Source organism: Dasypus novemcinctus, chromosome 12, assembly GCF_030445035.2.
Source record: "Dasypus novemcinctus isolate mDasNov1 chromosome 12, mDasNov1.1.hap2, whole genome shotgun sequence".
NCBI classification, from domain to species: Eukaryota; Metazoa; Chordata; class Mammalia; order Cingulata; family Dasypodidae; genus Dasypus; species Dasypus novemcinctus.
The window spans coordinates 33,478,424-33,546,721 of NC_080684.1; the positions used below are offsets into that span (position 1 = coordinate 33,478,424).

General features: G+C 54.7%; 3 protein-coding genes across 4 annotated transcripts; all 3 read left to right on the plus strand.

The window, feature by feature from the left end:
- Positions 1-21,927: 21,927 nt before the first annotated feature.
- KRT78 (keratin 78) lies at positions 21,928-36,260 on the plus strand. Of its 2 annotated transcripts, XM_058308180.2 has the most exons (13): positions 21,928-22,062; positions 22,178-22,221; positions 22,549-22,778; positions 23,261-23,377; positions 28,894-29,375; positions 29,784-29,998; positions 31,334-31,394; positions 31,806-31,901; positions 32,881-33,045; positions 33,343-33,468; positions 35,179-35,399; positions 35,654-35,688; positions 35,768-36,260. In XM_058308180.2, exons 5-13 carry the CDS (start codon positions 28,908-28,910, stop codon positions 36,085-36,087), a joined length of 1,707 nt encoding a protein of 568 aa, XP_058164163.1. In that variant the 5' UTR covers positions 21,928-22,062; positions 22,178-22,221; positions 22,549-22,778; positions 23,261-23,377; positions 28,894-28,907; the 3' UTR covers positions 36,088-36,260. The 2 variants fall into 2 exon arrangements, with proteins under 2 accessions (XP_058164163.1, XP_058164164.1); XM_058308181.1 differs by lacking the exons at positions 21,928-22,062; positions 22,178-22,221; positions 22,549-22,778; positions 23,261-23,377 and having other exon boundaries at positions 26,531-29,375.
- Positions 36,261-41,222: 4,962 nt separating this feature from the next.
- KRT79 (keratin 79) lies at positions 41,223-49,583 on the plus strand. Its single transcript, XM_004454712.2, has 9 exons — positions 41,223-41,699; positions 43,671-43,891; positions 44,507-44,567; positions 44,670-44,765; positions 46,378-46,542; positions 47,157-47,282; positions 47,892-48,112; positions 49,161-49,195; positions 49,384-49,583. Exons 1-9 carry the CDS (start codon positions 41,223-41,225, stop codon positions 49,581-49,583), a joined length of 1,602 nt encoding a protein of 533 aa, XP_004454769.2.
- An 8,342-nt stretch (positions 49,584-57,925) lies between these two features.
- KRT4 (keratin 4) lies at positions 57,926-65,020 on the plus strand. The gene is made up of 9 exons (XM_004460973.4): positions 57,926-58,485; positions 60,094-60,308; positions 61,264-61,324; positions 61,695-61,790; positions 62,348-62,512; positions 62,774-62,899; positions 63,632-63,852; positions 64,177-64,211; positions 64,319-65,020. The coding sequence occupies exons 1-9, from the start codon at positions 57,973-57,975 to the stop codon at positions 64,504-64,506; spliced, it is 1,620 nt and encodes a 539-aa protein (XP_004461030.2). The 5' UTR covers positions 57,926-57,972; the 3' UTR covers positions 64,507-65,020.
- Positions 65,021-68,298: the final 3,278 nt, after the last annotated feature.

Genomic DNA, 68,298 nt, shown 5'->3' on the forward strand with positions numbered 1-68,298 from the left:
CTTGCCCAAATGGCTGTAACCCACTTCCCGAGCTGCTTAGCTTATTCCCCAGGCCCCTCCTCTTGTGTACACCAGGCCTGAGGGTAGCCTAGGGGTGGCTTATCTGGGGGAGGAGAGCCACACTGTCTGGTAAGGTAGCCACTAGCCCCTTGTGGCTATTTGTAATTGAAATGCAGCTGGCCTGAATGAAGACGTGCTGTTAAGCGTAAAACACACACCAGAGTTTGAAGACTTAATAGAAGAAAAAGAGAATGTAAAACATCTCACTAATACAATTTTATATTGATTTCATGGTGAATTAACATTTTGCATATATTGGGTTAAATTGACTATATTATTTAAGTTAGTTTTATCTATTTAAACAATTTTTTTTAAAGAAGTTATAGGGGATTGAATCTGAACTTTGTACATGGGAAGCAGGAGCTCAACCACTTGAGCTACATCCACTCCCTGTAATTTTACCCATTTCTTTTTACTTTTAAATGTGGCTCCCAGAAAATAAAAAATTCTGTGTGTTACTTGCATGTGTGCCTGGTATTATAATTCTTTTGGACTGGTACAGACTACACTTGGAAGAGCAGCTGGGTGTTCACAAGGCCCCTTGTGTGCAAGGCCCCTTGAGGCGAGGTAAGGAGCTGAGGTTAGAAAAGCCTGGGAGGGAAGTGGATGTCTCAAGCAGATGGACACCCTCCTACCACATGGGAGGCTCTGGGTTTGAGTCCCGGTGCCTCCTAAAGAAGACAGGCAAGACAGTGAGCTGACACAATGGGCTGGCGTGGCGAGCTGATGCAATAAGCCGATGCAATGAGCTGACACAACGAAGAGACACAGTGAGGAAATACAATGAGAGACACAATAAGTGGGGAAAGGAGGTGGCTCAAACCACTGGGCACTCTCCCACATGGGAGGTCCCAGGTTCAGTTCCTGGTGCCTCCTAAAAAGAAGATGAGCACATAATGAATGCACACAGAGAGCAGACAGCAAGGACAAAAACAACTGGGGGTGGGGGAGAGAAATAAATAAATAAAATAGATCTTAAAAAAAAAAGAAAAACCCAGGAACCTGGTCTTCCTTTTTTTTAATTAAAAAAAAATGTCTTTGTCTTCACTCTTTAAAATGTTACATTAAAAAAATATGAGGTCCCCATATATCCCCCCACCCCCCTCACTCCACTCCTCCCATAACAACAACTGCCTCCAACATCATGGGACATTCATTGCACTTGGTGCATACATCTCTGAGCATTGCTGCACCACATGGTTAACAGACCACATTATAGTTTACACTCTCCCCCAGTCCACCCAGTGGGACATGGGAGGACATACAATGTCCAGTAACTGTCCCTGCAGTACCACCCAGGACAACTCCAAGTCCTGAAAACGCCCCCATATCACATCTCTTCTTCCCACTCCTCACCCTCAGCAGCTACCATGGCCACTTTCTCCATCTCAATGCTACATTTACTTCTATTACTAATCACAATAGTTCCAGAATAGAATATCAGCAAGTCTATTCTAATCCATACTCTATTCCTCCATTCTGTGGACCCTGGGATGGTTATGTCCACTCCACCTTTGTATTGAGAGGGGGCTTAGATTCCACTTGGATGATGGATGCAATTCTCCTGTTTGCAATTGCAGGCACTCCTGGCTCCCAGTTGTGGTGGTTGACCTTCTTCACCTCCCTGTTAGCTGGCTGGGGTAAGTCCAATAACCAGAGGGTAGGAGTTGCAAGTCTGTTGAGGCTCAGGGCCTGGCTATCACATGGACAGTCCAGAGATTCAGGTTCCCTGAGTATACACTAAACCCCAGCACCAACAGGAGAGACTTATGAACAAAGATCACATCTGAGTCCAACTTCATCACACTTAGGAACACACACTCCAAGTAGGGCCAACTGACATGGCACTAAACTCCATCTGCCATGACCATAGAACCTGTGGGTCTCTGTAGCCCTCAGAAGAACCAATACCTGGGGTTGTATCTACTTTAACTGTCTCTGGGACTCTGCTGAGGTTTGCATAAGGGCGACCCCTCTGATGACCTCCTGGCTCTTTTTTGGAGACTTATAGCCATATAAACTCATTTGTCCTTTCCATTTCCCCCTTTTATTCAAGGTCAAAAAGCATTTTTAACTCCTGATATTATATGTAGGCTGAGATATTCTGCTGGTCTGAGTTGACCCTTTTATTCAAGGTCATTCTCCAGCCACATCAACTGGTAGTTGGTAGTAATTCCTTGGTGCCAGGGAGGCTCATCCCCGGGAGTCATGTCCCATGCTGGGGGAAAGGCAATGCATTTATATGCTGAGCTTGGCTTCGAGACTGGCCACATTTGAGCAACACGGAGGCTCCCAGGAGGTAACTTTTAGGCACCCTGCAACTCTAGGCCTAGTTCTTATTTCAGGCACACAGGCTCACAAGCATAGTCTTGAGCATCAAGGGCTCATTGTTAGACCATCCTTCCTTATTGGTCTTAGCCATTGCATTCAGGGGATTGTTGCTGTTCCATTAGGGAATGTGAAAGAGCTCCCCCAGCCAGGAATTCAGCACTCCCCGAGCCGTGATTCCCAACTGTAACCACTATTAAAATATCCAAAACATTTTTATGTACCCCGCACATATGGCCTGGAGAGCTCCCTCCCAACCATGTGCCCCTCCAGCAATAACACCCCACAGCAGTATTCCTCCCCTGCCACCAATGAACCCCTGTGTGGTCTACAAACTCCCTGAAAATGAAGTCCAATATATTGCCAGGTTCCATTAATAGTAAAATGGAATATAGTGATGGGTTTAAAGGTTAGATATAGAATACATACTAATTTAGAAAAATTAAAGTAAAAATAAATTAGGGTATCAAAAATTTAAAAATGAAAAAGCTTTGTTTTTGATGTTTTGCCTTCCATCACTGCAATAAGTGTTGCCCTGTATGCACATTGGCAAGGCAACTTTTTCCATCTTTTTCTCAGTATCTATGTCCTTTCTTTTTCTTTTTCTTTTTCTTTTTCTTTTCTAATTATTAAGCTTGTCTTCACAAAAGTTTTAGACCCAGTAATTCATATATACAATATGCAGTACTCCCACATATTCAACATCAGACACTTTGTCCCTTCCCCAGCAATAATCTTTTTACATGTTTATACTATATTTACTGCAAATGATATACAGATATTGAGACAATAGCTTTTAAACACGGTTACACTTGGGTTTGCATTGTGGTCTATATTTTAGACTATACAATTTTCTAAATTTTTAGTTATCTTATGTTTTACATTATGATTTACATTTTAGCCTATAGGCCCCTATACATTTTTGGTGTAATTTAACATGTCCTATATCCATCCTTGCATAATCTTTTGGAACACTTCCATTGCCCCACAGTTACACTGATTCCACCTATCCAATACCTCTTTCCCCCTCCCCTCAGGGCCCACAATGACAATCACTCTTCATTGCTTGAAGGGTCATGTTCAGAGATACTTGCAAGAATGTTGAGGGCTTGACATGTTCGACTGCCCTAATGCATTGGGAGCCAGGATTTCTCTCAAGAGATACAATTCTCTCTATTTGAGAACATCAGTCCTCCCCAGGATGTGGGTATACCTTCACTCTCATTATATGGGTCTCCACCCAATAATATAACCCACTATGACAAATGAGCACTCACACACTCCCTAGAAGCCTGTCCTGTGTCAGATTCTCCCCTTTAAGCATCTTAAACAGGTATCTTTCCTTATTATATTTTTGAAAAAGTTTTTTCAACATTATAGTTTCAACCACATACCTGACAATCTCCTATGTTCATATGTTCCCCCTCCCTCCCCCCAATTTCTTGGGCCATTTGACCCATCCTCCCATCCCTAGCCCCCCTCAAGCCCATAAAGCCCCACCCAAAGGTATCCCGATGGCCCCATTTTATCCCCTCCCTGTACAAATACGCGCCTCCAGCTTATCATAGATTTCACCCAGGGAAGTGTCAGCTCGCAACCTTCCTGTACCCCCCAAATTTCTTTAAACCTATCTTCCGGTCTCTAGCTCAAAGAGACAGCTTGGTTTACTTATTTCATATCATTGAGGTCATGTAGTATTTGTCCTTCAATGCCTGGGTTGCTTCACTCAACAGAAGGTTTTCAAGATTCATCTGTGTTATCACATGTGTTTGTAGTATATTCGTTCTTACAGCTGAGTAGTATTCCATTGTATGTATATACCACATTTTATTTATCCATTCATCTATTGATGGGCATTTGGGTTGATTCCAACTTACGGTGATAGTGAACAGTGCTTCTGTGAACACCCTCATCCTAGCTCCTCAAATGTGGGGGCAGGTCCAGGACAATCTCTTTACTCAGCCCCTGCAGGAATTTAGTCCTAGAGAGGCCAGAACTTCCAAGTTTGCAACAGAAAACAGAAATCTGGACTTTTGTGCATGAAATCTTCTGTTAAAAAAATGTTGGCAACTAATTAAAATGTTTAGAAAAAATTCTGTCCTGGCCAAGACCACACAAACTATAGGAAACATGTCTTTGGGCTCTGGGCATAGTAGGGAGACAGAGGTTGGGACTGACAGAGCTTGTCTTGGCTCTTGAAGCAGAGGAGGCTGAGCAAGCATAGGAGGGTCTGTGGGGAAACCAAGAAACAGGTAAAAGGGGCTGTATGTAAAATCTCCAGCACGAGCTTCCCTCTTCCATTTGCCACAACTTCGAGAGCCCAGTGTTGAGGGCAGTGCTCTCGTGGGCACCCGAGAAATGTAGAAAATGTACAGCAGCCTAGAGAGCGCTGGATTTCCAATTTTTCCCTGCAGGGTTGCTTGCTGTATTGAGCCTGCTGCTCAGCCTGTCCGAACCTCTGAAGAATGGGCACCAACACTTAGCTACAGCAGGAGGGAGAGAGGTTGGATTTGAGCATCGAGTTGCTGCATCGGCTGTCCACTGGGGGGCAGCAGAGGAGCAGGGAAGAGCTGCTAGACAGGCTCCACAGCGCACAGCCCGCTGGCCCTGGCGGCCTCGTGGGTTGCACCACCATCCCATAGGATGCCTTTGTGCAAATCAGAGGAAGCGCCCATTTTCCAGGGGGATGGCTTGGTGAGTGGAGCTTGGGGTGGATTATAGTTCTCCTCCACCTGTGAACTGCCCACCTGGCAACCCACGGCCATTCAGGGGGAGCTGGGGGCTGAGGGCACTGGGGAGCTGGGGGGGGGGGGTCAGCCCTGCTATTGCAGGTGAGCGTCCGCTACACTGTTTAGGTACCAGGTGAGAGGCGGCCGGGGCACCCCTAGAGGGCGCCACACCGACCAGTGCCCGCCTGCTGGCTCCCTCCTTCCCGGCAGGTGGCAGGCTCCAGGTTCCAGACTCCACCAGCAGAGGCCAGCTCAGGTGGCTCGCGCAGGCACAGGGCTGGCAGGTGACGTGTGGGTGGGGCCAGGAGGAGATGCTCAGCCAGGCCTGGGGCTGGCTGAACCAGGTGAACGGTGGCAGGGCGGGGGGGGGGGGGGGGGCTCCCGACTCTGGAGGAGGGGTCACCTGCCCCGTCAGTGCGCAGCTGGCACCTGTGAGTCAGCAGCGTAGGGTCTGCCACCCTGTTGTTTGGGAGGCTCCGAGAAGAAGTCAGTGAGTGCCAGGCAGAGCCCGGTGAGAACTCAGTGGCCTCGCTCCAGCCCAGGGCTATCTCCAGAGCACCCCTTCATGTCGAAGCTGATGATGTCACATCCCTGCCCAAATCCCTTCTGCGGACTGACCCAGGCTCCTGAGCCGCCTCTGCAGCCCCTTCCCCTGCCACTCCCCCTGCCTCCCTCCTCCGCTCCAGCAGCTGGAGCTCCTTGTAGCTCCCCGAAGAAGCCACATCTTGAGCCTTTGTGTGTGCTTTTCTCCCTGCAGGGTACTTTTTCTCTCTCGTCCAGCTAATGAGCATTTAACTCCCTACCTTAGGGTGCTAGCTCCTTTGAAGGTCCTCCCCCAGGCTGTGAGCGCCCTGCCCTTCACTCCACCCCGCGGCCTTCTTCAGTGCACTGCAGACCACCCCCCCACCCCGGCAGACAGTGAGCTTGATAAGGGCTGAGGCTGCCTGGAAAGCATCTCGTATTCCCATCACCCCGTATCCCCATCCCCCCCATCCCCATCACCCCGTCCCCATCACCTCGTATCTCCATTACCCCCATCCCCATCACCCCGTCCCCATCATCCTGTCTCCCCATCACCCCGTCCCCATCACCCCGTATCCCCATGCCTGGCCCAGAGCAGGTGACTGGAAATGCCTGCTGTTTAAATTAAAGTTGTTTAAATGGCTACATTCTTTCTCCGCTCTCGGCGCCTGCAGCCTGTCCATCACTGAAGGAAGAGGAGGGCGGGTGTGTGTGCATGTGCGTTCACACACGTGTGTGTGTGTGTAATGTGCACACAGGACGGCCTCAGGCTCTGGGGAGGAGGAATGATTCCTGGGGGAGAGGGGGGTGTACACAGGCCCGGACAGGCCAGACAGACACGATCACATCACCCTAGAAAGATGCACAGCTCCAAACACGGTACGGATTTATTCTTTAAAAGGTATTTTCGTTGAAGTGTAACCTAAGCACAGAGAAAGGATTCATGTCGTAAGAATGAAGCATCTTCAGGAATTTCCACCAACGGAGCATACTTGTGCTCCCACAGCCAGATCAAGATAAAGAGCAGGACTGGCCTGCAAGCCCACTGGGGGGCTGGAGAAATGCCCGGGGCCTGACTCAGAAGCCCGGAGATAGCGAGGAGGGGCGCCTTCCCTCGGAGGCCTGGGCCCCCTGCGGCATTGCTCTAGGGCAGGTGAAAACCACGGAATCCTACTGTAACCTACTGCATACATTCGTAAGGGAAGGAGAGGCTAGAGTTCAGTTAGAGGTCTGAGAAAATAAAGGCAGTAGGTTGATTTTTTTCAATTCAAGCCACGGACCCCTGGCTAAGGAGCCCTGCTCCGGGAGCTTGGGCGGGTTTTCAGGAGGCTCTGTCCCCGGAGCCCACTTCCACCATTTTGCCGTTGCCCCCCTCCTCCCGACCCCTGGGTCCGCCGAGGCCCTTGCGGGGCCTGTCCTCTCCCTGCGCCCGCTTCGGGTACCGAGCGCCCCTGCATCCTGGTGTTCCAACTGGCCCTTGGCCAATTTCTGCTCTCCTGCCTCCTGCCTGGGGCTGCTCTGTGAGAGGGCTTCGCCTGCGGGGGCTCGCTCCCAGGCTCCTGCCCCGGCCAGGCGTACCTGACAGGTACAGGGCGGGGGTGGAAGGAAGCCCACCCCACAGACACTGTTTTGGCAGTTCCTAAGGAAGCTGAATACAGCCTTGCCATTTGACCCAGAAGAACTGTGAGCAGTGACACCAACCGACGCCTGCACATCTGTGTTCATAGTGTTACTCACAATTGCCAAAAGCTGGGAACAACCCAGGAGCCCATCAACTGATGAATGGACAAAGCAACTGGGGTGTATTCACACAATGGAATATTATGCAGCTGGAAGAAGAAATGAAGTCATGAAGCATATGACAACATGGTGAACTGAGGACATTATGCTGAGTGAAGCAAGCCAGACACAAAAGGACAAATACAGTATGATTGTGTACTACCAACAAAATATATTTTGTAACATTGTATGAATCAATTTATATGACACATAAATATGACAATTTATAAAGATAGACTTAGATTAGTGGTTAGGTAAGGCTGAGCAAGGCATGCTAAGGGGTGTGAAGTTTTTCTTTTTGGAGTAATGAAATGGTTCTTAGATTTTTTGTGGTGATGAATGCGCAACATTGTGATTATACTAAAAGTCATTGATTATACACTTTGGATAGATCGCATGGTATGTGACTATACCTCAATAAAGCTGCTTGGGGAAGTGGACTTGGCCCAGTGGTTAGGGCGTCCGTCTACCACATGGGAGGTCCGCGGTTCAAACCCCGGGCCTCCTCGACCTGTGTGGAGCTGGCCCACGCGCAGTGCTGATGCGCGCAAGGAGTGTCGTGCCACGCAGGGGTGTCCCCCACATAGGGGAGCCCCATGCACAAGGAGCGCGCCCCATAAGGACAGCCGCCCAGCGTGAAAGAAAGTGCAGCCTGCCCAGAAATGGCGCCGCCCACATGGAGAGCTGACACAACAAGATGACGCAACAAAAAGAAACACAGATTCCTGTGCTGCTGACAACAACAGAAGCAGACAAAGAACACACAGCAAATAGACACAGAGAACAGAAAACTGGGGTGGGGGTGGGGGTGGGAGGGGAGTGAAATAAATAAAATAAATCTTAAAAAAAAAAAAAGCTGCTTGGATAAATAAATAAATAATTGTGTAAGAATAGCCAGAAATAGCAGCTATGTAGAGCAGGGGCAACAGAGAGATTGAGAGGTGAAGACTTTCCTTATTTGTCTGTTTTTTGGTTATTGTAATCGAAATAATGAAAACATAATAATGATTATACCAAATAACCATTGACCATATACTTTGGATGAACTGTCTGCTTCGTGAATATGTATCAACAAAATTGATTAAAAAAATAATTGAAGCGCACCCCAATGTCCTGGGACAGAGAGCACAGGGGAGGTGTGGGGCCAGAACCCGTGCTCCCGGGGCAGAGCTGGACGGTTCTGGTCAACCCTAAAACGCCTCACGACACAGTGCGTGTCTGTGTGACTGGACATGCCTGTTCTGACTGCGCGCATGATACGGAGACGGCGCATTCAACGCTGCGTGCGATGGGGGTTTAGTATGACTGCGTGGCGCCGGGCTGGTGTGCGTGCCATGCCAGGACTGTATGACCAAGTCAAGGGACAGTGAGGAGGAACGCTGGTGGATGGGCGCCAATGATGGCGTGCCTGAAGGGAGTGAGGGTAGACGGCCGGGTGTCGGGGGACAGTGTGGGCGAAGGCCGCGCGTGTGACAATTGTAGCGCTGTGCTTTGCTCCCTGTGCCCAGGAGGTTATCTGTTACCGTGGGAATCTGGGGTGGGTGATGGGGTCCCCCTGAAGAAGGCGAGGGCTTCAGGGGTGGCGGGAGGCTCCGAGCCTCCCCGGGGGCTTGCCAGCGGGGCGCCTCCTGCAGGCCCCCGGCTCTGGGGCGCCCCGCCCACCCGTGCACAGGGACGGGCTGGGTGGGGACCCGGCCTGGGCCAGATGCTGAGGTGGCAGGCCTTGGGAGAGGGGCCGGGGCTGGCGGCGAGCCGGGGCGGCACCCTGCGGCCAGCGCCCTGCCCTGCGCTGAGCTGGCAGCTGGCGCGGGGCGGGCGGGGCCCCACCCGAGCAGGCTGGGACAGGCAGGGCAGGGCCTGTCTCGGGCAGGGAGCAGATGGCGCTGAGGGGCAAGCCTGGGCCTTGTTTTCGCAAAGATGGAGGGTTGAGGTGCAGTGGTTTGTGCACACTTAGGGCTGTTACTGTCTGTGCATTTGTTGTATGTCCGTTTGTACTCCTGTCTGTTTTGTAGACAGGCGTCCATGGGTGTGGGTGAAGGGCATGCAGCTGTGGGGACGTGTGTGGTTGTATGTGTGTGTGGCTGGCACGTGGGCATGATTGTGTGAGGGTCTTGTGTGGATGTGTGTTTGTGGGAAGGCTTGTATGCACGAGTGACTATTGTGTGTGCACACTGTCTGTCACGTTTGTGGAAGGCCTGTGTCTGTTTTCTTGAAGGCCTGTGTGTCTGTGTGTCTATGTGATGGGAGTCGTTCAGGACTTAGGCCCAAGGGCAGAGGGCAACGGCTGGCAGAGGGCAACGGCTGGCAGTGGGCTGGCAGGGCGAGTGGGGTGGGGCGTGGAGGGCTCTGGGCTTTCTGGGTTAGGGCCCGAGTGGGCTTGCCCTGAACCCCGGAATCATTTTATTTGCAACAAATTCACAAGTCCTTCCCACTCCCCTAACACCCTCCCCTTTTCAAAAAATGTTTAATTCAAGTATATCATTTATACATGAAAATACATAAGAAATAATTGTACAGTAAAAGTTGTGAACTTACAAAACAAACATGCATAACATCAAACAGGCCAACATCCCATTGTGGATGGTTTCTGACTCTGTGTGTGTGTGTAATGGCTCACAAACCATTGTGATCCGTGTGTAACAACTCTACTGATTCTCTATTTATGTGCTTGTGATTGTAACCATTCTATAAACCATGTGTGCAACCATGTTTGTGTCAGTGGGACACTCCTGTGTGTGAGTGCTATGACCCCTACAAGCCTTGGCTATGTGCATTTGCACATGTGGGTCTCACCAACTGCATGAGTGTGTGTCCAGCGATCACTGGGAATGTGTGTGCGTGTCATGTGGAGAATGTATGGGCCAGACTGACAAAATCCCTCCTCGGCCTCTCCCTGCTGGGATCTGGCACATTCTGTGCTGACACTCTGCTTCCTTCTGCTCTCCTCCCTGCTCCCTACCCGACTCTTGTGTCAGCCACCGGGATCCTCCCCTGGGGTGGGAAACTTCGTGTGCAGCTGGGAGCAGGGTCTCCCTGGAGTTGGTGGTGTTTCCCCCCAACTTTGCTTTAGGATAATGAGGTGGCCACTACTAGCTCGGAGTTCAAGGGGGCAGTCCCGACCAGTGGAAAGAGCTTACGTCTTAGAGCCGCACAGACCTGGACTCAAACTTAGACTCACGCTGTGTGACCTTGGGCAAGTCACCCCTCTGTGCTTCGGTTTCCTCTTTGTAAAACGGGATAATTTGTATTTTTGGAGTTTCTGTGAGAAGCAATAGATGAGATGAACATAAAGCTCCTAGCACAGGGCTTGGCACACAGCTGTCTCTGGACAAATGTGGGTCCTCTTTAAACCACAGTAAGATCCTGCAGGGAAGAGGCCTCGGCCTGAACTGCAGGGTAGCACCTGACCTCTGACCTTTGGAGGCCTGGCAGTGTGGAGGGGCAGCCTGTAACCTCTTGAGTCGCAGGGCTAGGACTAGAGAAGTCCCCAAACGTAGCCCCTGCCAGGCCTGTCCCGGGCTCTGAGGCCCAGGGCTTGCACCCACCCCAGGTGGGGGCTGGAGGTCAGGTCAGGATAACAGCTGCTTGTTGGAGCACTCAGGGGTGATCTTTAAGTGGGCATCATGGAGTGCGTTCCTGGGGGGACAGAGACTCAGACGCCTCAGAGGGGCCAGCGTGCAGATCCCATCCACTGGAGAAAAGCTCCTGGAGAGGGGAGACACAGACACCCCCCAAAAGGACAGCACACAGCCTTCCATTTCAGAGGGCTAGAACCCCCGTCCCCCGGGACAGCCACGCAGACCCCACTAGAACAGACACCAGAGGCCCCTCCCCGAGACAGGGACAAATTCCCCCGGAGGCACGGACACACATTCCCCACCCGCCTCCCTCCCTTCTCCCACCCAGGGGCCCCTGGGGAGGACGCGCCGTGAGGGCGGCGGGCAGGCCTGGCTGTCCCTGCTGAGTCAGGCTGTCCCAGCTTAGCGGGCGGGTCCGGGGTGGGAACAGCGCGGGCCGCCCTCCAGCTCCAGGGCGCGGTGCGGGTGAGTCACGGCTGCCGCGCATGCGCGGCCGCCCCTGCCCGCGCTCGGCCGTGGGAGCGCTCGGCCCAGCCAATCGCCGGGCGCCACCCGGCCTTCGGCCCCGGCCCCGCCCCCGCCGCGGAGCCCCGCGGCTTCCCCGGTTCCTGCCGCCCACCCTGGCAGCCCCCGGCCTCCTGACCCCGCACCCGGCCCGAACCTGGGGTCTCTGCCTCCGGGGGCAGGGGTGGGAGACCCAGTACAGTGCTGTCAGGCGTGACGGGCCGAGAATGCTCCTCTCCTCTCCTTGGCTGCACACCCTCTGCCCTCACGGCCACCACCGACTACTTGGGGGCAGGGGGACAGTCTCCACCTTCTCCTCGCCGCCCTCACAGCCCTCCCCAGGTTGTCTTTTCTGGGCACTCGTCAGAGGCTGCCTGTTTCCCAGAGTAGGAAAACACCTGGCCTCAGGTGTTTCCAGCAATAGTGTCTGTGGCAAAGGTCCTCTGAGCCAGGGTCAGCCAGGCCACGTGCTCTGTTCTTTGCTTCAGAAAATACAGTCCCTATACTCAGGAGTGTTCCTAAAACTGGTGACCACAACTCTGCTGAGCACGGTGTGACCTGTGCCAGGCCTTGATAGACATACAGATGTACAGAGACCCACCTGAGCAGGGATGTGTGAACGGATGCGCACAGACAAGCAGCGTTAGGCCTGTGCCCGTGGTGTGTGGGTATGAACACTCACACAGCATTTTCAGAGTTCAAGGCAACATCGTGGACAGCCTAAGGGTCTGGAGTCAGAGACCGGGAGTTGAGTCTAGTTATATACATTTGGGTCAAACTTTGCATCTCTCCAGGTCTGTTTTCCTGTCTGTAAACTGAGGGCTGTTGTGACGTTGAAAGAAAGGAACATTGGGTAAGTGCCTGGTGGGCTGTGATAATAAATGGAAGGTGGGGAGCCAATGTAGATCAGCGGTTGTGCGCCAGCTTCCCACGTACAAGGTCCCGGGTTCAATCCCCAGCACCGGTCCTTCCCCCCTCCTCCCAAAAAAAGGAAGCTCCGATGGTCTCCCAGACTCACATGGATACACACAGACACACAGACCCACATACCAAACCGCAGACAGAAATTCATATCCGAGGACCAGGCACACATTGGCACACGGTGTCTGCACACGGATACACAGACACAAGTACATTCCCCCCAAGGAAAACAACAATCCCTGCAACAACCATAAAAGCAAGTTTTACTGCCCAGGGTGTGATGGGAACAGGCAGCCCAGCCGGGCGGGGGTTGGAGGCCTCCGCGTCGGGCGGTGCCGGCCCTGCACGGCTCCCACTCAGCCCCAGGGAGACAACGCTTTCATTCTCCCAGCACGCCCCTCTCTGTCCCTCATCCTTTCTCCGCTGTCACCTGAAATCAGGCCCCACCCTCTCCCAACAGCCTGAGGCCCCCCAAAGGCTGGTTTGGTGCTCCACGGTTGGGGGGCTTTCTGGGGCGGGGCGTGTGGCTGGGCCGGCGTTGCCCTCTCCCCACCACTTCTAGGGGCCGGTGGGTGGGGGTGGGTGGTTGTGCTGGGGACCTGGCTGCTTGGCTCTGGGAGCAGCTGCAGAGGGGCCACCAGCAGCCAGGCGTACCCCTCTGGGCTCGGACGCCCTTGCGCTCTGGACAGTTTCCGGCGGCCTCCTCACGTTTTGACATGTGCTGTCCAACCTCAACTCTTGCCTGACCCTCATCCCTCCCCAGAGTTGGGCACGTTTGAAGATGGTTCTCTAGAGCCAGGGAAAGCTAGAAGCAATTCCTGCCCCCAGCCCTGGCAGTGAGCCCTTCCTGCAAGCCATGGCCATTCCACTTGGTGCTTTCCCCTTCCGTGGTGTCCCCTTCCCCTGTTAGCTCATCGGGATACTGGATAATCCTAGTGCCATGAACTGTCAGAGCTGGAAGGACCCAGGGCCCTGTCCTCTGGAAGGCCACCCAGTGATCCTGTGCAGCAGCAGTGGGCTGGAAGCTGGGGCTTCTGCCTCCCATCCAGGAAAGCACCCATCCCCACCCACTGCCCACTTCCACAGGGCCCAGGTCTGTGCTGCTCCTGTGTTGGAAGGGACTCAGGCCCTGTCTCCTGGAACTCTCAGCCTGATGGGAGTTCCCAGTCAGATCCAGGGAACAGAGGCACGGGCAGAGTAGAGAGTAGGCCGAAGGCCCTGCAGATACTGAGAGGTTTATCAGGCAGAGCTGCTGCAGGGAGAGGAGGGTCCTGGACATGCCAAGGGGCTGCCGCTGCCAGCCCTGGGGACTGGGTTCCCGGGGTCGGCTGGGAGGGGTCAGGGGGCTCGGCTTAGAATGCTGGTTACAGTGGAAATGGCTAGAAGGAGGTGCAAGATCCTTGTCCAGACCTGGATCTTGACATGATAACCCGTCATGTGGCCTGGCCACTCTCAGGGGTGTTTGGGATGAGGGGGTGATGCCGACAGTGTCCCACCCATCTTCACTCTCCTGTTCCAAAGTCACCCAATCCCAGCTTCCCAGAGGCCAGGTGGCCCTCGGAAGATGAGCGGCCGTGCCACGTCAATGGCCAGCCCTTCAACAGATGCCTTCTCTTTCTTGTTTTCAGATTTCCTACCTTCCTCTCCCCTCAGGGCCTGGATGAGCCAGAAGGGTGGGACTCCCAGTTGGCAAGATTCAATTTTGCTGGCTGGGAGTTTTTCAGGGTGCTAATTAAAAGGAACCACCCAGAGAGAATGACTTCACTTGTTCACACACACACCCTTCTGCCCTGCCCACCCCTCTGCCCCCATTCACATGCCGAGCCAAGGCAGGGGCGGCTGGTGGTGGGAGCCCAACGGCGAAAGCAAGGGTTGTGAGCATTTGTGCATGTCAACAAGCAATCTGCCATCTCAGAGCATTTTTGACATTTTTTTTTTCCCCTAGACAAATGTTGCAGTCGCTGCATTCCCGCTGCTGTTTCTGTCCCGGCTGAACTGGACGGGCAGAACCGACTCTGGATGGGAAGGGAACTAGGCATATCCAAGGGGGGAAGTCCTTCTGTGGTCTGACCTCGACCCGCTAACTGCAGCCTCTTCCCACCGGTTTCATCCTCTGTGGGGTGGGGCTCCAGCTGGAGAGACTTTGGTGGGTCCACCTTCTGAACAGGCTGTGTGAGGTTCTCCCCACTTCACAATCTTCCCTGTTCCCTAATTTCCTCCCAAAGTAAAACCACAGTCCCTTTTGCTGCTGGGCTATAGGATGGGAGTGTGGCACCCGAGGTGGGCACTAGTGCAGATGCAGTGTTTTGGAGGGAAGTGTCTCTCAGCTCAGAGCCCCCAGATATTCTCACTTTGGTGCTGGACCCCCCCACGCTGAACCCCTGGATTCTGGCACATTGGGGGCAGGATGTGCTGTTCTGGATTCTATCAGGGTCCAGGGGGCGGGGTTCACCCCACATTCCTCGGTGCTGGGGAGCTGTAGCTCCTGCTGGAGGCAGAGGGGCCGGTGGAGCCGGGAGGAGCCTGTGGCTCACCCGGTCTCCGCCTCCCTGCATTCTGGGATCGCCCTGTAGGGGTCGCCCTATGCTAGGCTTCCTGGGGGCAGCAAGGCCCTGCGCAGATTCCAGGTCCTGCCCCAGCTCCCAGGTCCTCCACCTCTGGGTCTCTTGTCCCTCTGAGGTCCTCCAGCCCTCAGGAGTCCAGGTAGGGCCGTGAGGAAGGGACGGAGACGACTTGGTGCCCAGAGACTCTAAAGTGACAGGAGTGACCAGTGTTGGGGGTCAGAGTACATGCAAGTGAGCCTGGCTCCACTGCCCCGGGCAGCGCAGGGGTGCTGTGCCCAGGCGCCCTCTTTGGTAGCGTTGGGCTGGGGAAGAGAACTTGTCTGCCCCATCCTCACCCCATCATCGGTGTTAGGATCCTGTCTATGCAGCCCCCTAAGCCCCCCAAATAATTAACCGCGTGCCAGACGTGGTGAGTGCTCTAGAGGCCACGCTTAGTTCTCGCCCTGACTCTCGGGCGGGTCCCTCTTTCCCGTTTCACAAATGGGGTTGGATAAATGTTTCCCACAGTCTCCCTCTTTCTGCTCATCCATCACCGGTTGTCAAGTGAGTTGGAAAAGAATGTAACAGGATCACCCCCCACCCCAAGCCGGGGCATCCTGAGAGGCCGCTGAACGGGGTTCTGGTCTGTGGTGTGGCACAAAGGGACTCCCTGTGGTCAGCGTGGGGAGGGAACCTGGAGAAGCCACCTTGACCGTTCCCCTGCCACTCCGGGACACCCTCTCTCTGACCTGCGTCTCCCTGACCCTGGCCCCCTGGCTTATTTACTTCGTCCTTTTGTAAATCCCTTCAGAGGTCTAGCTTCAGTCCCCCTTGCTGCATCACCAGCCCATTAGTCTGGCAGTGGGCCAGGCTGTCCAGGGAACTTTTAAAGGGGGGTTTGATGCAGTTTCTGAGGCTGCCTCTTGAAAAGGGCCTCATGAGCCTCCGGACACTGTGGGTGACCCTTTCCACTTCCTTTCCCCCCCAGTAGAGTCCCAGAGAGAGAAGCCCACGTGGAATTGGCACTGCGCCAGCTCTCGCGCCCAGTGGCATTTGCTGCCCCTCCTCCACGTGTCCTGCCCCAGCCCGGCCTCAGCACCCCCCCAATGACACCATGAATCCCCCCCCCCGTTCTCGTCATTTACCTGCCCTGTGGTCTCCCCTGCCTCCCCCGCTCCCTGGCCCCTGCCCATCTCTGCTCTCGTGGCTCTCCAGCCGGGTGCCCTCTTCTCTGCTCCTGCCCCGTGAGCACCTGGGCTGGTTCCTCAGGAGCCCCCTGAGCTTGTGTGTCCCACGTGCCCCAGTGCTTGAGCTTCTCCCTGTCGCTGTGAACGAGGCAGCCCAAGGAATGAAGCCCTGGCACGTGCCGAGTCTTGGGGCGCTCAGTTGCCCCGGGAGCTGAGCAGCACCTGGGCTCGTTGGGGCTGTGAGGGCCCAGGTTGGCAGGTAAACCGGGGGGGGGGGGCCGGTGTCCACCACCTCTGCTCCCTACTTGGAGCCACACCGAGGTCAGGGCCCTTCCTCGTCCTTCTTTCCTCCACTCCAAATCCCTCCTCTTTCTCGCTGAGGCCCCCCCCGTACCCGCTCCTCTGGAAGCCTTTGCTGGCTGCCCCAGTCCAGTGCTCCCTCGAGCTGCTCCGCCTGTTCCAGCCATGTCCCTTCCTTCCCTTGGTTTCCCCCTATCCCCCTTGGGTGGGGGAAGAACAGGGGTACCGATCCCCTCCAGAGGGCAGAGAGGGTCCAGGCTTGACAGACTGACCTGGATCCAAATCTGCGCTCTGCCACCCCTTGGGAGTAGGATCTAGGACAAGTTATTTAACCTGGCTAGCCTCAGTTTCCCCATCTCTAAAATGGTGTTAATTAGAGGTACATTATGTAAAGCACCTGGCACATAGTAGGTGCTCACTAAGAGATCACTATTCTTAACACGTAGAGTAGTAGTAACAATTGAGACAACTTCCTGGAAGGAGGTCTTCTCTGGAATCCCTGAAGGAAAGGAAGAGTCTTTGCCTCCCTCTTCTGTGATTTTGCCTTCACGAGGAGATGCAGGGTGGGTGGGGCGCCTGCCTCCTGGGAGGGGGTCGGTGGTGGGCTCTGACCCGCCGCCCCAGCCCTGGATCCCCTCGGCGGCGAGTTGGCAGCTGTGCCTGGGCAGGGCCTGCCTGGGCAAGTGGGTCGAGCACTCTCAAAGCTTGGGGAGCTGCTGTGGGCCCTCAGAAGAGCTGGGGAGGTGAGGAGGAGGGTGTGGGCCCCGGGCAGGCAGGTGGGGGGCACTGGGTGTGCCCTGCCGGCTTGCAGGGGTCCTTAACCAGGGACCCATGAGCTTGAATAGCAATTCAAATATGCATTATTCTTGTGGGGACGTGTTGGTGCGGGTGTGATGTATTTATTAAATAATACAAGTAAGGGGTCTGTGGTTTTCACCTGGCTGGCAAAGGGGTCCTTGGAACAAAAAAGGTTAAGAACCCTTGGCTTCGAGCATTCCTGGGCAGGGGTGGGGTGCAGGGCGGGGCGGCCCGCGCCGGCGCCTGAGTTTCGGTCGGTGGGGTGGGTACAAGGCTGGGCCAGGCGGAGCCAGCAGCTTCCCTTCCAGGAATCTAGAGAGCTTTGAAGAGGGGAAACATCAGCCGCACTGCCCCTTCGGCTTGGGGAACTTTGGTCTCTGATGAAGCCCCTTTTCCAGGAGCTGTGTGACTGGGGTGGGGTGGGGAGCGTGGTTCTTCACGCACAAAACCTCACCTATTCTCACCCAACTCTCATGCACATGTGCACCCTTACACACTCATGACACACAACCCCACTACACACTCATCCCCCATACCCGTCTTTCTCAAACACACACACCTGCTGACACACGACATACACAAGCGTACATGGTACGTATTCACACAGGTTATACATGCACGCCCCCATACCTGCACACATACAGCCTTACACATTCACACAGACACACTCATGCTATGCTTCCACACGCCAGCTATATTTCCTAGTCCCCTACACTTTTACTTGTACACATGCACATATGTAGTTCTACGTGCTCACATACAATCTCTTTACACATTCACACTCATTTCCCTGCATTCATTTTCAAGCTTCATGCAGTACACTCTCATGTGTGTGTTTACAGATATGTCCTACACACACACACACACACACACACACACACACACCACACTCTTTCTTGTCCCAGGAGGTTAGAAGAGAAGGGTTGTCCTTAGATGACAATGAGAGCAAGAGAGGTCCCAGGAAAGACTGCCTTCATGGTCAGCCTGGTGAGAGGAGCTCAGAATATAAAAAAAAACAATAATAATAATAATAATAATAATAGGCACCTCCCTGTGCCAAGTAGTGTTCTATGCACTCTGCACACATTATCTTGTTTAGTATACACAACCGCCCTATGAAGTAGGAATTGTCATTTATCCCTTTATTATAGATGGTAAATGGAAGCACAGAGAGGTTAAGTCACTTGCCTAAGGTCATACAGTAAGTGGTAGAGACAGCATTCAAACTCGTGTGGTCTGACTTTAGAGCCCATACTTTTAACCGTCAGCCCAGGGGACCCCTTTCTCCCTGATTCTCAGCCTTTCGTGCTCTTCCCAAGCATCTTCAGGATCCTAGGAGTTAGCTACCCGGGAGTCCATATGCTGTGTACCGGCCTGGCCCAGGGCGAGCTGGGACTTTCCCAAGCCCGTGAAAGCTCTTGGGAGTCACCAGTGCTTTGCGTTCTCATTTGGAGGGCTCTGGCCTCTTCGCCCCGCGAGGCCGCAGGGAGACGGTGGTGGAGAAGGACTTCCAGGGAGGTCATGCCCGGCATCCCGCTTCTGCGTGGGTGTTCCAGGGCTGGCTCCCGCCGGCTCCCACCCCCCGTCCCAGCTGCACGCACCCCAGCCGCCTGCAGGGGGAGTCAAGGGTGGGAGAAACAGGGCTGGACGGCCCTGCAAGCCGCCAGCGGGCTCCGAGGGCTCCGGCCACGCGTGTGCCTGCGTGCTCGTGTGAATGGGAGTGTGCGCAACGTGATGGGGCTTCCCCAGCAAGGCTGACGGTTCCTCCGGGATCGAAAGCAGGCAGTGGACTCGGTGAGAGCCCCGGGAGTCTGCGCAAGAGAAGGCTCCGAGCGTTCCCAGGGATCTGAGGTGTATTTACTGAGGTAGAGAGAGGAAAAAGCCGGCTGTAAATCCACATGTGCAATGGGACCCCGCTTATGGGAAATACATGTTAATATAAATAAAGGACACATTACAGCAGAATACAGTGCTGTACTAAACACATATGCCTATGTGTAATCAAGAAGTGCAAACTCCTCGAGGCCTCGGAGTTTTATCTCTGTTGTTCATGGCTGTATCCTCAGTGCTCAGAACAGTGCCTGGCGCATGGCAAGTGCCCTGGAAATATGTGTTGACCAAATCATCAAAGGCTCTGTGCCTGTGGAAATGCCTGGAAGGTTATGCACTTAACAGTGGCAACTTCTAGGCGGTAGCATTTTGGAAGAATTTGATTTTTTATACTTTTATTACCTGTAGTTTCTAATTCTTCAACAATGAATTTGTATTATTTCTGTAAAGAAGAGGAAGGGCTGTAAGGCTGAAAATCTTCTTTTTCCTCCATCTCCCTAAAACACCTGGCCTAGACTGTAAGAAAGCCAGGCAGTGGCAGGAGCTCTTCTGCCCAACAGCTCCCTGCCCTGGTCCTCTCTGCCCGCTCCCCACCCACAGCCCAGCTGGCACAGTTCCTGAAGGTTCCCATGCTACCTTAGCAGGAAAAGTTGTCAGAACAATGGGCCCTGCCAGCCGAGTCAGCAAGCAGGCGCCTCTGGGGCCAAGAGGAACTGGGCTGGTGTTGCAGCAGGAAGGAGTGAGGTTAGACCTGAGCACTTCCTGAGAGCAGTAAGAGGCTGCAGCAGGTCAGGGAGGTCACAGAGTCAGGCTCCTTTCCTCGGGGGCAGCAGGTGCACTCCATTTTATCTGCAGCGTCTAGTTTGGCACTGAGAAGTGCCCAGTAAATGTTTATGGTTAGATGATTGTATTAATGAGCGTGTCTGAGACAGGCTTATAAGGTAAGAGTTGCTGAGGTCCTCTTCCATGCAGCTCTAGCCTAGTCTCAGGGTTTTGTCCCAGGCTGTCTGTTTGGCAGGCGAAATGAGTCCTGGCTTAGTGGGTCCCCATCCTTGCTGTGTGTGCTTGGCAGGTTGCGCTCCCTCTCTGGGCCTCCATCTTCTCTCCTGCGGATCAAGGGTGTTGGAGAAGATGCTCTTAGGTGTCTCTGCGCTGACATTCTACAACAGCTGCAAAGTTTATACATGTAACATGGTACTGCTGTTGGGTTTGTCCTCTTTAACTAATGTCTGTGCTCCCAAGGGCAGGCACAGGACCGACGCGGCTCTGTGTCGCCAGGGCATACGCAGGGCTGGCCCACAGGGGCCCGGGGGCAGGACCCCTGCCTTGCCCACACTCAGCATGCCTCTGCATGAGGTCCAGCAGCCCCTCTGACCTTATCCTCCTGGGTGCCCACCCGGCTGGCTCCTGCCCTTGTCACTGTCGTGACTCAGGAAAGGCGGCTTATGTCGGGGAGGGGGCTGTAGCGGTTCCTTTTGGGGAGTGGTGGGCCAAGGACAGAGCACACATGGTGGGTTTGAGCTGTAACCTAATGGGTTAGATGAGATATTAGGAGAATTTCCTGCCTCTCGGGGTAGACGGGGGCGGTTGCCATGCCCTTTCCCTCTCCCCAGCCCTGCCTTTCATTCCTTCCCTCCTCTGGGAAAGCTCCCAGACAAACCTGTTTTCCCACGCCCCCGTGCCTACCGCCGACGCCACTCCTGCTCTGGCCTTATTTTCTTGCCTTCCTGTATGCTCTGGATGCGGGGACCACTGCTTCTACCAGAGCGTTTCTCAAAGTTGGTTTTTGACAAGGACCCATAGTAAAAAATTCATTTTATATTTCAGTTCTGTACATGCTCACCTGTATGTATAAAACGGGGACACAGTTTCACGAGGCAGTGTTACCTGACCGCTTGCGACATAGTTTGATCCACCGGTCGAGACCCAGCAAATTGGTTTCACAACCTGCCGGTGGGTGGAATCATGCAGTTTTGAAAATACTGCCTTTTCAGACTGAAGTTGTTTGGGCAGGGGGGCAGAGCTGTCAGGCCCCTCGCCCCTCTCGGGTCTCCCCATGGCCGTGGGAGGGAGAAGGTGAGCTGGAGCGAGGCCTGGCTAAGCCCCCGCCCCCTGCCAGGAGGCCTGCCGGGACCTTGACGAGCGTTCCCAGGTTGCAGGAAGCCTGGGAACTTTCCCCTAGAAGCTGCCTCCTGGGCCTTGCGCCCTCTGGGTGCTGCGAGGCTATCCTTAGTAACATGCCTCGTAAATATTTGCCAAATCGGAAGCTGTCGCTAGCAACAGGGCGCCCGGCTGGCTGAACCTGATGGGGTCAGCGCGGCAGTGGCTGGGTGCTGAGGCCTGGATGGACAAGTCTGGCCTGTCAGCTCAAGTTTTCTGACCTGTATGCTACCCTTTTCCCCTTTCGGGGGCCCTGTAAACTCTGCCCGGCCCCCTTCCTGCTCTCGGGCACCGGCTCCCACAGTCTGGACGGTCTCCCCTCCACCGGAAGGCCTCCAGGGTCCTCAGCCCCAGCCGGCGGTGTGTGGAGCCAGCGCACGCCCGCTCTCGAGAGCTAATTGTGTGCGTCTTCGAGTTCAGAGACGTCACCTTGGTGGCCTGAGATCTGCCATGGGGGGAATATTTACGGTACAGAAATTGGTAAACCCTGCAAAACAGAGACCCCGCTCCCTGCCAAGAGCCCCACCACCGGGCTGTGTTTCGGCAGCCTGACCTGCCCAGCAGGTAGGAGCGGGCCTCTTCTCCCTGGGGATCTCTCCCCCCGGCCCAGCACGGGGGAAGCTTCCAGTTCTCGTTGTTAGCTAAGCAACTGCATACACATACGTATTCCATAAAGGAGCCTCGGAGGGTTCTGTGATGCTCCTGAGAAGCCGAGAGGAGGCTGCAGTTCAGAAGCTCTGGGTTCTCCTCCTGGCTTGGCCTCTATCTGTCTTTGAGATCTGGAACATTGGCTTTAGTTTCTGTGTCTGTAGAGTGAATGAAGGTAATACCCACTTCTCCAATTATGGTGAGGATTAAAGAAGATCAAGGCTCTGCAAACGCCCAGCACTGCATCTGGCACTCAGATGGTTCTCAATAGAACTATTTTTTTTTACCAGGAGTTATCAAGGATTGAACCCAGGACCTCGTAGATGGGAAGCAGGTACTTAACCACTGAACCATATCTGCTCCCCTCTCAATAGGTGTTTTTTTTTTTTTTTCAGGGACTGGGGAAACCTGGGACCCAAGACCTCATAGGTGGGAAGCCAGTGCTCAGCCACTGAGCCATGTTGGCTCCCCTGAGTTGTTTTTTTCATTTGTTTGCTTGTTGTTTGTTTTTGTTAGGAGGCACCAGGGACTGAAGCTGGGACCTCCCATGATCCACTCCCCTCAATAGGGTTTTTTTTTTAAGATTTATTTTTGTATATTTATTTCTTCCCCCACTCATTGTTTGTCCTAACTGTCTGCTCTCTGTTTGTCTTCTTTTTAGGAGGCACCAGGAACCAAACCCAGGACCTCCCATGTGGGAGGAAGACACCCAGTCACTTGAGCTACCTCCGCTCCCTGCTTGTTGTGTCTCTCATTGTGCTTCCTTGCTGTGTCTCTTCATTGTGTCATCTGGTTGTGTCAGCTCACTGCATCAGCCTGTTGCATCAGCTCGTTGTCTTGCTTGTCTTTAGAAGGCACCAGGAAATGAACCTGGGACCTCCCGTGTGGTAGGTGGGTGCCCACTGCTTGAGCCACATCTGCTCCCCTCAGTAGGGTTTTAAAAAATGCTTTGTAAAACATCATCATGTTAGACATGTAAATGGGTGTTATTACTCCGAAGTTACAGTTCAGTATTGTCCCTCACTCCCACCCTCAGCCTGGAACTTGGAGACAGGCTTAAATTCTGAACCCCTAAGAAAGAGCTTTGCTTCTCTCCAAGGCCCCTGTCTTGGGAATGCCCTCCTTGTGGGTTCTGGGGCCTCTTCATCAGGGCCTGGAGGTGTACCCCTTCACTATTGCAGTGCACCCACATCTGGAGAGGTGCCACTTTCCTCCATTGGCAGTGCTGAGAGGAGGGCACAGGCTGCCTGCACCCAACACTGCAAGAGAGAGGGCGTTGGGAGCAGAACATGCCAGCGTGTGCCCTGCCTGGCCTGGGGCACGGAGAGGGGCAGGCTCTTTAATGCCCTCTCTCCTTTCTCTTGCCCTGACAGGCCAAGACTGGTGTAATGACAAGGTGCCCTAGAAGTTGGGAAACAATCACATCCGAAGAATACCACTCACTGGCTTTGGAGAAACCCTGAAACTTTCAGCTTTGGCTCAACAACAGGGTGAGGGTTGACCTGTTTTTTCTCGGAGGGCGCTGTGTAAACCATTGGTAGAACGCAGATGGACTTAGAAGGCCCAGAGTCTGACAAACCTTTTACATTTTTAATCGTTATGTTTTATTGGATTATGAAATAGGAAAATTAGAATTAGCATATAAAAGCCACGGTTTTCAAGGATTTTAATGCTTAGGGTCAGGAGAAAAAAAAACAGTGAATTGATTTAGATTTGCTTTAAAGAAAAATATTCCGTCCACAGTAGTACCCGAGGAAGGACGACACGGTGTAATGATAAAGGCGGAGGGTGGGATTTTCTGGCTTAGAATTTGGCGTGCATTTCTCGGCTGCGGAGGTGCAGGCTGAGGGAAGGTTCTGTGGTGCTGAGGCCAGGGGGAGCCATTGGGCTGTCTGTGGTCGTAGAGGGAAGGCTGACCAGAGGCAGGACGTGTGTGCCTTTTCTCTCTGGTGCCCCTCAAGCAACGTGACGGTGGCCACCCCCATCCCTGGGCTGTGAGAGCCAGGGAAGCACGCATGGGGGTGGCCCAGCCTCACCCCGACCCGGGTTGGCTCCGCCCCGCCCCGCCTCTCCAGCCTTCCTTCGTGCCTCGGAGCCCTCAGATGCCAGCAGCTGACTTATGGTTTTCCTGCGCATGCTAAGGATAAGGATGCCTGCTGCTCTAAAGCTGACCCCTGAGCCCCACCCCCCCCATACCTTTTATTGCCTTGACTGGTTTTCCCGTAGCTTCCAGACCCCCACTGCCCCGAGTCAGATGGAAAGTTCTTCTAAGGCAGGAATTTTTCCTAGCCTTTGTCTAACTTGGTGTCTGGCTCCTGGTTGGTGCTTTGTAAATATTGAAAGAATGAGTGTTGAGGTCTGAGCTTCAGTTTTGGATCTGCTGTGTGACGTTGGGAGGCTTTCCAGCGGCATGCCATAGAGCTCTCCTGCTGTCCTGCCAGGTCTTGCTTTCCTCTCAGACCATGCCACCCAGGCAGGGCGGAAAGAGGGACCCTCGCCCATTGCACCAGCATTCCCACTCGCATAGCCTCTCTGCTCTTGTCCTCCGCACTCTTGGTATCTTGTGTTCATGTCTGTTCATTAGACCTATAGAAATTTGTCAGGGTGGGCGTGCGGCCAAATCCACCCTTATCCGTCCTGTATCTCCTGCATCTCTTAGCGCAGTGCTTAGCCCGTAGTAGGTGCTTGATAACACGCACACACACTCACACATGCACACGCACTCGAAACATGTTCCTCAAATGGATGGATGTCCCCAAGCTTGGGTGGTGGTTGGGGAATGACTAATGCTTCAGAGAACAGATTTGAGAGTCACAGGAATCACAGGAGTTTGAAAGATGGAAGGAAATCAACAAGATGAAACGGAATGGAGAGTCATTCATTTGGCAAATATTTACTGAGCGCCTGCTGTATGCCAGGCACTGTTCTAAGCACAGGGGAAACAGAAGTGAGCAAAATAGACAAAATCCCTGCCATCATGAATAAGTAGAGTACGTGGCATGTTGGGAAGTGACAGGTGCTAAATAGAATCAAAGCAGGGAAGGGGGTAAGATGTGTCAGAGCTGGTGTGGAGTCTCAGTGTTGCAATTTTGGTTTAGGGCAGTCAGAGAAGTGACTTATTTATTTATTTATTTATTTATTTATTTATGTTTATTTCTCTCCCCTTCCCCCTGGCCCCAATTGTCTGTTCTCTGTGTCCATTTTGCTGCATGTTCTTCTTCTTCTTTTTTTTTAAAGATACATTTATTTTGTATTTATTTCTCTCCCTTTCCTCCCCTTGCCTCCCCACCCCCAGTTGTCTGCTCTCTGTGTCCATTCGCTGCGTGTTCTTCCTTGTCCACTTCTATCCCCATCAGCGGCCTGGGAATCCTTGTCTATTCTTGCTGCATCATCTTGCTGTGTCAGCCCTCCACGTGTGCGGCACCATTCCCGGGCAGACTGGACTTTCCTTCGTGCTGGGCAGCTCTTCCTATGGGGTGTACTCCCTGTGCGTGGGGCTCCCCCACGTGGGGGACACCCGTGCGTGGCAGGGCACTCCTTGCGCACATCAGCACCGCGCATGGGCCAGCTCCATACGGGTCAAGGAGACCCGGGGTTTGAACAGCGGACCTCCTATGCGGTAAGCAGACACTCTATCCATTGGGCCACGTCCGCTTCCCTGCATGTTCTTCTTTGTCCACTTCTGTTGCTGTCAGCGGCACGGGAATCTGTGTCTCTTTTTGTTGCGTCATCTTGTTGTGTCAGCTCTCCGTGTGTGCGGCGCCATTCCTGGGCAGGCTGCACTTTCTTTTGCGCTGGGTGGCTCTCCTTACGGGGCGCTCTCCTTGCACATGGGACTCCCCTATGTGTAGCAAGGCACTCCTTGTGTGCATCAGCACTGCGTGTGGGCCAGCTCCACACAGGTCGAGGAGGCCCGGGGTTTGAACTGCGGACCTCCCGTGTGGTAGACGGATGCCCTAACCACTGGGCCAAGTCTGCTTCCCAAGAGAAGGTGACTTTTGAATAAGAGCCTGAAGACAGTGAGGGAGCAAGTTATGTGTCTATCTGGGGAGGAACATCCCACGAAGAGGGAATAGCAGGTGCAAAGGGCCTGAGGTGGGAGTGTTTCTGGCATGTTGGAGGATGAACGAGCATCTAATCTAGGTTAGGCCTTTTCTTGCTCTATATTTTTCTCTCCTTGTCATAATTGCCATCAAATACTTGCCTAATTACCTGTTCAGTGTCTGTTTCTCCTCTTAACTCTAGCCTCTCTTGTTGCAGAGGCTGGGACTTGGTCTCTGCTAAATTCTAACTCTCAGCACAGGCCTGGGACACAGTAGGTACTCAATCATATTTTGCTGAATAAATGAAAATGTGAGTAAATGGTACTGGAGTCAGAAAATAAACTACATGAGTGAGAAAAGGCTTGAGAACAATTAGAGTGAAGGGAGCTGGGGACTTGTAGCTGTGGCCAGGGGACAAGGGCTAGAGCAGTGACAGAAGGGGCTGCCAGGGAGCTACAGGAGGCTGTGTTGTGAGAGGCTTTCCCGGAGGTGGGGCAGTGGCGGGGGGTCAGGAACTGTGGAGCGAGAGGCATGGCTGAGGGTCGTAAGGGGGAGAAGGGGAGACTGAGGGGGGATAGAACCCATTAGAGCCTTAGAATTCCTGGGTTTAATGCTAAGCCTACGATTGGAGCCATTTATACTTTTGCTGTTACGTGATTTGGGATCCCTTTGTTGACATTTGTGTGCAGAAAAAAAAAAATCACTCAGCCAGTGAGGGGCCTAAGGTCCAAATTTCCAAACCACTTCACCATTCTTCCCTTCATTGACTGGCTTTTTTTTTTTTTTTTAAATAGGGAAAACATGGAAGAGGGTGTAGATCAGTGATTGAGTATCTACTTTTCATGTAAGAGGTCCCGGCTTTAATCCCTGGTGCCTCCTGAAAAAAAAATGAAAATAGGGGAAAGCCAATGTTTCAGTAGCATTTGCAAATGTGGGGATTCAAGAAGGCCCCGGGCTGTAACTGTCATGGCTAAGAATTCATCTTTTAACACTAATGTTTACTGATGCCTCGCGTGTGCCGGATGCTGAGCTGGTTGGAGTGGTGGGCAAGACAGACGGAGTTACGATCAAGGGTTTAGTGTAGTTAGAAAAAGTTTGAAGGGCTGGCATGGGAAGGGGCTGGCTGCATCCTCGGGGCCTGAGCTGGATGGGGGTCCTGGCTCTAGCCCTGACTTACTGGGGATGGCCTTGGGCAAAAGTCATGGGCCAAAGCAGGCATCACGGTCATCTGGTGCAAACTCGTGGGGCCTCCCACCCTGTGCCCCACCCTGTGGGGCCTCAGAGTCCTCAAATGAGGGACTGGGCCAGATGACCTGGGAGATCTGACTCTCAGTGTTCTCTAGTATTGCAACTATGGGGAAGTTGTGTGGAGATGGACTGGGTCCCATCACGGGTGCAACTTCTGTCCTCCACCCTTAAGACTGGCGGGGAGGGATGGCAGGGTGCAGGCCACAGAAACCTTTCTCAAGCACTTTGGTGGAGACCAGAAAGATTGCACAGAGCCTGGCCTCTTTAAGGCGGTCCTGGGGCTGGCAGGTCCTCTTCAACCCACTGCCCAGCTCCTCATCTGGACTCGGGGGCTGCCCCGTGCTGCCTCCCCCCTCTTGGGAGCATCTGACTCTCCTTGGCTGTTTTCTTCTTCTCCTCCTCGCTTGAACCCCTTTGTTCTCCCCACCAAAGGCCCAGCCTCTTCTTTCCCGGAGGTCATTCGTCATTGAGTTTCACTGGGCTTTGTTGCCAGAGGGGGTTGGGGGAAGGAGGAAGGGGCTTCTAATCTCCAGGAGGAAGGTACTAGGGTGGAGTCACTACAAGACTGTCTCGCCAAGGCTGACTTCCTCATAGCGAGTGCTTGAGTGTTGATTGTGCCCAGTCTCCGTCTCTGCTCTGAGTTGTCTTTTCAAAGGACCCCTTCCTCCAGTGTCCTAGCTTCAGGGTGTGCCAGGTTCTAGAAAAGGGGGGCCAGGGAGAAATAGCTGTCCTGCTGTGTAAAGAAGAAATTTTAGACTTTTGCAACATTTGGAGCTGCCCAACTCTGCTTGCTGGCGACGGAGGAGCTTAAGGGGAGGGTTTTGGATGTCTTCCTACAGGAATCCCGCGTTGGGTGGGAGGGAGGCTGTACTAAAATACTAGTTGAACCCTACAGTGCTCCTCCACTGATCAGACTCTCAGGTTAAAATAACCCTGAACCCATCCTGTGGAGGACCCCGGATCTCCTGTTCCTACGCCTAGGTCCCCAAGAGAGCCTTTTCCTACATACGTATTGCGTTTCAGAGCCCAGAAGTCTTGAGTTTACAACCAATAAATGCATTGCTGGGCTCCAGGGGGGCGGGCCTGGTGGAAGGAGCAGGGACAGGCTGGGCTCGGAGATGTCTGTCCCTTCCACCCTGGAGGGAGATGCCTGGTTTGATTAGGTGGTGGCTCATGGATGATTACTGGGTTGGGCAAGAGGAGGGACTTGGACACCCTGTTTTTCTGTCTCATTTCCAAATCCTGGAGTATCTTTTAGTCAACGATAATAACAGCTCAATTGACCTCCCAGCCTTGTAGTACTGCAAAGTGCCTTCCTTCTCCCTCTCTTGCAGATTCTTCTTTAAGAAGCTTCATTCCCGCTGTTCAGCCCCTCCTTCCAGTTTCCTCTTCCTTTGAACATCCCTCTTCCCCTTTTCCCTCTCTTCCTCCTGGAGGCCTTCCTCGAGTGGTTCTCAGGGACTGTGCTCTGAGCCATCCTGCCCCATCGCAGCCCCGAAGTCCTGGTCTCTGGCTGCCCCCTTGTCTCCGGGGGGTGCCCCACGTCCTCCGCCAGCCTGGGAGCTCAGAGGGCAGGGTCAAGGTCCCCTCTCCCCTGGGCTCTGCACGTGGCTGGGAGGCCTCAGAGGGCAGGGGTGACTGACTCCAGGTGCCGGGATAGGTCAGTCGGAGCCAAGTGACAGACACAGTCAGGCCAAGAGCATCTTGTTCTCCAGGGCCCAGCCCAGGCATGGGAGGAGATAAAAGTCTCGTGCCGGAGCCCCGGGGCAGGAAGTCAGACACCTTGACCGTCCTTCTGTCTGCAGCTGCGTGCCCATCTGTCCCTGCCATGTCGCTCTCGCCATGCCGGACCCAGAGGGGCTTCAGCGCTCGCTCAGCCTGTTCTGCTCACTCGGGGGGCCGGGGCGGGGCCGGCTTCAGCAGCAGGAGCCTCACCTCCCTCGGGGGCTGCCGAGGAGGGGGCTCTCGTGGGAGGACGTGGGGGTCAAGGAGGAGGCCGGGGGCGTGGTTTGGCGAGGGAAGTGGTGGGTCTGGACGCTCCCTGTGCCCTCCGGGGGGCATCCAAGAAGTGACCGTCAACCAGAGTCTACTGACCCCACTGAAGATTGAGATTGACCCCCAGTTCCAGGCAGTGCGGACCCAGGAGACCCAAGACATCAGAACGCTCAACAACCAGTTTGCATCTTTCATCGACAAGGTGAGGGGCAGCTGACCCCAGGTCCGGTCTCCGGGCCTCCCTCAGAGCAGTTGTTCTTGATGGACTTGGGAATGGGGAAGTCTGATCTCCTTCCATTGCTTTTCTAATCACTTTGGTGACATGGATGTCCTCCCCCGCCCCCAACCCCCTGTGGTCTAGCTGGACTCTCTGCGGCTGTGCCGAGGCCCTGTGGGTCCACGGTTGGGGCTAAGGGCAGAGAGCAGCTGGGTAGCCCATTGGCCCTTCCAGTAGCTCCGACGTGCTCAGAATTTCGTGGGAGGGCATGAGTCTCCCCCTGCACAGGCCGCGGTGGGAGGGAAGGGAAAGTTGGTCCCTGAGGCTTTACCATCCAGAGGCTCTGCCTGGAGAGCCCCACAGGAGCTTCAGGAACCCTCTGCTCCTCTCCAGGTGCGCTTCCTGGAGCAGCAGAACAAGGTCCTGGAGACCAAGTGGGCGCTGCTGCAGCAGCAGGGGGTGAGCGCCCGCCCCCGGGGCCTCGAGCCTTTCTTTGAGGCCCACCTGGCCCAGCTCAGGCAGCAGCTGGAACAGCTCCAGAGAGAACGGAGGCCTCTGGACGCTGAGCTGAAGGCCTGCCGGGACCAGGAGGAGGAGTTCAAGGCCAGGTAGGAAAGCCCCGGTCCCCAGCGCTCCCCCAAGGGGCCCGGGAGGGGCTGGATGGGGCCTTCAGCCAGAGCTCCCCGCGCTGAGCTCCCAGAGACGCGTGGCCTCCCTCCCCTCCACCTGCGCCCCCTCCCCTCTGTCTCCCCATTGCCTCCGACTCTCAGGGCCCCCCACCCGTGCCCCTGCCCGGGTCAGAGGAGGCCGGGGAGACCCATGTCCACCAGGCTGTAGCCTGGTTCCCACAGGCCCCAGCTACGCGGGCCCGTGTGTTGGTCAGGCTGGGAAAGGCTTACTTCAGCAACGCCTCAGTGGGGTTTTCTCGAGAAATTCCTGTTCTGCAGGCTGTAGGCTGGTGTGACTCAGACGTGCTCTGGTCACAGGCGTGGAAGGGAATCTGCTCAGGGGGGCCATCCGCAGGCCCACCGCCTGATCCACACTGGGCTGGGGTCCTGAGCTCCCCCCTGGGCTGCCCAGGGGGCGTGAGAGTGCCTTGGGGCAGCAGGGGCGTTGGCACTGGGCGGCCTGGGCCAGTGCAGCCAGCCCCTCCCAACCTCAATTTCCTTATCTGTCAACTGGGGAAATGTCGCCCGCCCTCCTCCTCTCTGGGAGGATGGGCTGGGAGGTGGCGTGGGCCCAGGGAGGTGCTCAGGACTGGCCAGAGGGGGCCCAGGGAGGCGCTCAGCACTGGCCAGGAGACCTGCTTTTTTTTTTAATGAAAAAAGAAAAAAAGAAATTTAGATTATACAAATGTCACATAAAAATATAGGGGATTCCCATATGTCCTGCTCCCCACACCTCCCATATTTTCCCACATTTCCCTCGTTAGTGAGGTCCATTCATTGCAATTAATGAACATTGCCGCTAAACGTGGGTTAAAGTTTACATTGTAGTTTACACTCTCTCTCACCCGATTCTGTAGGTAATGGCAAAATTTATAATGGTTTGTATCTGTCGTTGCAAGAGACCTGCATGTTAGGTCTCCTTTGGCCACCGAATCATCCATGGGGTCTTAGGCAAGGCTTAGAATCTTTTTAATGAAACGCAGACTGCCTCCCTCCAGAGGACTTGTGAGGGGCCATAGAGAAAGGGTATTTGAGGGCTCCTTATAGACTGTGGAATGAAGTGGTCTTATTGTCACTAGGGGGACGTGGGCTGAGAGGGACATATCTAGGAAGTGACAACTTCCTGATAAGACAGGTAGAGCGGGGGATGGCCGCTGCCCTGCCTTGGGGCCCCTAAAGGAAGGGGCAGCTTCTCCAGGGAGGTGGTGCTTGGAGGCAGGGGCACGGCCTCTGACCTTGGCCCCTGGGGCCGCTTCTTCTCCACTTCCCCGGCAGGTATGAGCAGGAGGCCCGCAAGCGCGCCACAGCCGAGAATGACTTTGTGGTCCTCAAAAAGGTGAGAGGAGGGGTTTTGTGCATAGCCTCGTCCGGGGCTCATAGGGGAGAAGGCAGGCAGTCCTGAATTAGGAGGTAGTAGCACTCTGCCTGCAGGGACCCTCCGGGTAATGGGACCTCTGCCCAAGTCAAGGACCCCAAGGTGCCGTGAGCTCTGGGTGTCACCACGGGAGGGGACGGGGAGAGAGTGGCGGAGGCAGAACCGGTTGGGATTGATCAAGGAGGGCTTCCTGCAGGAGGTGTGGGTCAGTGCCTGGGGAAGGAGCCGGCAGGGCCGGGCTGGACAGAGAAGGGGTGGGTCCCCAGGATTGGTGGTGGCTGGGGGGTGGTCGCATGTGAACGGAGTCCCCGAGCGGGGAGTGGGCCCGCGGATAGGAGCTTGCATGCACGGCTTCTGTCTCCCTTTCCCCAGGAGGCCGATGAGGTTTTCCAGAGCAAGATGGAGCTGGAAGGCCAGGTGGAGGTGCTGCGGGAGTACATCTGCTTCTTGAGGCGTCTGTACGAAGAAGTGAGGCTCGGTCCCGGGAGCGTGGTGGTCTGCCAGGGGCGGGTGGCAGCGAGGGAGGCGCAGGGCAGGCAGGCTCCCTGCGGCGCGGGGCAGGCCCCCTGGGGAGACCGAGGTCCCGGGTCCCTCAGCCCTTCCACACGCAATTGCTACGCGCAGTCCATGGAGACGGCTGGTGCTGGGGATGCGGCAGCGAAGAGGCAGCCCAAAGCGCTGTGCTTGCTTTTCTTTTTCTTTTTTAAAAATTTTAATTAAATTGCCTTTTTTTAAAAAAGGTACTAGATCACTAAAAATGTTATGTTAAAAAATATAAGAGGTTCCCACGTACCCCACACCACTCCTCCCACATCGACAAACTCTTTCAACATTGTGGCACTGTTAGGAGATAGACAATGAACAATAGACTTAAAAACGAGGGGATAATGGGAAAAAAAGGAAAAATCAGAGCAGAGGAAGGCGGATTGGGGATGTGGAGGGAGGGCAGGTGGCAATTTTGAACCAGCTGGGCAGGGTGGGCCTCAGGTAAAATCTGAGCAAAGACTTGAGGGAGGCGAGGCAGGGGGGCTGTCTGTGGCTGGGGGCGTGGGGGTCCCGGGGACAGCGCGCGCAAGGCCCACGGCTGGGAGGTGCCTGGTGTGTTTGAGGAAGTGCAAGGGGCTGCTGGCTGGGCCGGTAGGAGTGGGCGAGAGAAGGGGGGTGTGAGGTCAGCGGAGTAAGGGGGCCCGGGTGACGGGGGCTCAGCAGGCGCCTTTCCTCCAGGGCCACGCTGCGAGGCTCGCTCGAGACCACCGCCCACGACCTTCCTTTTCATTGAGGCCCCGCGCCGCACAGAGGGCAGGGGCTGCCGCGCGCCACGCGGCTTAAACGAGGGCTGCCCCGGCCGCCGGAGTGTGGCGAGAAAGTCGGGCAGCCTGCCCTCCTGCCGGGGGTTCCCCGGGGAGAGGGCCCGGGGCGGTGGGCACTGACTCAGTCTCCCCTGCAGGAGCTGGGCCAGCTGCAGTCCCAGGTCTGCCGCACGTCCGTGGTGCTGTCCATGGACAACAACCGTCGCCCGGACTTCAGCGACATCATCGCCGAGATCCGCGCGCGCTACGAGGAGATCGCTCAGGCCAGCAAGGCTGAGGCCGAGGCGTGGTGCCAGGCCAAGGTGCTGGGGCCCGCGGCAGCCCCAGGCGGGAAAGGGCGGGTCTCGTGCGGCGGCCGGGGCGCGCCCCCCCCCCCCGATGATGCGCCTGGAAGTCCAGGGCTCGACCTGGAGGAGGCCGGCCGGGGAAGCTGGGCCGCCTGGGCAGGAGAGCGGGGGCCTCCTGCAAACACATCCCACCGTGTCCTGGGCCCAGGCAGTTAACCCTGGTGCTTTCTGGGGTCTCGGGGTCAAAGGTGGCTTGTCATAGGTGAGGTCTTTTTATTAATGGTGTCACCTTGGCTCCCTGTCCCCACCCAGTACCAGGAGCTCCAGGCGTCTGCCCAGCTTCATGGGAACAGCATGAACGAAACCAAAGTCCAGCTCTCCCAGCTGCACCAAGAGATTCAGAGGCTGCAGAGTCAGATTGGGAGCCTCAAGAAGCAGGTAGCGTTCCCAGGGCCCAAACAGGCTCTCCCTCTCCTCTCCCTGCCCTAGTGCCTCCAACTCTCCCCCCATTTGCCAGTTTCTCTCTCCCTAGCTGGGGTTGACACTGGGTTTGTACTGAAATTTTTAAAAAATTTCTCTCCCCTTCCCCCCCCCCCCCCGCAGTTGTCTGCTGTCTGTGTCCATTTGCTGTGTGTTCTTCTGTGACCACTTCTATCCTTATCAGCGGCACCGGGAATCTGTGTCTCTTTTTGTTGCGTCATCTTGTTGTGTCAGCTCTCCTGTGTGTGGTGCCATTCCTGGGCAGGCTGCACTTTCTTTCGCGCTGGGTGGCTCTCCTTAAGGGGTGCACTCCTTGTGTATGGGGCTCCCCTATGTGGGAGACACCCGTGTGTCAGGGCACTCCTTGCGTGCATCAGCACAGCGCATGGGCCAGCTCCACACGGGTCAAGGAGGCCTGGGGTTTGAACCGTGGACTTCCCATGTGGTAGGCGGATGCCCTAACCACTGGGCCAAGTCCGCTTCCCATGTACTGAAAAATTTGATGGCCGGCTGGTACTTTAGATAATTTGGGGTGGAGAAAACCCCCAGTCCCGTTTAGGATGAATTTTGCCTCCCTCTTATAAACTCTAGCCTGCTTTGCTCATGGGCTTTTCCGGGATAGTGCCACCGCACTGCACAACCCCAGGGGGCGCTGTTCACCACGTGTTTCATGCCCAGGTCTACCGCTTGCTTTCAGTTCCTTGGGGAGAGGCTTAATTCATCCCTCTTCTCATCTCTTCTTTTGACTCTTACCCCTTAAACCCAGCAGGGACCTTAAGGCCAAATACTGAATTTCCTGATCCCACCGTAGGTGGATGCCTCGTCCAGGCTGGGGGATGTGTTGGTGGCTAGCGTGGGAAAGGGCAGGGAGAGGTGGAGAGGGCATGGCAGGGGAGGTGGGCTGGCTTCCTGCTTCTTCTCCTGTAGGCTCCATTTCTACACGTGAGAGACAATGAAGTTTTAAATTGTCAAGTATCTTTGCACTCATATTCCTGAAAGCCCCCCAGACTGACTTTGGGGTCAACAGAGGGTGGAGAGACAGGCGGTTTCCTCCAGTGCTCCAGCTTGATCCCAAGTCCCGCTGCGCTGGCACCGAATGGCACCCCTCCCCCACCGCAGGTTCTGCGCGCATAGACCATTCTTAATGATCTTAATTTTTTTTTTAATTAAAATTTTTTAACTTTCAAAGAAGCTTTAAAATCATATAAATGTTATATAAAAAATGCAAGAGATTTCCATATGCCCCACTCCCTCTCCTTCCCTCACTTTCCCACATTAACAACACCTTTTATTAATGTGGTACGTTTGTTGCAATTGATGAACACATATTGAAACATTGCAACTGACCATGGCCTACTGTTTACAATATAGTTTACACTCTGCCCTGCACAATTTTTTAGGTTATCACAAAATGTACGATGGCCTGTCTTTGTCATTGCAATACGACTTTAATCTTGACCCAGCCTGGGTCTTTAATCCTAAACCACCCTGGTGCTCTCCCTTGGAATGGGATGAGAGGACCTGGGGCATGGGTGGGGACAGCCATCAATTATTTTGAGCCCATCAGATTATGGTCCACCCCACCCTCAGGTTATATCTACAGTGGGAGCTCTGGAAGGCTGTGGGGGCCTGTGGTCACATTCTCCCTCCTTTCTATCCCTTTCCTAGAATGCTAACCTGCAGTCAGACATTGCTGACGCGGAGAAGCGTGGGGAGCTGACCTTAAAGGATGCTCAGACCAAACTGGAAGAACTGGAGGCCGCCTTGAGAACAGCCAAGCAGAACTTGGCCCAAATGCTGCGGGACTTCCAGGAGCTGTTGAGCACGAAGCTTAGCTTGGACGTGGAGATCGCTACCTACCGGAGGCTGCTGGAGGGCGAGGAGTGCAGGTGGGGGTAGCTGGAGGCACCTGGGACTGTGTGACCCTGGAGGGGTAGGGCAGGAGAAAGCAATCTCCATACAGCACTGTCCTTACCAAAGGGGATTCTGATTGATGCTGTGAGTCACTAAAGGAAACCAACTCTGCTAGGAGGGATTTTTTAATTGGGGACTGAGGAATTTACCTGCTGAGAGGATAGGTGGGAGGCTTAAACCCCCCTGGGAGGTGCATTCTTAGTAGCCTTTCTTGTCCCTTTGCCCACAGGATGTCTGGAGAGTACACTGGACAAGTCACTGTTTGTGAGTATGAGGGGACTTAGTGAACGGGGTCTCCCTGGAGAGGGGAGGCCCTGCTGTGACCTGATGCGTTTCTCGGCAGCTGTGGGGGGAGGCAGCACCATCACATCTGGAGGAACTGGAGGAGGCCTGATGAGCACCTGCGGGCTCAGAGGGACGAGAGACGGTGCTGGGTCCGGCTGCTCCAGCATCGTGACCGGGGGCTCCGGTGTCAGCCGGGGCTCTGGGCAGAGCTCTGCTCTGGGTGCCTGCTCGGTGACTGGCTCTGGCTCTGGCTCCGGCTCGGGCTGCGTCTCCGGCTCCGGCTTCAGCTGCGGCTCCGGCTCCGGCTCCGGCTCCAGCTGTGGCACCATCCTGAAGAGGACTGTCGAATCAAGTTTGAAGACATCCATCACCTACTGAGCAGCCTGGTCGCCCCTGGCCCCCACCTCCTTCCTGAACTCGTTCAGTCCTGCTCCCACCCCTGCCCCCCCCCCCCACTCTGTGTGGCTCTGCGGGGCCTGCTCTGCCTCCACTGTCCACAGCCTGAGCCCTCCCACAGGGGATTCTGCAAAAGTCAATAAAGTCCCACGCTTCCCTGATCCCTGGTGCGCCACGCCTGCTGTCCTGAATGCCCGTGCGGTGTGGCCTAGCTCTGTGGTTACAGAGTGCAGAGCACACCTGAGGCCTCCTGTAGCACAGGGTTGCCCCGGTGAGCACGGCAAGCTCCACCCCGGCCCTCCTGATGGTTGCAGGCTCTCTCCCGTCCCTTCTGCCTCTGGTGTCCCTGGCATAATCCCTCCCACCCGTGAGAGCCGGCCTCTCAGAGCAGGGCCGGACGCCTCCTGTGGCCAGTTTGGACCCTGTACGCTGGGAGATGGGCCCTATGTCGAGGACCCTGGGGTCTTATCCCTTCGTGCAGTCCCACCCCAGTGATGCCCTGGTCCAGGCTACGTCCCGAGGGGCACGCCTGGCTTTTGTTACCTCGTGCAGGTTACTAGTTTAGCACTGATTCTAAGCAATGGCCTTGACTATGTGTCTAAAGGGCCCGTAGAGGAGGGGTTGAAGGGCCGAGACGAAGGCTGCCTGTGGTAACGGGCAGCTTCTCTCCGCGTCTTACAGCTTGTCAGCTCTGTCCCAGGCCTGCGCACTCCACCCAGCAAAACGGAGGCGGAGCAGCTCCTCAGAAGGCAATTGTGGCATATTTGTGGTCATTCAAACGTGCCCCGTGAGCCTCTCGCTCCTCATCCAATCAGCTTATCAAAGCCTCCCTGGGCTCTCCAGGGTGCTCTCCACGGTTCTTGGGTCTCCACTGAGGTTCCAGCCTCCCTTCCAGTTGGTTTCCCAGTTAATCACTCTTAACAGGTTCTTCTTCTGAGTGGGTACCCCCTTCATTTCTACCTGCCATCTTCCCATGTCAACACCACCTTTTCCTCCTCTGGGAAATCTCCCCTAGTCCTCATTTCTAACGCCCACTCCCAGCAGCTAGGTTGGCCTCTGCAGTGTTGCTCCTGCTACCTTCTCCCTCTCCAGAAGCAGCTGGTGACCTGGGTCAGTGCCAAACTCCACTGTCTGGGCTGCAGGAGATCACACTATTCGTCCCCCTGATTTAGGGGGAGGTCAGGGTCTTTCCCAGAACCGTGGATCTCACCGTCAGAACGACAGAGGGAGACGCTCCGCCTGTGTGAGGGAGGCAGCGTAGAGGATGAGAGCATGGCCCTGGAGCCAGAATTCCTGGGCTTGAATCCCAGCTCTGCCATTTAGTAGTGCTGAGATTTTGGCCAAGTGACTCGACCTCTCTGTGCATCAGTTTTCTCATCTTTAAAAAGGGAGTAGTATTGCAGAGACATTGGAACTCTAGTGCACTGTTGGTGGGAAGGTAAAATGGGGCAAACTACTATATGGAAAGCAATATGGTAGTTCATCAAAAAGTTAACTATAGAATAACTATAGGACCTGCAATTCCACTCCTAGGTTTATACCCAAAGAAAGTGAAAACAGGGATTTGATAGATGCTTATACATAAATGTTCAAAGCAGCATTCTTCACAATAGCCAAAAGGTGGCAAATAACCCAAGTGTCCATTAACAGATGAATGGGCAAACAAAATGTAGGACATTGACACAATGGAATAGCCCCATAAGAGAAAATGAAGTTCTGAGACCTGCTGCAGCATGGAAGAACTTTGAAAACATTATGCTCAGTGAGATAAGCAAGACACATAAGGACAAATACTGTGTGATGTCACCAATAAGAGATTCTAGGAATAGCAAATCCACAGAAACAGAAAGTAGACTAGAGCCTACCCGGGGAGGTGGCCCAGGCAGAAGGGGGAGTATATGTTCGGTGGATATGGAGTGCATGTAAATAAAAAAATAAAAGGATTCATAATAATACCTACCTCATAGAGCTGTGTGGGGATTGTGTTATTCAGGATCCCAGAAGGAAACAAAACTAACTCAAGATAGTTCAAATAAACCGACTCCGAGGAAGGGATTGCTTACAGAGGTGTGGGCAGGGCTGATGGAGCAAAGGGTGGGCAAGCCAGAGACTAGCACCACTGGGAAGCCAGTACCTCCTCCGGAGCTGGGGAGACCAACAGTCCTGATTTGCCCTGGCCTGAGGGTTGTTTCCACAGGATGCAAGACTTTGAGTGCTAAAACTGGGATAGACCCAGAAAAATCAGGATGAGTTAGTCGATCACCTGACTCAGAGCTGAAGACCCTGGGAATGAAGTGAAACGACTGGAATGAGTGGCTGGGACTGTGGAGAGGGCTCCCCTGGACCAGCTGTAAGCACCGAGGGGCAGATGTGATGCTGAAGCGGGGGCAGAAGCACTGGGTGGCTCTGTCGCCCTGCCCTGACCTCCTTCCCAGCTGGAAGCCAGGGAGCAAGGGAGCCACCCACAGGGCGCAGAGCAGGGCAGAGGAAGGTGGAGAACTGACCTGGGTGGGAAGGTGGAAGTTATATGGGGTGTTGCAGGTGAAGTGCTTAGCCCACTGTCATCACATGGCAAGTGCTCAATAAATGCTGGCTCTAATCATAATTGTTATTAGACACCCTACCCCATCTGGGGGGTTCCTCAAGGGCAGCTACTCTGTATCCTTCCCCCCTGCATCTTGCCTATTGCTCAGCACCCAGCCGGGTCCACATTAGGCTCTCAGTCGACATTGGCTATAGGAGCCGTCACCGTTTTGCCACGTCCCTTCTGCAGTAGTGGTGGCATTCGGTCCCCTCTGTCTTGTGTCCTGCCGGCAGGGAGGGACTCTGGGGCCGTGACAGCCTCCAGCATTGGGGGCCACTGGTAACAAGGGGCAGCAGGTGGCAGCAGTCTCGCTCAGTGGAGGGTCAGAAGGAGAGACCCGAGCCCAGGACTCCCGTAGGAGGGTGCACTGGAAGAGGCAGAGTGGCCTCCACGCCCCGTCTGGTGAGCTCCGCGGGCTCTGGGAGCGTTGCGCCGGGGCTGCCCGTGGGCTCTCGCCAGCTCCCAGCGCAATGCCTGGGGCGAGTGTGCTCCTGCCTCAGTCCATCTCCTCTCCACTGGGATCCTGGGAGACGGTGGCCCCAGCTGGAGTCCCAGCTGTCGCACACCCTGGGCCCATCTCTCGCCCTCTCTGGGCTGGTTTTCTCCCCTTAGGGTGTACGGGGAAGCGACGGTTTCTGAGGTGGCCTCTGCCATCGCTCCCTCACCCCTGAGTCTTTGCTTGGCGATACGTTTGGTCCTGTAGCTGGGAGGTGGGTGGGGCATGGAGGGCATCAGGTGGGGTATTTAGGGAGCTCCCCACCCCTTCTCTTTTCAGTTTAACTTTTTACTGTGGCAACAAATACGCAACTCAAAATTTCCTTTTTAACCACTTTCAGGCGTCCAATTGAATAGTGTTAATTACCTTCACAATATTGTGCTACCACTGCCAATATCCACTGTCTGAACTTTTTCATCATCTTTAGGCATGGATGGCTTTGGCAGCCAGAGCCTCTATAACTTGGGGGCAGCAAAAGCCTCGTGGTCAGTGTGGCTGGTGGGGGGAGGCCCCTCAGGGCAGGCTCTGGGGCTTTGGCCTTGGTGGTTGGCCTTACGGGGTAACCTCCTATCTACTTTGTGTCTCTATAACATTTGCTTCTTCTGGGTATTTCTTTTCTTTTCTTTTTTAAAGATTTATTTTATTTATGTATTTCTCCCCAACCCCTCATTGTTTGCACTTGCTCTGTCTGCTCATCTTCCTTGTTTCTTTGGGAAGCACCAGGAACCAAACCCAGGACCTCCGGTGTGGGAGGGAGGAGCCTAATTGCTTGAGCCACTTCTGTTCCCTGTTTTGTCGTGTTTCTCATTATGTTCTTCTTCTTGTGTCTCTTGTGTCAGCTTGCTGTGTCAGCTTGCCACGCCTGCCCACCATGCCAGCTTGCTGTCCTGCTTGTCTTCTTTAGGAGGCACTGGGAACCTCTGCTCCTTGCTTTGTTGTGTCTCGTTATGCTTTTCCTCTTGTGTCTCTTGTTGCATCATCTCGTTGTGTCGGCTTGCTGCACCTGCCCGTGCCAGCTCACTGCTTTCTTAAGGGGGCACTGGGAACCGACCCAGGGACCTCCCATGGGGTAGGTGGGAGCCCGAGCACTTGAGCCACATCCCCTCCCCTTGGGTATTTCTTACCGCCTGGCTCCTCGTGGACAGGGGAAGTTGGTCACACTGGTGGGGCTACCTGGTCTCTTGGGACTTTTGTTGGACACACCCTTCTTGGATCTGTACCTTTTTCCAGCCAGTATGGGATGTATAATATCCTCCACCACTTCCAGCTCCTGCCACTGTTTCTGGGTCCTTCTGAGGAGGCTCTGCTGTGGGGACCCCCTGCCTCTCCTCAGCCCCCAGAAAGTGTGCTTTGTCCCCAGGCTGCAGGGTACTATGTGAGGAGCCCAGACCTTGTCCTGCCTCCCCGTCAAGGGTCCAGGCCCCATGGATCTTCCTTGCCCAGCACAGTGCCTCCACTCAGCTGTCTGCGGGTGTAAGACAGAACGACAGACTACCACTCTGTCCCCTGTGTCCCCCAGCTCTGGACCTGCCAGGAGGCTCTGTGGCGGTGATCCTGGAGGCTGGGCCTGGAGCAGGCCTGGCCACTCTCTCCAGCACCCATTGCCCAACATGCCTTCCCTTCCCACCTGCACAGCCCTGCGCCTTGGGGCCTTGACTTACGACAGGAACCCGGGACAAAGCCACAGAACAGAGCCCCATTGACTGCAGCTACCACCGCTGGCCTGTGGGAGGAGACTGAGCCGGCCAGCAGCCGGCGGGGTGGCCAGTGGGAGCCCTTGTCATCCTCTTCTGAGCCAGGAGGGCCCAAGAGGTGAGAAGGTGGCATCCTGTCCCAGACAGTCCTGGCTCAGCCCCAGGTAGCACAGGGGACAACCGCCAGCAGCCCCTCCCGCCCACTGGGGGAGGGTCTCCCCGGGCCAACGGGGCAGGAGTGTCTACGGAGGCCACGGGCTGGCCTAGTTGGGAAAAGATAAAAACTCCGGCAGTGGCTGTGCTGCTCCCAGCTCTCGCAGCCTCTCCCCTGGCCCCTGCATCCATGAGGTCCTCTAGGTCTCGGGGGGCCTATTCCACCAAAGGGGGCTTCAGCTCCAACTCTGTTAGTGGCATGGGCGGAACTCGCACCCACACCGGCTTCAGCTCAGTGACGGTGTCCAGGCGTGCAGGCAGCGGCAGGGGGCCCGGCTGCGGCCCCAGCATGGGCGGCTTTGGCAGCCGGAGCCTCTACCACCTGGGGGGCAGCAGGAGCCTCTCGGTCGGTGTGGTCGGGGGGGCCTCCTCAGGGCGGGCTCTGGGAGGCTTTGGCCTTGGTGGGGGGGCTTCTGTGGGTCTGGGGGCCTGCAGGCAAACGCTTGGGTCCACCTGCCCGCCTGGGGGAATCCAGGAGGTCACCGTCAACCAGAGCCTGCTGACCCCCCTCAACGTGGAGATCGATCCCGAGATCCAGCGAGTGCGCACCCAGGAGCGGGAGCAGATCAAGACCCTCAACGACAAGTTCGCCTCCTTCATCGACAAGGTGGGCTGGGTGGAAGGGGGCCGGGGGGGGGGGGACCCTCGGGGTAGAGGCAGGGCCTCCAGGACAGTGGTGGGCTGGGCAGAGGCCGCCCCTGTCCTGTGGCCCGGCCGTGGGGAGTCGATGGACTGGCCTTTGGGCGCTCCTGCCCTGAAGTGGGTGGCTGCAGATGGCCTTCTGGCCTTCAATGTAACTGCCCAGGAGGGTCTGGATCTACTCGTGACCTTGACCTTGGTGCAGCCTTGTCTGTGGGTGCACAGTAGCTTCACAGCAAGGTTAAATAATGGCTTGTCCTCCTTGTTGCTCTGAGTGGGGGGGCCTTTATTTCCTCTTGTCATTGAACAGCTGGGAAAACTGGGGCCCAGGAGTCGAATCCGTGATCCCAGGCTGAGGAGGTGCAGTGCTGGGACCTCTCCTCTCAGCCTCGGAGGAGGCCGAAGGGGCCAAGATGAGATGGGGAACCGCTTGGGGGGTCCTGGGGGAGACTCCCTTTGCTCCTCGCATTCCTCCTCCCCGTCGGTGCCAAGAAGCTCAGTTTGGGGTGGACAAGGAGGCGGGTGGCCAGCTGGTCACCATGGCCTAGATGAAGGCGTCTAATCTGTGCAGACTGGGATGGCCCCGATGCTGTCCCTCTCCCCCTGGTGACTGTGGTGGCCCTCGAGCTATTTTTGGGCATTTCCTGGTCCGTTCCACTGGCGTTGCCCACTGGGCCCTAAGCCCCCAGGCAGTGGGACCCCGTGGAGGATGATCCTGGTGGATGACCTTGGCTCGGTGATCGGCACTTTCCCAAAGGACTAGCACATCCCGCTTCTCCACACGATGGCCTCTCAAGGAGTCAGGGCAGGTGATAGCATGCCCATTTTTAAAAAAAGAAAACGCGGGGGTCTGGAGAGGGCAGATTTGCCCAGGATTGCACAAGTACTTGGAGGCAGGGGTGGGACTGCGGCCAGGTCTCTGGATCTCGGGGTGGGGGGAGGGACCTGCCGCTCTGGGGGCGTGCGGGCACCAGCAGGTCGGGTGACGGTTCACGACAGGTGCAACAGGTGCAACGGGGGCAAGGTGACTGTGGGCCCCGGGCGCTGTGCAGGTGGGAGGCTGCCGGGACTGACAGCAGAGGGTGAGGCAAGCTCTCCCGCCCACCCTCCTCACCCTCTCCCCTAGTAACTTTTTATTCTTTCGTGGGACTGTCCCAGAGGTCACCTCAACCAAAACCTCTCTGAGGCTCTCAGAATTGCGGCCTGGGGGCTGGGGGGCTGAGAGAGTGTCTGGTGGCCCTCAGCTCATGACCCTGCCTGGGCAGCGAACCCCAGGGGTCCTGCTAAACCTGCACCATGTGTCCCCTTGTGAATCTACAGAGGTTATGTGTAGGCACTGGTATTTTTTAAAGATCTTTTTTTTGGAAAAAATTTCAAATTTGCAGACAAGTTGCTCTAGTTCAACATCCTCTTGTACACTCTTCCACGGAGATTGGCCAATCGTTAGCATTTTGCCATATTTGCTTTCTGTCTGTTTCTGTGTATCTCTCTCTGTGTATATGAATGTATACCTCTATGTATATATGTATGTGTGTAATTAGATATGTAAATACATTTGCGTTTTTAACCAATGGTTCTGATGCAGAGTTAGGGTTCAGATACATTGAGCTGGTCCAGCCTGCTCAAGAAGAGTGAGAAAGAGAGACCTGGAGAGAAGTGACTGGTCTAAGGTCACCAGCTAGTGAATGGCTGAGCTGGGGCTTTTGAATTGGTTAACTCTTCAGAGTCTTTTTCATCATACTGGACTACCACTTCCAGCCCAGCTGGGTCCCCTGGGGAACCCTCCCCTCAGGAAGGCATGGGCCCCTGCCCTGTCCCTGGACAGCCCTGCTCTGTGATGGGTGGAGGTGGGGGGGTCGGAGGGAGGCGGCGGGCCCCTGTCCTGGGCCCTCCTGTGGCTAGGGGATGGCGCCAGCCCACCTTTCTTGCTCTGGGCCAGGTGCGGTTCCTGGAGCAGCAGAACAAGGTGCTGGAGACCAAGTGGGCACTGCTGCAGGAGCAGGGCCAGACCTCGGGTGTCGCCAGGGGCAGCCTGGAGCCCCTCTTCGAGACCTACCTGTGCAACCTGCGGAGGCAGCTGGACAGCCTCCAGAACGAGAGGGGGAGGCTGGACGCGGAGCTCAGGAACATGCAGGACCTTGTTGAGGACTTCAGGAGCCAGTGAGGGGGCGGAGGGCTGGGGCCGTGGGCGGGGAGGGAGGGGACAGCACGGGAAATCTCCTCGGGGAGGGCCGGCTTGTTCTCGGGGCCCTGGGGTCCACCTGGGAGATGCACGGACAGAGCTGGTTTTAAAACTATTTTAAAATTTTAAAAGCAGTTTGTTTGAATCAAGATCCAAATTAGGTTCACATATCATTATCGGCTGATATGTCTATTTATGATTTTAAGGCACAATTGCTCATAATGTTCCCCGTATTTTGACACTGGTGATTTCTAAACCTTAAAGTCTCAGTAAGAGCAGTTGGAGGGCACTGAATTGCTTTAAGTGGCATTCTATTGCTGAAAGCAAATGCTAACAACTGTTGGCACATCTTCACTTCTTCCTATAAATCCTCTGATCCAAAGAGATGGCTGCTCTCGATTGCTATACCATTGCACAAATTCCGTGTCCCTTTCCTTAAAAGAGCGGACAGGGAGGAGAGAATATTTAGACAAAATCAGTACCCCAATTTCCTTCCCTGGTTGGCTGCATCAAAGAGCTGCTCCCCAAAGGTGTTCTTGGCCTGGCAGGGCCCACCTGGTCTCCCTTAAAGCTGAGCCTTGTCCGTGTAACAGGTACGAGGATGAAATCAACAAGCGCGCTGGTGCAGAGAACGAGTTTGTGGTGCTCAAGAAGGTGAGCAGGGAGGCTGGGAGCAGGGGAAACGGTCCCTTGATTGCCAGGGTGCTGGGCACGAGAAGCCCAAGGGCTGAGCCTGGCTCCCTCCCTCACCCCCAGGATGTGGATGCTGCATACACGGTCCAAATGGGTCTGTGCGGCCAAATGGGTGCCTTGTCTGAGGAGATCGACTTCCTGAGACATCTCTATGATATGGTGAGATGACTAAGGGATGGGGATAATTTTCATACACTTCTATATAGTGTTGAGGTCTGATCTGAATTCATTAGTGCTACTTAATTGGTGGAAGAGGGACCCTCGATTCTTTTTTTTTAAAAGGATTTATTATTTTATTTATTTCTCTCCCCTTTCCCCCCATTGTCTGTTCTCTGTGTCCATTCACTGTGTGTTCTTCTGCGTCCACTTGCATTATCAGTGGCACTGGGAATCTGTGTCTCTTTTTGTTGCGTCGTTTTGATGCATCAGCTCAACGTGTGTGTGGCGCCATTCTTTGGCAGGCTGCACTTTTCTTTCGCACTGGGTGGCTCTCCTTATGGGGCGCACTCCTTGCGTGTGGGGCTCCCCTACGCGGGGGACACCCCTGCGTGGCACAGCACTCCTTGTGTGCATCAGCACTGCGCGTGGGCCAGCTCATCACACAGGTCAGGAGGCCCTGGGGATCGAACCCTGGGCCCTCCATATGGTTGACAGACACTCTATCAGTTGAGCCACGTCTGCTTCTCCCTCGATTCTTAGTAATAACTTCCATATATTGAGTGCTCGTGGCGGGCCAGGCACTGGGCTAAGCTTTTGACATAATCCTCTCAACAACACCACAGTGTCAGTTCTATTATTGTCTCCATCTTCTACTTGAGGACCCTGAATAGCTGGAGTAAGAGCAGACTGCAGAAGGTGCTGATTTTGGAAGGAAGAGTCTCGGTCCATCTGGGAGCCTCTGAGGAGGACTGACCGGTCGAGCGCTTTGCGCGGAGCTGGGGTTAGGGGCGATTGTTGGCAGCCTGGGACAGGAAGAACCCCTAGAGAGGCAGAGGTGGAGCCCACCTGAGGGCCGACACAGTTGCCACCTAGCCATGGAGCTGGCCCGAGGCTGGCAGGGACCCTCCACTCCCCAATACTCCTGCCTTGCCCTGCATCGCCAGACCCTGCTGACGCATGGAAGCAGGTGGTGCTGGAAACACAGGGCAGGGCCCAGAATGTCACTATAGCCTACGTATCCATGTGACCTGGACGAAGCCACTGGGCTTTGCCACTCCATCACTGGCTCCGCCCCTCTGCCTGGTGGCCTTGGGTGTGTTAATTCTCTTCTCCAAGGCTCTTTCTTCATCTGCAAAGTGAATGGTGGCGCAGGTGGTTGAGTGGCTGAGCAGAGAGTGGGGCTGGATCAGGCAGAACCTCAACGCCAGACGCTAGCGGCTGCCTCTACCTGGAGGGGCGCCTGTCCTCGGGAGGCAGAAAAGCCGTCGGTGGGTGAGCGGCGGCCCCGCCTGCCTGCAGGGTGCGCTGAGGCTTGAGGGTAGCGTGGGGGCCAGAACCCCCTAGCTCAGGTCAGGAGGTGCACGTTCCTTTTTCCCACCTTTCATCTCTTGGAAGCCCAAGAGTCCGCAAAAATAAGCGAAGTCTACAAAAACGGGGTCCGCATTTCACAGTGGGGGAGACTGAGGTCTTTCGGGCGGTCGTGGGCTTCCTTCTAGGGCTGGAGAAGAGGACGGGCCTCCCGGCACCACCTGAGGGGCTCCTGGCCTCCGCCCGCCCGCGGCTGCCGGGGCGCGGGCCGGGGACGCTGGGGCAGCGCTGTCTGTTTCTGCAGGAGCTGAGCCAGGTGCAGACCCGCGTGTCGGACACGTCCGTGGTGCTGTCCATGGACAACAGCCGCTCCTTGGACCTGGACGGCGTCATCGCTGAGGTCAGGGAGCAGTACGAGGAGGTCGCCCGCCGCAGCCGGGCCGAGGCCGAGGCGCTGTGCCAGTCCAGGGTGAGAACGGCGGGCGCGGGCGGCACACATGCCCCCACGGCCACCAGCCTGCGGAGGGGGCCCCAGCGAGGGGCAGGCTCTGGAGCCGGAGGTTATGCACGTGCGCTGGGGACTGTGACCGTGCACAGCCACTGCTTTTTTTTTTTTCCAAACAAGGGGAGACCGTGTTTTATTAATTCCCTCTTTTTTTTTAAGATTTATTTTTTATTTATTTCTCTCCGCTTCCCCTCCCTGCTGTGTCCGTTTGTTGTGTGTTCTTCTGTGACCCCTTCCATCCTTATCAATGGCACCAGGAATCTGTGTTTCTTTTTGTTGTTGCGTCATCTTGCTGTGTCAGCTCTCCGTGTGGGCGGCGCCATTCCTGGGCAGGCTGCACTTTCTTTCGCGCTGGGCAGCTCTCCTTACGGGCGCACTCCTTGTGCGTGGGGCTCCCCTACGCGGGGGACACCCCTGCGTGGTACAGCACTCCTTGCGTGCATCCGCACTGCGCATGGACCAGCTCCACAAGGGTCAAGGAGGCCCGAGGCTTGAACCATGGACCTCCCATGTGGTAGGCAGAGGCCCTAAGGACTGGGCCAAGTTCGCTTCCCGACAGCCACTGCTTTGGCCTCCAGTATGAGGAGCTGCAGATGACGGTCGTGCAGCATGGGGACAGCCTGCGGGACACCAAGAATGAGATAGCCGAGCTCACCCGCACTGTCCAGAGACTGCAGGGTGAGGTGGATGCAGCCAAGAAGCAGGTGGGCCTCGGGCTGGGGTCCAGCGGGGGGGGGGGGGGGCTTCTCACTGTCCTCGGGGTGGGGGGAGCAGGACCTGCTGTTCTCTTGAGCAATGCGATACTCTCAAGTGCTCAACACCCTCCATTCCAGGCGAGGAAACTGAGGCCCGGCAAGGGGAGGGGGCTTGTCTAAGGTTGCAGAAGTTATGAGTGGTAGAGCAGGTGGTACATTCTCCTCCAAGGGGATTGGCTCATCTCCAGGAGGTCAGGCCAGGAGGCTGGGGGTTCAAGGGTCCAGGTCACCACAGCTGACTCCATCTAGGTTATGGCTAAGGAGCGACACATTTGGTTAATGGTGAGCTTGCTGCATGACTTTAAAAACTCTCTTCTGAGGTGCCGGGCTGAGTTGGAGCGGGAGGGATAGCGGTTAGGATTCAGTAAGAACTTTCCCAGTGGTGCTACATGATCCTGCTTGTGCAATAGTGTCTCCTTTCTCGGATGAGTATTTCTCCTTTGCTTCTTTCCCAGTTGGTTGGGGAAAGGGGTTGGGAATGGTGGTGCCTGGCTTGAGGGCAGAGAGCCAGGTGGGGTGAGCCCGGAGGACGTTCCAGCGCCTCTCACCCCTGGGCAGTGCCAGGAGCTGCAGCCAGCCATCGCAGAAGCGGAGCGGCAGGGGCAGCTGGCCCTCAAGGACGCTCAGCAGAAGCTCGGGGACCTGGAGGCCGCCCTGCACCAGGCCAGGGAGGAGCTGGCCCGGCTGCTGCGCGACTTCCAGGCTCTGATGAGCGTGAAGCTGGCGCTGGACGTGGAGATCGCCACCTACCGCAAGCTGCTGGAGGGCGAGGAGAGCAGGTGGGTGGCCCCCCCCTCCGTGTCGTGGAGGGGTGCAGTGGGGTGAAGCCGGTCCCGGGTCAGTGTCTGAAGGAGGCTGTCCCCCTCGTCCCCCTGTCCCCCTCGTGTTTGTGGCACGCGCCTCTGCTCTCTCATCTCCTGGGTCACGCAGGCGCCCTCCCGTTAACCCTTAAGGCGGCGGGCAGCCCGGCAGGAATGATGGGACCGCGTAGGTGAGCCATCCTCCAGCACCAGCTTCTACCACTAGGGGAAGCTTTGAAGGAAACAGTCACCTCTGTCCTTGGGGAAGACCAGAGATGGGGAGAAAGTCGCTTTAACGAGAAACTGGGCCTCTCTGTTTTGGCTGGCCTTTGTTTCCGTCTCAGTGGGCTGCTGTCCAGCGGCCAGCCTGGAGAGCAGAGGGGGAGGTGTGGCAGGGTGGCACGACGGGGTGGTGCAGTGGGGTGGCACAGTGAGGTGGTGCAGCAGGGTGGCATGGTAGGTGGCACAGAGGGGTGGTGCAGCAGGGTGGCATGGTAGGTGGCATGGTGGGGTGGTGCAGCAGGGTGGCATGGCAGGGTGGTGCAGTGGGGTGGTGCAGCAGGGTGGCATGGTAGGTGGCACAGAGGGGTGGTGCAGCAGGGTGGCATGGTAGGTGGCACGGTGGGGTGGTGCAGCAGGGTGGCATGGCAGGGTGGTGCAGTGGGGTGGCATGGTGAGGTGGCACGGTGTGGTGGCATGGCAGGGTTGCACGGTGGGGTGGCATAGCAGGGTGGTGCAGTGGGGTGGCATGGTGGGGTGGCATGGCAGGGTGACATGGTAGGTGGCACAGTGGGGTGGTGCAGTGGGGTGGCATGGCAGGTTGGCACGGCGGGGTGGCATGAGGGGGTGGCAGCTCTGCCTCGTCTGTGCCACCGGCTGGAGGGCCACGAGTGCCGGCGCAGCCATGGGCACATTTTTCTCCTGGTCTTGCTCCCAGGCCTTACCTCTTGAGACTTGACCCGTGGAGGGAGGGGGAGGGTTGTCACTTGGCTCCTGACCCTGCTCCTGGCCTTTCTGTTTCCCCTAGGATGTGTGGAGAATGCCCAAGCGCCGTCAGCGTCTGTGAGTGTTTTACTGAGCTGGCCTCGAGCCCCCTCCCTTCCTCTGAACTCCCAGACACAGGCTCAGGGGAGCCCACCGCCTCCGGGTCCACTGCCCTCGGCTCCATTCCCGCCCCTCACTGGTTTTGGGGTGCACCCGGGCCCCTCCTGTGTGGAGGCCCTGCCTAACCCGGACCCTTTGCCTTGCAGCTGTGACGGGCAGCTCCACCATGGCGCTTGGAGGCGGCGCGGCCGGCTTTGGGGGGGGCCCCCCGCTGGTCGGGGGTGTGGGGGGCGTCAAGAGCAGATTCGGCTCCGGTGTGGCTTACGGCCCTGCCAGGGGCGGGCCCGCCGGGGGCACCTCGGTCCTGTGGAAGACCACCACGGCCAGCCGGAGGAGTCAGCCCTGAGCCCGCCAGCTGGGGCCCAGCCAGTGCTGCCTGCCCTGACCCCCGCCTCTGTGACCCTCCCGGGAGCAGGGGTGGCCCCAGGACCACCGAGCCAGGGCAAGGATGCTCCCGGTCATTGGCATGGGATTTGCACTTGGGCAAGGGCTCAGATCTATCCAGGTTTTCGCCTTGGTTCTGAGATGGGATGGGAGGAGAGTCTGAGTGATGGGTTGGGGGTGACTTGGGGGTGACCACTGAGAAAAGGCTGGGTTTTCCAGGCCGGCTCAGCTTCCCTTACGTCCTCTGCCTGTTTGGAAAAGCCCTTCACCCTCCCCAGTCTCCCACCTGCTCTGCCCCCTGCCTGGATCCGCTCTTTCCCCTCCCACCTGTGCCTGTGATGTGTCCCAATAAACAGCAACGCAGCTGGCTGGCTGTGGCTCCAGAGTATGTCCTGCCCCGAAATCATGTCAGCCGGGGACTCCCTGAGGCTTTAGGCAGCCACCCGCACCTCCTGCACGGCCGCACGCTCACGCTGCCCTGTCGCCAGGCTAACCGGGCACGTCAGCGTGACCCCGTCAGCCACCCCACACACAGCACCCAGAGGAACCAGCTCCGGACGGCTGGAAGCTGCACGAGGCCCAGCGCCCAGCCCTTCCTTGACGCCCTCTGCCAGCCTGTGTGGGGCAGGCGCACGGCTGGTTCAGCGGGAGACCGTGGCCTTCAGAACTAGGCAGGCTCGGCTTCCGGTCCCGGACCTGCCCCTTGCTGGCCATGTGGCCTGGGGAACGTTCTCTCTGAGCCTCAGTTCCCTCCTTTGTAAAAGCAGAGCCGTGATGAGAACGTGTGTAAACACCTGGTTGACAGGACGTGGTGTCCTTGGCTCCCCCCGCCTGGTTTCTTTCTCTCTCAGCCCCTATATCCAGTCATCAATATGAATCCACATTGTTTTTTTTAAAAATGTTTAGTAGTCCATGGTTTAACTTAGGGTTGTTGTGCAGTTCCATAGATTTTTAAAAAATCTAGTACCATATATAAACCTAAAATTTTCCCTTTTAACCACATTCAAACATATAATTCAACACTTGCGAATTATGTTCACAAGTTGTGCTACCATTACCACCACCCATTACCCAAAAGTTTTCCATCACCCCAAATAGAAACTCTGTACATTTTAAGCCTTAAGGCTATGTTCCCTACACATTTTAATTGGATTTTGTGGCTCACAGATACATGGCTTTGCCTTGATCTCTATGGCAGCCCCAGAATTTAGCTGAGGGTCCATTATCCCCCCATTTTAAAGATGAGGAAGTTGAGGCTCACAGAAGTGTAGTCTCATGCCTGAAGCTGTGCAGTTTGGTTCGGGGCAGGTTAGTGACATTCAGGGCTGCCAAGTTCAAGCCCTCTGTCCTTTCTCCATTGAAGCTGCCCCATCCCACCCCTGTCTCTACCACTCACAAACTGTAGGTTCTACCTCCACCATGTCTCTCAGAGACCCCCTTTCCTCCTCATCTCCACAGCTCCCTACCCTGAGTTGGGACCCCATGCCTCATCCTACCCCCAAGCAATTCCCCACTGGCCAGCTGCCCTCTCCCTCCTGCACCCCCAATCCCGCTCCCACCCCAGTCTGCCTGATGGAGGCTGTTATGTGCCCCTCCCTGCCTTGGCTACCTCAGAGCTCCTGGCTGCGCTGGCACAGAACCCCCACTGTGCCCTGCCCACTCCTTTAGCCTGGCCATTCAGTTCTCCTCGGAAGGGCCCAGAAGAACCCTCTGTAAGCTTCTGGCGGGGTTATGGGGAGGCCAGCAGAGGGTTTGATGACAAATATAACATAAAATTTCCCATTTTAACCACTTCCAGGACTACCATTCAGCATATTAATTACATTCATAATATTGTGCTACCATCACCCCCCTCCATTACCAAAACTTTTCCAACACCCAAAACAATAACTCTGTAGCCATTAAGCAGTAACTCCTCGTTCCCTGCCCCTGGTAATCTGTAATCTACTTTCTGTCCCTATGGATGGGCATATTCTAGGTAGTGAGCAGAGGGATTTTGACCCAAACCCTAAACCATAGCTTAGGAACACAAAGGCCTAACACTTAAGTAGAATCAAAACTGGGTGGTCCTCAGGTTTGAGAGTCAGTCACACAGAATGAGGCCACTTTACAGGAATAGTAGCTAATGAGCACGCTGTCAACACTTCAGCTGTCTTACTCGTCACACCAGCCTATGCTGTACGTGCTGTCATCACCCCTATTTTGCAGAGGAGGAAACTGAGGCCCGGAGTGGTTAAGTAATAACTCGCTTAAGGTCGCACAGTAAGCAGTACTGGAGCTGGTCTTGGAATCCAAGCAGTCTGGTTCCAGAGCCCAAGTTCATAACTAGTTTCTCTACAACCAGGGATATGCTGCTGTAGAGACAAAGAAATTAGAGAAGGAAGGGGTGCCGAGCGGGAAGGGACATCATTTTATAGGTAAGAAAACTGGGGCCCAGAGAATGGAAGGACTTGCCTAAAAGTTAATGGCAAAGGGAAGCGGATGTGGCTCAAGCTGCTGAGCACCTGCTTCCCACACGGCAGGTCCTGCGTTTGGTCCCCGGTGCCTCCTAAAAACAAACAAACAAAACAAACAAACAAAAAAACAACTCAGGGGAGCAGATGTGGCTCAGTGTTTGAGTGCCGGCTTCCTGCATAGGAGGTCCCAGGTTTAATCCGAAGCCCCAATACCTCAAAAAAAGAAAAAACCAAAAAAAAAAAAAAAAACAAACCCACGTTAATGGCAAAGTAAAAAAAAAAATCTATTTTTATTGAAATTAGATTTAGGGCTTAACAACTAACTTTTTTTTTTTTTAAAGATTTATTTGATTTTCATTTGTTTAATCCCCCCCCTCCCCTGGTTGTCTGTTCTCTGTGTCTATTTGCTGCGTCTTGTTTCTTTGTCCGCTTCTGTTGTCGTCAGCAGCACGGGAAGTGTGGGCGGCGCCATTCTTGGGCAGGCTGCTCTTTCTTTCACGCTGGGCGGCTCTCCTCACGGGGCGCACTCCTTGTGCGTGGGGCTCCTCTACGCGGGGGACACCCCTTCGTGGCAGGGCACTCCTTGCGCGCATCAGCGCTGCACATGGGCCAGCTCCACACGGGTCAAGGAGGCCCGGGGTTTGAACCGCGGACCTCCCATGTGGTAGACGGACGCCCTAACCACTGGGCCAAAGTCCGTTTCCCTTAACAACTAACTTAACAACAGTAGAGACAGTTTTACTCCTCATAGAACAAAACTCATAGATTGCGTTATGGGACAGGAGGACCCACTGGCAACAATGTGTTTCTTAGAAATGCTCATTGAAGGTCGGGAATGGTTGCCACACTGAGTTTCTGGAGTCTGAGGACCCCAGGGGCTGCTTCCAAGTGTCAGAGGGGAAGCCAGAGTGTGGGAGGGCGCACGCCCCCGACTCTGAACCAGTCGGAGCTCGTCTCCTGTTCCTGGTTTACACACGGGGCTGGGCACATGGTTTTGATGGTAAGAACGGTTTTGCTGCTAGAATTCGGGCAACCCCTGCTGGCACGGGCCCAGGTGGAGACCAGGAGGGGCTGCTCTCTACCTCTGGGAGAAGGGACAGTCTGGGCTCAGACCCCACCTGGGATTCCAAGGAGTGCCTGCCCTCTCGCCGCCCTCCGCCGTCCCTTCCCGAAATGCTGACTGGCCGTTTCCTCTGAACCTCTGATCCCCAAGCTGGCTCTGTGTCCCTAAAGGGTGAATCAGGCCCAGTGGGGAGGCCGAGGCTGGGGTGGCTGGTGGGGCGAGGGCACGGGCCGGGCCAGGGCGGGCGGGAGCCTTTTCCCACACGGTGCAGTGGGTTTGGGGCTGAGGGTGCAAGACCTCGGGATCCCCATAATCCCAGGGCTGAATGCGAGCGCTGGCCTCTCCCACCCCGAAAACCCCAGGCAAACACGCCCTCCCTCCCCGCTCCACACCCCTGTCAGCCGCAAATCCGTCCTTGACGAGGCGAGGAGTAGCTGCCAAATGAGGAAGGGTCACGGAGGACAGCCGCGGAGGCTGCAGGGGCATGGAGGCCAGCTCTTAGTCAGCCGGGTGGCGGGATCTTTTCCACTTGAGGGAAAGAAATCCTTCCTTTCGCCTGTCTTAACCCGGGGTGTAAAAGTGCTCTCGCATAAGCAGCTCTTCTTTCTGTCTGCCTTCAGTTTCTCATGCTACAGTTGGAGGGTTTTTTAAACTTCTGGCAATTTTGGTTTAATAATAAGGCCACAGGCTATGGTGCTAGCCTAGAAGATTCTTCTCTTTGTTTTTGGGTATATTGTAGGATTGGTAATTAAATTAATTTGGATTTAGTTAATTGGAGGACGTGGAATTGGTCCCTCAGGACACTAAATTACTCCCTGGGTCCTTGTAAAGGAGAGTCACACAAACCAATCGTATGAAGAAACCAAGGACAGAGGGGAGCTGAGCCGCCTCTGCTGAGCATGCAGCTTGCTAGCCAAGAGCCTGCTGCTGTGCTCGTGGCCCGGAGGTGGTAGGTCTGTATAAGGCGCTGTGTAGTTTTGTCCCTGCGGGTTCTGTGTGGGGCAGAATCACCAGGATAAGGCATTGTGGTGTAGAGGTGAAGGCCACGAGCTCTGCAGCCGGGCAGGCAGGGCTGGCATCCCCCTCCACCACTTCCTAGCCGTGTCACCTTGGAGCCTCATGTCTGCCCCCCTAAATGGGAACAGCAATCCCTCTCTTGCAGGAGCTGTTATAAGATAAGCACTTCGTTCAGTGTCCAGCAGGCAGGTGATCTTTTTTTTCTTATTTGGATTTTGTAATGACAGCTCTGAACAGGACTTCTTTCTACCGGTGAAGAACTGCAGACTTTCCGTCCTTTCACTTATTTTGTCTTAGAAATGCCGTAAGCCTCAATGGAAAGCTATCCTCAATTGTAGCCTCCATGTTGTACCACAGGCACAAAAGAAGATTGAATATGTATTATGGGGAAACGGACTTTGGCCCAGTGGTTAGGGCGTCCGTCTACCATATGGGAGGTCCGCGGTTCAAACCCCGGGCCTCCTTGACCCGTGTGGAGCTGGCCATGTGCAGCGCTGATGCGCGCAAGGAGTGCCGTGCCACGCAAGGGTGTCCCCTGCGTGGGGGAGCCCCACGCGCAAGGAGTGCGCCCGTGAGGAGAGCCGCCCAGCGTGAAAAGAAAGAGCAGCCTGCCCAGGAATGGCGCCGCCCACACTTCCCGTGCCGCTGACGACAACAGAAGCGGACAAAGAAACAAGACGCAGCAAATAGACACCAAGAACAGACAACCAGGGGAGGGGGGGAAATTAAATAAATAAATAAATCTTTAAAAAAAAAAAAAAAAAAAAGAATATGTATTATGTATGATTCCTCAGAAAATACACCCTACCCTCCACACCCCTGCTTGCTTTTGGTTTTAGGAATCAGGCACCACTGACTACATCATCCACTCTAGGTACGGTGTACCCTGTAATTGTCCCCTAGAATCTGAGCGTTACAGCCACGTAATACAAGACAATGAAAAGTGTCACGAGCTGCTGTGGCTTCAGCTCTGCTGATGCAAAGCCTCCTCCTCAGCCCTGAGTGGGAGGCGGCCAGGAGACTGAGCTCCCGCTCAGGCAGAGGTCCCGGGGACCCCCACCTCCTCTCAGGTGGGACCCTTGACCCCGAGGGGAGACTCGGGGTTTCTGCTCGGGCGGCTGCAGCATCCCCACGAGCCCAGCCCTGGAGCAGCTCCTGCCCTTCTTCCCCTGCTGTGGCCCACTCCTGGCGGCCAGCTGGAAATGGGTAGACGCCGGCGTCATCCAGAGCCCCTTGGGCCTGAACCGCGAGTGCAGTCAGGAGCTGGGTTCACTCCGTGCTGCATCGACCGGCTGCACCAATCAGACAAGCTGAGGCACCCAGGCAGGATGGTGCAGGCGCCGGGCCGTGGAGTGCAGAGCTCTGGGGACTGGACAATCTACAGCAGACCCCCGGGGCTCTGTTACCCCTCTAAGCTCCCAAGTCATCGCTCATCTGCAAGGTTAGGGATGTCTTGCCTAAGGATTTTCTTTCTTTATTTTGATTTGCATGCCTTTTTTTTTTCTTTTCATTGTATTTTTTCGAAGGTACATAGAACACAAAAAATGTTACATTAGAAAATACAGAAGGTTCCCACATACCCCTCACCCCCGCCCCCACTCCTCCCACATCAACAGCCTCTTTCATCCTGGTGGCACATTCACTGCATTTGGTGAATACGTTTTGGAGCACTGCTGCACCGCATGGACTACAGTTTACATTGTAGTTTACATCTCCCCCAGTCCATTCAGTGGATTATGGCAGGGTATGTAAGGTCCAGCATCTGCCCCTGCAGTATCATTTAGGACAACTCCTGAAAATGCCCCCGCAGGGAAGATTAAGTGAGAAAATGTATGGAGCTGGTGCTCAATAAGCAGTCGTTGGAGGAACAAGTGAACGCTCCGCTCTCCCCTCCTAGGAGATGCCCTGGCTGTAGAACGCTCAGGACAGGTTGGCTGACCATCCCTCGGGCTTCCTCCGTGGACGCCCTCCTGTCCTCACTGCCATAGCCCCTCATCCGCTCTCCATTTACTTGGACACCACCTGGGTAGGGGCGGGGCAGCTCAGCGGAGGTGGATGGGGGGAGAGTGGGGTGCAGATCAGAGGGAGGGGGAGAGGGGACGAGGGGAGCGAGAAGGAGCTGGCCGCCTCCGACACGGACCCTGACCACTCTCCTCTCGCCCAAGGGTCTCTGCCCCCTCTTTGCCCGCTCGTTGTTGCCGTGGCTGCCTTTCCTGCAGCCAGGGTCAGCCCGGGCTGGTGGGAATTATCCAGGCCTGGCACTGCTCTTCCTCAGACTCAGGGTCATTTTCAAAACTGAGAGTTCCTGCCTGGAGGACTGAGTGAGGCCAGGAGAGGAGGGGGAACGCAGAATCACCGCATTCTGACTTGTGGCAAAGCCCAGGTGGGAAGAGAATGATGCCTGCTGACCTATTATGAGCCTGGTACTGTAGTACACTGTCCCATCACCTGTGAGATATGTGTCTCCATTTTATAGATGAACGAATGGGTTCAGAGAGGTTAGGTGGCCTTCCCAGGTCTGCACAGATACTAAGTGTTCAAATCTGGGATCTGAGCACAGACCTGTTGCAGGCCTTAGAATTCAAAGCCAGGATTTTGCAACTATATTGCTCTGAGAAGGGGCCCAGAGCTTTCCCCAGAGTACCAAAGGCAGGAACTCCTGCCTCGAATGCTGGACCCACTACGGACAAACAGTATGCTCTGGCCTGTGGACAACTGGGAGAAAATGGAGCAGCAGGGCATACACAGTTAGGACCCAGCATGGAGAAAACACAGCTGGAACTGTGCACACACGGCCTGAGACGAGGCCCCAGGGGGAGCGAGAGTCCCGGGGGCCCGAGAGTCAGGGTTTTATTAGGGAAGGGGTTTTGCACCCCATTTAGACTGTTTCTTGTTTCTATCTACTTGGCACCTAGTTCCAAGCCTGCACATTGTAGGTTCTTTTCTTTTTAATCTTTTAAATATCCCATATATGGCTACCCTATTATTAACGTCTTGTATTCGTGGGTGCATTTGTTACAATCGATGAAAGCACATTTTTATAATTGTCCTAGTAACTACAGTTTACATTAGGGTTCACTGTTTCACAGTAGGTTCTTGATACTTGTTGGTCAAATTGAGATGAGTCTTCATCTAGGTTTGCAAGGCTGTTAAGACTGGCGTATGGAATATGGAAGATTTCCCCCTTTGCATGTGTACTTGAGTCTGGAGGAATAATACTTCTGAGGATAAATATACATATAATTCCTGACAGTTCACAAACACCTCATTAATCCTCATTTCACTGTATCCTGAGAGGTGGGCAAGGCAAATATTTGTATTATTAGGGGAAGACTTGCTCAAGGTGTGCAGAGCTGGTAAGTGGCTGTCTGTGCACTTGAACCCAGGTGTGGAGCGAAGGAGCGGGGGGGGGGGGGGGGGGGGGGTTGTCTGGTCTGGAGCGGGGAGGCTGCCATGAGGCCAGCGAGAGGGAAGGGCAGTGGGCGGGGGCCTGGCGGGCCGGGCCCACGGTCAGAGGCCCTGGGGCGCTGGTGCAGGCTCTCCTGGGGGGAGTGGGTGATGGGATCTGGTAACCTGTGCCCTCCAAGTGACTTCTGTAGGTGTGTGTAGTGACGTGCTCAGCAGGTGTGAGAAGGATGGGCGGGTGCCAAAGGCCAAGCCCAGAGATGTTTCGGATTTTTCCCTTTATGCCCCTGTAACCAAGCCCTGCTGCTCCAGCACATATAAGAGACCCAGGTGGAGGGCTCCGGCATTCACTGGCCTGGCCCCTCTCACTTCTCTCTGATAACTCTGCCCTCGCTCTCCTCTCTCCAGCCATGATTGCCAAACAGCAGTGTGTCCGAGGCGGGTCGCGGGGCTTTAGCTGCGGTTCTGCCGTCACGGGCGGGGGCAGGAAATCTGCCTTCAGCTCCTTCTCCGTGTCTGCGGGTGCAGGCCGCTGCTCCTCGGGGGGTTTTGGCAGCAGGAGCCTCTACAGTCTCGGGAGGAACAAGAGCCTCTCCATCAGCGGGGCCGGATCCCGGCAAGGCGCTGGCTTTGGGGGTGCTGGAGGTTTTGGGGCTGGCGGCTTCGGCAGCGGCGCTGGTTTCGGTGGCGGCGCTGGTTTCGGCGCCGGCGGCTTCGGCGGTGCATTTGGGGGCTCCTTCAATGGCCGGGGTGGTCCTGGCTTCCCGGTCTGCCCCGCTGGGGGGATCCAGGAGGTCACCATCAACCAGAACCTGCTGACCCCACTCCATGTGGAGATTGACCCCGAGATCCAGAAGGTCCGGACCGAGGAGCGGGAGCAGATCAAGACCCTCAACAACAAGTTCGCTTCCTTCATCGACAAGGTGAGCATCCCCTTGGCCAGAGACGGGTGGGGGGAGCTAGGCGAGAGATGGGGGGTTTCAGACGCAGCCTGCCGTGGGCGGTGCACGAGCCATCGAACTTCTCTGGGCCTCAGTTTTCCAGCTGGAAAAGAGAACTTATTACCCTGAGTCTTTCTCTTTTGCTCCATGGCTGGGGGAAGAGAGGATGCTCAAAGCAGTTAAATGCTTGGCGATCCCTGGCCATGCTGTGTGATACTGGGCGAATTGTTCACCTTTTCTGACTCCAGTTACCCTGCCTATAAAGCAGAGGTCATTCTTTCTCTGCATTTTTCTGTTTTGGGGAGTAACACAGTCAGCTCGATCAGCAACTTAACTGTTGGTGTTTCTGTTCTTGGAGTAGAAAATCGAGCTGGTTTTTCACCCGAGAGAGAGACTGAGTCCAGTGACAGGTTTTCCGTCTCAGTTGGACCTTTGCGGGTCATTTCTTTTCATCCTTCTGGCTCTGGACAAAATCGCTCCCTTCTGGGTCTGTTTGAAAAGTGGAAGGGATGGGTTTCTCCTTTTATTTTTGTAGCCCAACTTCCTTCTTCATGCATAGTCTCGAAATGGAAGTCCTTTGATCTCAATCACAGCCAGGTATGATGGGTGACAGTGAGCAGATCAGCCCCAGAGAGCTGAGTCACACAAAGATGAACGACCAGCTCGGCGAGTGCATGAGCGCAGCACCTGTGGCCGAGGCTGCCTCGGCTCTCTGTGCATCAAGGTCTAAGTCCTCTTAAATGGACTAGGCAAGAGCTAACAATCTTGGAGCAGATTGAGTGGCAGTATTTGCTCTTTATGGTAGTTTGAATTAATTCATAGTAGCTTGAAGAGCCTTAATTGTGACTCAGACATTTAAAGGTGCTTCCTTATCTCACTTCACCTCGCCCCATCTTTTGGGTTCAGACTGTCACAAGTCAACCTTACCTGCTGTCCTTTCCATTCTGAAGCTCAAAATGTGGAAGTGTCACATAAGCCGCTACCTTGGCTTATATGGCCAGATCTCCCTCTCGAGGGAGGGCAAGGTCAGGGACATCCCCTTGAAGGAAGGGGTTCAGCTGAGACTCAAGATTCTGTGTGGGTCGTTGATCTTAAGTAGCTATAGTCTGTTGTGCACAGGTTTACACTAGGTTGGTTTATGAGTAAGTGTATTTAAAAACATCTTGCTGGATTTATCTTTCCTTTGCCTTGGGTCAGGATCACTTCGAATGCTGTAGCTCCCAGAATGTGGCTGCTGCTTCGAACTTTGTTTTATTTATTTATTTCATGAAGTTCAATGTTCTCCTCGAGTCACTCACCCCAGGGCCTCTGGATGCCTGTGGTTAGGGAGGTCTCTCGCTGCACCGCCAGGCCCTGCCGCCCTGGTTGGGCTCTCCGGGCCCACATGGCCTGTGTGGCTCCGCTCTCAGGAGCGGGCCTGCCACGCTGACACTAGTGAAGGTGCCCTGGAGTGGCAACAGCATGGCCCTGCTCAGGTGGCTCTTGGGCTGCCTGGTGGGCAAGGAAGGACAGGGTTGGTACTGGCTTTGGCTGGCCCTTCTGCCAAAGTGTCAGGCCCTCACCGGTCGGCTGGTGCCTTTTTCAACACAGGTGCGGTTCTTAGAGCAACAGAACAAGATCCTGGAGACCAAATGGAAACTTCTTCAGCAGCAGACGACCACCACGTCCAGCAAAAACCTGGAACCCTTGTTTGAGTCCTACATCATTATCTTGAGGAAGCAGGTGGAGGGCTTGAACAATGACAAGGGGCGCCTGCAGTCTGAGCTGAAGGTCATGCAGGACAGTGTGGAGGACTTCAAGACCAAGTACGCAGGAGGGGGAAGGGAGGCCACCAGCACACACATCAACCTAGCCAAGCCAGGCTCCTGGGCTCCTATCCAGTGGTTTATATTCCCATGCTCTGTAGAGATCCTAAAGGGATCGGGAAGGCCTTCTAGTCTATTCTGCATCCACACTGTCTCACTTTAATGGGGGTGAGATATAGTAGACATAAGTTACCCTAACAGATAGTTATTTGTAGATTCAAAGAGCTAGGTTTGCCATATAAAATCAAGCTCAGAAACCGAGCCAACAATAATCAGGATAGCATGGCCAAAAGAATACAGGTTGTAGGGACCTGGTTTGAATACTGATTCCTCTACTTACTAGCTCTGTGACCTTGGATAAATTGCTTGACTTCTCTGAGTTTCCATTGTCTTCATCTTTAAAGTGGCAATAATATTCCTACCTTATAGGGTTGTAAGAATTAAATGAAATTAAATGAGATAGAGAAAGCAGGTTAGCATAGTGCTGGACATTTATTGAACACCTACTACATAGAAGCTCTTTTCATGCTCTCTATAAGGTGGGGCTGATAAAATACTACCTTCTCTTTTAGTTCACTCTTACACCAAATGAAAGGAGCTGGAGTGTTGGCAATTGTTCCTGCAATTTAATTCACCAAATGGGCAAAAGGGCAGCCTGTCTATGGAAATGAAATTAACTAGATCACTGCTAGTTTTCCTCATGTCTTGTCTCTTGAACAGTCCTTTCAAAATTTGTTTTTCATGTCTCTCAATAAACCAGGTTCTAGACTGGTACCTGGTACATGATAGTTAATCAGTAACTGTAGGTTGAATAAACATCTGTAGGAACATGGAAAAACGTAGCCAAGAACCTGGTATTTCTGAATAGCTGTGTATTTGAAACAAGCAGCAGATTTCTGAGAATCACCAGCTCACCATGGGGCTTTTGCCTCTTCCTTCCTGTCCCACCCCTCAGGTATGAGGATGAGATCAACAAACGCACAGCTGCTGAGAATGACTTTGTGGTCCTCAAGAAGGTAAGAGATGGAGGAGGGTATGAGAATGCTTCTAGCAAGCTCCTTCCTTTTGGGATGGTCTTTGGCTTGAATTGTGGGTTTGGTCCATCTCTACCTCACTCCATCCAACTTGGTGCTCTCCAGGTTTATGCAGTCAAAGGAAAGGGGTAACCGAACCAGGTTCTAAAGAATTAAGGAGGGGAGGAGAGCCCACTTGGTTAATTGACCTCCATGTCTGCCGGTGGATTTGGGGGCAGAATATAGGAAACAATTGGCCCCTCACCACCTCAACTGGTGCTGCTAAGAACACCTTTAGGTGGCACTCAGTGCTGCTGGGCCCCGTTGTCTATCCTGCACCTTATCATCACTTACCTTCTCTCCTCCTCTGTAGGACGTGGACGCCGCCTACATGACCAAGGTGGAGCTGGAGGCCAAGGTGGATGCCCTGACCGACGAGATCAACTTCCTGAGGACCCTCTATGAGGCGGTGAGGACTCCACCCCCACTCCTTTCAAGGAATGGGAACCCCATCTGTGAGGCAGCTGGCTGGAATTCACGGTTCTTTGAAAGGTCTCCAGCTCCCTTACTTCAGGAAGAGGTTTTAAGCAAGGTCATGGATAGAAAGGATTGAAATGAGAGATTCAACTGGGAGGTTCTCAGAACCAGGTGTTGTCTTAGAACAAGTGATTAGATCTTAAGATTGCAAGGGGTAGAGTTCATTGCTGTCCAACATTCCTCTGTGAAATGGATCCATTCCATTCCCTTCTAGTCAACGTACTGAGCACCCACTGCATGAGACCTGGAGAGTCTTATGGTTTCCAGGGAGCAGTAAAGACTAGAACTGTTGCTCTCTTGTCCTGAGAGGTCATCAATACTTGGTTCTGATAGAGAAATATACTCTTCTTCCTTCTATTCCCATGCTCTGGGAAAGTCAACTCTTCTTCCATCTCAGCCTGTAGTTTGGCCATTTCTATGACAATGGTAGATTTTCAGGGTCAGAGGAACACTCTCCTGGGGATCTGATGTGAGAAATTTGCCTTATAGGAGCTGACCCAGATGCAGACTCAGGTCAGCGACACGTCCGTGGTGCTGTCCATGGACAACAACCGCTGCCTGGACCTGGACAGCATCATCGCCGAGGTCAAGGCCCAGTACGAGGAGATCGCCCAGAAGAGCAAGGCCGAGGCCGAGGCCTGGTACCACATCAAGGTGGGGATGGGGATTGCTTAGGAGATAGGAACGGCTTGTGAGGTTCTGCTTCTGATGTCTGAGAGCATGCGGTCATTGGCTTGAGTCCAGGAGAAGAAGTCAGAGATAAACTTTCTTTTCAAGGTATCACTGATCCTGGCGGGATTATTTGATATTTTGTATTATCATTGCCACCTGTAGCCATTCTCACTGGGCTCACTGACTTGAGAATGGACCCAAACACCCCTAACCTCTGGTCCCTTGTTTCTCCTTGGGTATTAGGTCCAGCAGCTCCAGGGATCTGTGGACCAATATGGTGACAGCTTGAAGAACACCAAGAGTGAGATATCAGAACTTAATAGGATGATCCAGAGGCTGCGGGCTGAGATTGAGAATGTCAAGAAGCAGGTAAAGGGAAACGGACTTGGCCCAGTGGTTAGGGTGTCCATCTACCACATGGTAGGTCCACGGTTCAAACCCCGGGCCTCCTTGACCTGTGTGGAGCTGGCCCATGTGCAGTGCTGATGCACGCAAGGAGTGCCCTGCCATGCAGGGGTGTCCCCTGTGTAGGGGAGCCCCACGTGCAAGGAGTGTGCCCCATAAGGAGAGCTGCCCAGCGCGAAAGAAAGTGCAGCCTGCCTAGGAATGGCGCCGCCCACACGGAGAGCTGACACAACAAGATGATACAACAAAAAGAGACACAGATTCCCATGCCGCTGACAACAACAGAACGGACAAGGAAACAAGACAACCAGGGTTGGGGAGGGAGGGGAGAGAAATAAATAAATAAATCTATTAAAAAAAAAAAAAGAAGCAGGTAAGTGTCATTCTCTTTCAGTCAAAGTACAGGGCCAGGCACCTAAAGTAGATGTCTCCATAGTAGATGTCCCTAGTAAATAAGGTTTCTTGGCTCTTCTTCATTTAGTTTTGCTCATCTTCATCCAATCAGTCTGGTGGGAGCATTGGTGGACTTTGGCAGGCGTAGATGAAGTGTATAAGGATCAAGGAAGTTTTTGGAAGAAGGGCAGCCCAGAATCTTGATACTTTAAACTAAGGAAATCTGGCTTGCAGGGAGGAGACAGGATAGAGGCCTTGGAAGCAGGACATTGATGGCTGCTTGTCCAATGTCCTTGTGTGCAGTGCCAAACTCTGCAGGCATCTGTGGCTGATGCCGAAGAGCGTGGGGAACTGGCCCTCAAAGATGCGCGCAGCAAGCAGACGGAGCTGGAGGCCGCCCTGCAGCAGGCCAAGGAGGAGCTGGCCCGGATGCTGCGCGACTACCAGGAGCTCATGAGCACGAAGCTGGCGCTGGACGTGGAGATTGCCACCTACCGCAAGCTGCTGGAGGGCGAGGAGTGCCGGTGAGGGGGCAGGAGGGCAAGGTGGGAATATGGGGCACAAGAGGCTCCAGGAGCTTGCACCTCCTCTGGGTTACTTGCTTCAGTGCTATGCCTGGTCATTACAAACCAGGGCGGTGTAGGTAACAGGTTCCCACTCAGGCCTTAACATCTGGCTATTTAAGAATGGGATATGATTTTCTGAAGGGAATTACAAGAGGTGGCTGATGGAAAGCAGAATCCTTGTGAACACAGCTTGCACACATAGAAGGTACTTGAGCCGTGCTCTTTGAGTGCAGTGTAGCTCCAGGCTCTGCTGTGGCTCACCACTCTTTCTTCCCCCCATAGGATGTCTGGAGAATGCCAGAGTGCTGTGAGCATCTGTAAGTACCTTCTGCCCCTGCCATGGCCATTTGTTCCCCCGGTTTAGGTAGGAAGTTCTGGCTGTCAGCACTATTGGAATAACCCACGTCCTTTGCCTCTCCCACAGCCATGGTCGGTGGTGGCACCAGTGTTGGAGGCATCGGCGGAGGGCTAGGCAGCTGCTCCGGATTTGGCCTGGGCGGTGGCTTTGGTTCTGGCTCTGGAAGTGGCTTTGGGTTTGGGGGCGGTGTCTGTGGCAGCTCTGGAAGCAAGATCATCTCGACCACCACCCTGACCAAGAGATCCCATCGATAGACGACACAGGTCCCTGCAGCCCCCGAGCCCGCTGGGCCCACCCCTGGTGTCCCTGTGCTTCCTTCAGCCTCGTCTTCTCCCTCCCTTTCTGGGGCTCATCGACCACTATCACTTCCTCTCCCTCCTGGGCACGCTCTGATCCCAGGAAGATCTCTTCTGGGGCTTGGACTCTGCCCTCTTGGCGTATTGTAGCTTTTTCTCAATTCTGGCCTGGCGACCCATCTGGAATGGCAGGGATGTTACCTGACCTTTCACCTCCCATGGATAGAGGAGATGACTACAAATACATGACCAGGAGCTTCATCTCCACAATTATCAGGGTCACATATGTCCCCTCCAAGACCAACACTATCTCCCACCAGATCCTGGATATCCCACAATGTCAGGACCAAACTCGTTCTCCATCACCTGGCAGCAACTGGCCTTGCAAGGTCAGGACAAGAACTCCCAAGTGTCCCATTGTTCTTCTCATCCCCTATTTTCATCTTCTGGCATATCTTCAATAAAATGCTTGTGTCATTCATTTTGAGCACTTGTCTTTTTTCCCTGGGGAGAACTCTCCAGAATCCTGTGTATCCAGATAATTCAAGCAAGAGTGGGTGCTGGGGCCTGAGAAGGAGCTGTCGATACCGATCAAAGTCATCAGTTAATTTCTCAGGGCTCCACTTCTGAGGTTTCCAGATTATTGAGGGAGAAGTGCAGTGTTTGGAGCTTGAAGACTGCCCATACAGCAATATTCACCAGAAAACTTGGACTCCTCCTTGGCATACAGACTCAAGAGCCAACCAACAATGAGAAAAAGAGTGCTCATTGAAGGGTAACTGAGGGGCAGCCCCATCTCAGTGCTGAGCCTGGAGTGCACCTGGGGGAAGGACTCTAAGTCTGAAGGTCTGGGGGCATATGGCAGGAATGAGGAGAAGGCAGTCGAGGGGTTTCCACTGAATATAGAACAAAAGGTGGAGCGACTTACGGAGAATGTTTATATTCAGTGTCTGGCAAGGCCTCCCCACTTTCATGAAACTTCATGCATGGGGCTAAACCCCACCGGACAAATGGGGCTTTCCAGAACCAGTGCCAAGAATCAACAAGGTCCTGAGTGCTGATTGGAGAAGTGAGAGCATGCTGTTCTCTTGGAGCTTCCAGGCTTTGCTCACTGCCCATCTCCCCAGCAAGCCTGGGGCTATGTCTATGCTGCTGTACCTGAGTGGTGGGAGAACCGGGGAGGTGAGGCAGGTGTCTGGGGTGGTGGAAGGTGAAGCAGACTGGGGCCAGCCCTAGAGATTCTGGATGGCGAAATGCAGAATGAGGGAAAGGATGGTCAGAGGTGGAGACTGGGTACAGCCTTGGAGCTCACTCTGTTTCTATACTGAACCAATCCCAAGACACCCCGGGCAGCCTTGTCTCCTTGTTTCCAGGGAAAGCCTGCACAGCTCCCTGCCCGTAGTCTGCCCCGAGTCCCTCCCACTGCAGATGCAGAAGGCACTTTTTCTCTTGGGCTTCCAGCTGGTACCTCCCACTCTTAACTGCCAGGACTTCAGTCCCTCTGGGGCAGCACCCACAGGAGACAGAAGGGCACCCAGTTTACCCAAGGAAAGTCCTTTCCCAAGGAGCCTTCCCTTAGACCCCATAGCAGGGGCCTTCCTATAGCCCCAGAGCAGGGGCCTTCCCTTAGACCCACAGCAGGGGCATTTCCTCAGACCCCACAGCAGGGGCATTTCCTCAGACCCCACAGCAGGGGCATTTCCTCAGACCCCACAGCAGGGGCCTTCCCTTAGACCCCACAGAAGGAGCATTTCCTTAGACCCCACAGCAGGGGCCTTCCCTTAGACCCACAGCAGGGGCCTTCCCTTAGACCCCACAGCAGGGGCATTTCCTCAGACCCCACAGCAGGGGCCTTCCCTTAGACCCCACACCAAGGCAGAACTGCAGAGGGTTAGTCTCAGGCCCTGTTCAGCGGCCTTTTCTGGGGAGCAGCCACTCCCTGGGCTGGATGGCTCTGTCATTCACAAGCTCAGTCCTAATCTCCCCTTTGTCTCTGAGCTTACTGCCCCATGTGTCAGAGCAGGAAGTCTTTGTAGCCACGTCAGGAGGCTTTGACTTCTTCCCACCACTGCACCCCTTCCCTGGGAAAATGCTGCATTGGCTCTTTTGAGTTTCTGGAGGGTAGAGGAGTAGTTAAGGCTTGAGTGGCTTCTCAAGCTCACCCACCAGGAGGCTGCAGGCTGCAGGCTGTGATGGGCCCCCCTGAGAGGCAAGGGGGGCAGGCTAAGGCACTTCTCAGCATTACCCACTCCTTCCCTGCAGGGAAAGTGGGAGTAGCCAGTCTGGGCAGCTCTGCTGGGTTTCTCTTGAGGCCTCTTCCATGGAATGGGAAGATGTACACAGCAGTCAGGCTGTAGATGGTATGTGTGCATGTGTCTCAGAATAAACGTGCTTGTATTTGCAGGCAAGTGGCTATGTGAGTTTGTGTTTATGTTTTGTTTGTATAAGAAGACTCATCTTTACTTACAGGAGGGTAACGATTCATGTGGGCCTCTATTTCCAGAACAATCCAGGGGAGTGGATCCTGGCCATGATCCACAGGCTTAGAGCTGGCTGGCTAATCAAAGGGGTGGTGGTGGTGGGAATCCCTTTCTGAGGTAATTACTCCACCCTTCTTGCAGATCCTTGAGTTGGATCCCGGCCAGTTCTCAGTGTTCAGGGAAACCATGGGACACAGGTTGCATTTCCCACCTCTTCAGAGTCCCCGTGCCCCACTCTCTTTCCCCTAAACGCTTTACCTCTAGGTATAACGAAATCATTTCTCACATTTTATGGGTCCAACTGTGGGATGGCAAATCTTTAACTCCATTTATTCGGTCCATCTGCCTTGGTCCCCACTCCCCAAGCCTTTGACTTCTAGCTCTGGCAGGAGTGACTCCCTTTGTTTGTCTCAGGCTCCTGGGGCCCAAACAGCTACCACATTTGCATGGGCCCCACCCCCTTCTCCAAGATCCATGCCTCTGGGCCTAGCCATTCTCAGTTCTAGAAAATTCTTGCCACTCCTTCTGAAGTCTCCCTGTCTTGCCATTAGTAAAACCAAAAGGAGAGCGCCAAGAGGGCTTTGTTTAGCACCGTCCCCCTGTGTGATTTTGGTTTAGTTCACTCTTGGGATGCAGAGGGCATCAGAATAAGGCACATCCGCTGCCACATCCCACGTGAATGGTCAGAGTTTAGGGAGAGAATTATCCATGGAAAGAACTGAGGGAGCTGTGCCCCCTTTCCTGACCCCCCCCCAGGGCAATGGTAACCCAGGGACAAGGAGAAGAAGGAGGCTGAGGGGAGGAAGATTTGCAGCACCTGATCCAGCTTTTTGCTCTGGTGAAGGTAGGGCCTGCAGGGCCATCGCTTTATCCCTTGGGACAAGGCTTGGCGTGGAAGGCATGGCCACCGAGGGTTCTGCTGGTGGCGCGCACCCAGGACTCAGGTTCACTGATGTCCATGGTTTCCTGGTTGGCTTTGGGTGAAGGTAAACTTGTTTTACAACTTCAGTTGTTTTACTTGAAGTTTTGTGGACTTGATTCTCAAGCATATGGGAAGGAAAAAGCTGTTGAGAAGCTGGCTAAACTAAGCAGAGTTTTCCTGGGGAAAATCGTTTTCATTATCATTTGTCAATCACCCACCCACCATGCATCCATCTATCCATCACCCACCCACCCACCCATTTATTCATTTACCCAACAAACTGCTGGTCTCTGCATTCTTTAAGGGTAGGGATCGTACTTTATTCATTTTGGTATTCCAGGACCATTG

Excerpts from the sequence above, each read along its gene's own strand:
- KRT4 (XM_004460973.4), top strand. The coding sequence starts at position 57,973 with ATGATTGCCAAACAGCAGTGTGTCCGAGGCGGGTCGCGGGGCTTTAGC. Across the intron at positions 61,325-61,694 it reads ACTTTGTGGTCCTCAAGAAG|GACGTGGACGCCGCCTACAT; the intron begins GTAAGAGATGGA and ends CCTCCTCTGTAG. Across the intron at positions 63,853-64,176 it reads CTGGAGGGCGAGGAGTGCCG|GATGTCTGGAGAATGCCAGA; the intron begins GTGAGGGGGCAG and ends TTCCCCCCATAG.
- KRT78 (XM_058308180.2), top strand. The coding sequence starts at position 28,908 with ATGGGAGGAGATAAAAGTCTCGTGCCGGAGCCCCGGGGCAGGAAGTCA. Across the intron at positions 33,469-35,178 it reads TTGGGAGCCTCAAGAAGCAG|AATGCTAACCTGCAGTCAGA; the intron begins GTAGCGTTCCCA and ends TCCCTTTCCTAG. Across the intron at positions 35,689-35,767 it reads CACTGGACAAGTCACTGTTT|CTGTGGGGGGAGGCAGCACC; the intron begins GTGAGTATGAGG and ends GTTTCTCGGCAG.
- KRT79 (XM_004454712.2), top strand. The coding sequence starts at position 41,223 with ATGAGGTCCTCTAGGTCTCGGGGGGCCTATTCCACCAAAGGGGGCTTC. Across the intron at positions 41,700-43,670 it reads TCGCCTCCTTCATCGACAAG|GTGCGGTTCCTGGAGCAGCA; the intron begins GTGGGCTGGGTG and ends GCTCTGGGCCAG. Across the intron at positions 47,283-47,891 it reads TGGATGCAGCCAAGAAGCAG|TGCCAGGAGCTGCAGCCAGC; the intron begins GTGGGCCTCGGG and ends ACCCCTGGGCAG.